The sequence below is a fragment of the Arvicanthis niloticus genome, chromosome 1 (assembly GCF_011762505.2).
Source record: "Arvicanthis niloticus isolate mArvNil1 chromosome 1, mArvNil1.pat.X, whole genome shotgun sequence".
Lineage (NCBI taxonomy): Eukaryota > Metazoa > Chordata > Mammalia > Rodentia > Muridae > Arvicanthis > Arvicanthis niloticus.
The window spans coordinates 97,996,312-98,048,799 of record NC_047658.1 but is presented as its reverse complement, the minus strand read 5'-3'; the positions used below and the strand labels follow the sequence as shown (position 1 = coordinate 98,048,799).

The 52,488-nt window shown below is 45.7% G+C and overlaps 1 protein-coding gene across 4 annotated transcripts; it reads right to left on the bottom strand.

Moving 5' to 3' along the window:
• Positions 1–1,018: 1,018 nt before the first annotated feature.
• On the bottom strand, positions 1,019–52,019 carry Dmbt1 (deleted in malignant brain tumors 1). Of its 4 annotated transcripts, XM_076911867.1 has the most exons (33): positions 51,889–52,018; positions 49,182–49,208; positions 48,251–48,280; positions 46,293–46,325; positions 43,128–43,451; positions 40,993–41,019; positions 40,154–40,183; positions 37,760–37,792; positions 35,967–36,002; positions 34,389–34,712; positions 32,253–32,279; positions 31,414–31,443; positions 29,033–29,065; positions 27,246–27,281; positions 25,669–25,992; positions 24,659–24,688; positions 23,821–23,856; positions 23,069–23,095; positions 22,214–22,237; positions 21,582–21,605; positions 20,587–20,734; positions 18,921–19,129; positions 17,738–17,767; positions 17,139–17,165; positions 16,156–16,479; positions 15,102–15,128; positions 14,533–14,559; positions 13,411–13,561; positions 11,481–11,689; positions 10,398–10,582; positions 5,696–6,084; positions 2,902–3,173; positions 1,019–1,556 (listed from the first exon to the last, which is right to left on the bottom strand). In XM_076911867.1, the coding sequence occupies exons 1-33, from the start codon at positions 51,947–51,949 to the stop codon at positions 1,390–1,392; spliced, it is 3,681 nt and encodes a 1,226-aa protein (XP_076767982.1). In that variant the 5' UTR covers positions 51,950–52,018; the 3' UTR covers positions 1,019–1,389. The 4 variants fall into 4 exon arrangements, with proteins under 4 accessions (XP_076767982.1, XP_076767995.1, XP_076767984.1 ...); XM_076911880.1 differs by lacking the exon at positions 27,246–27,281 and having other exon boundaries at positions 51,889–52,019; XM_076911869.1 differs by lacking the exon at positions 35,967–36,002 and having other exon boundaries at positions 51,889–52,019.
• Between the last annotated feature and the right edge of the window lie 469 nt (positions 52,020–52,488).

The following is a 52,488-nucleotide window of genomic DNA, read 5'->3' as shown; positions in this document are numbered from 1 at the left end:
GGGAGAGAGAGCGGGAGAAAGGAAGGCGCAGTAACAAAATAGCACGAATGTTGATCTGTAGCGCCCTCTTGGCTCCACTACTGGTATGGCAAGAGGGCGATAGGGTGCCAGTGTCTGCTTGGAAGGGACTGGAAGGCAAGCAAGACACAGCTCAAAACAGATTTACTGAGTTCTGTTCTTTTACCTACTGTGTGTCTGTCATTCATTTGAGGGTGTCGCCCAACACAGATCCACTGATCTCTAAGCAGGTCCTCATCTGCTCAGATCTAGCCACAGGCTGGGTCTGCATTACACTGTACTGCTGAAAACTCTAGGCTAGCCCACACATCGTGACCCATCAGGACTCTTCTTGATGTCCCCAGGCTGGGACATGAACATGGGTAATGAAGACCAGAAGATATGCCCTGGTCTCCTCGCTCCTTTGCATGCTGGAAGTGTGTGTGTGTGTGTGTGTGTGTGTGTCCATCCCATGAGCTATCTCATAGGAGCTGAAGTCTCATCAAGGCTGGTGATGGGCAGTTCCCGGTCATCTCTTGCCAAAGCTGGCAGCTAACCTTCTCTGGCCCTTTGTCCTAAGGGGTCTCACCTAACTCTAGCAGCATGTTCACAGTGAGGATCACCCTAGCAGTTACCTGTTGGGGTCTGCGTTGGCACTGCCAGCACAGTACCTAGAGGTCGGGGTCTGCCAGCCTGGATACCTGGCTACCTTTCTTTATCTTCTATGACCATCTGTCACATTTCTCCCAGGAGATGTCATGCAAACAGGACTCCTGTCCTAGGCATGGGGGTACCTGCCTCTGGCCCTCCCCAGCCCGTAGCCCTGAACACTGTGTCACAGATGGAAGGATGAAGAATCTTGGAGGAATGTGGATGATCATTCTCTTGAAGGTTCTGAAGCCACAAAGCAGAGTCCCTTGCCCTTTAATCATTTCTGTGGCCCTGTCACCAAAGGTGTCTGCCCAACTTGAGGGAATCCAGTATGTGGGCAAGCCTGTACACACAATGACCAAGCAGACACTTGCCGTAAGAAAGATTCTTTATATTTAGTTTGCACTGTTGTAAGAAAAGGCTGACATCGACACTACAGTCGTCTATACACGGGGTAAAGGGAAACTCTAGCTAGAAAAAGCATGGCTGCCGCCAGTGTTGGGCTCACAGTTGCCTGTGATTCTAGACACTGGTTCCATTCTCCTATGACATTCTCCACAGCCTTTAGCCTGTAGATCCTGGGAAAACTTGGCCTCCACCTTTCTTCTTTGCCATCTCATCATGCTTGGCCATGCATTTGTGCTAAGGGAAGCCTTGTATCTGGGTGCCAAGTGTTAGACCCTCACTTCCATCTTCTCTGAGAATCTGTGCACATGGAGCCAATGTCTGGGTTGTTTCGCTTCACATCTTAGTACTTGGAGGTTGGCCACGGGCAATGCGTGTCCTCCTTCCCAGTGTGAAGGCTGCCACAGCTAGGACCATGGCCAGGAAGACTCCACCAAAGACGGCCGCGGTGGGGTAGACTGCCTGGGAGCTGGCTGGCTTCCCCACATCCTCCACTGCCAAGTCTGAGGGAGAACAGAGTGAGATGAGAGAGTGGGAAAAGAACACAGCCAGAGAAGGGCACCTCAAGGGGACAAGGAACAGGGTGGCCCTTGTCAGAACCTTCCAGTGGGGAGGGATTAAAACAATGGGAAGGGGAAACTGGGGCTACTGGTATTCCAGGTAGCAGCTGAGTGTTGGTCTAGAGAGACTTACTCCCTGTTGTCTTGCCAGCCAGTGGACAGTTAGGGAGGGTTTTAGTGGTTACTTGGATCTGGGCTTTTGGGTCTGAGAACAATTCTGGGTCTGTAGATGAGTGAGAGAGAGTTGTGGCATCTAAGCCAGTTGGGAAACGGCCATAAGAGTCCCAGGCCAAAGGAATTCAGGACCTGAGCTACTGTGGTGACTTTGGGTATGAAAGAAAACAGGCACCACCTGGTCCTCGCTTTGCCCGCTGTCCTTTTCTACATAGTCCTGTCTCCATCAAAGGAACCGAGCACAGGTCTGCTCTGACTGTACCTGTGTATGTGCTTCCTGCCACACAACGGGCCTTTGGTAAATATTCAATGAATGGATGGGGAAAGAGTCTGGAACCAGGTGTGGGATGGGGCTACTATGGGGCATGAGGACAGGAAGCTATCACAGATGGTCCCCACAGAGTGAGGGTGCCACCCTGACCTAGGGGTGGGTTTATGACAATATAACAAATCCACTCCTGCCCCTATCACCCTGACCATTGTATCTCCCTACCTAGAGGATAGGTAGAGCTGGCCTCAGCCTGGGCCAGAGGTCCTAGGAGTCCTACTGTGAGCATTTCCTAATCAATACCCACAACAAAACAACACAGCAGAAATCACACCTACTACCTGGTCTAGGTGGGAAGCCTAGAACCCCCAACCTCCAACAGTCAAAATCAATCCATGCTGCCTGCATTTCCACATCCTACCCAACTGGTTCATTCAAAACACCTGTCACCACTGTGGTGAGGCATAATATTACCGTTAATTACGTTAACAACAAAAACTATAGAACATTCATCAAACATCCAGGGGCTTGCACCAGGGCCAAGGCAGTTTAACATACATTGCTTTAGCAAGCCTTGGCAGTCCTAAGAGACATTAACTCCCTTGCCTTATAGCTGAAGATTCTGGAAGCTCCAAACCCAGAGAATCAAGCCTTCCAGGTCACAAATCCTTTGCCTACCACCTACATGTGACCTTAAGTCTTGGGGGAAGGCAGCAACCAGACCTAATTCATCAACTTGTATGCAGTTTGAGTTGGCCCATAACATAGGCAAAAGCATCCCAAATTCCCCCGTCCCCCAGAATCATGGGCCCCAGTGGAAGGTAGGATCTGAGGGTAACCACCTACCGAGGCTCCTCTTTTCTTTGCTGGGGGATTGCAACTGGATGGGTCCTAGGACAACATCCACCTTTTCTTGGTAGGAGCCTACATCCCTCTTGGACCTCACTACGCAGCCTCTGTAGCACCGTGAGGAGACATCGTACGCTCGACATACCACCAGTTTACACTGCAGGTACACTGAGGGGAAGCGGTTCAGGAAGTGGAAAGAACTGAATTTAAAGCGGGAGATGCGTGGCGAGGGCGAGGCGTATGATCGGTAGGTCTCATCTCGGACGCATCTAGAAGTAAGAGGAGGAACTTGTTAGCTTGCAGAAGCATGAACTCACCTCAATCCCCCTGCACTCCACAGTCACCCTGGCTGCCTGGGCCTCCAGTGCCTCCACACACCCATTGTGAGGTGTGCACATACGTCCCAGCAGCCCTGGTACCTCGCCAGCATGTTGACAGAGCAAATCACCTGCCATAACAGTGAGTTCAGTGGGCCAGAGTAACCAGGGAAGTAGAGAAGACTGCTCAAGTTTGGAATCCAAGAGCAGACCAGAGATAAGACAGGAAAAAAAGATGGCTTCTTCTTCCCTTTCCTTGTCACTCAGCCCTGAAAGGTGGCATTCAGATATAGGCTGAACCTCTTCTGTGTCCCCTGTCCCCTGCCTCCTAGGGCGTCTCTGCTGAAGCCCTCACCAGGCCTGCCCCTGTGCAGCCACATCTCCATGATGATAAGCTCTCCCTAAGACCCTACTCCAGTATCCACACTTCCTCTTCCCTCAGGCACCTGCTGGTAATGGAAAAGCATCCAGCCAATCTACTTAAGGAATTCCACTGAGAAGCAGATGAAGTTGTCTCCAGGGCAAACCATGTGAGGCTTATAATAGCTGAAGGGATGTGCAGAAAGAATGGGCCTGGGGCATCCGGATAGGAGTGCTTCATAGGTGGACTACTGCAGGGTAGCTTGACTCTCGAAGAGGATCAGTTCCATGTCAACTTTCCTTCCTCCTCCTCCCTCCCAGAGCTTCCTTCCTGTTTCTACCTTCAACTCAACTGCCCTGAAATACCAAGACTCCTTTTCTTTGCTGCAGCCCTGTTAGCACTCCAAGTGGAAAGACAGCCCAAGGTTTGTTCAGAGCTGGGGCATTTGAAAGATCTGGAGTGGGAATAGGGGTGGAGGTGAGGGTGAGGGTAGGGGTGGAGGAATTCTGCAAAGACCAGAACTTCGAGGTACAGGCTGACCAGGAAGTTTATTCTCAGGGGCCTCTCCATGGATGGTGCAATTGAGCACCAGCTGTAGCTAGCTCAGCTGGCTCAGTTGGCATTACAAATGGCATGACCACAAATATGGCAAAATGTCACCAGAGTCAAGAAAGAGCCTTTGGCAGAGAAGAACTAATCGCTTACTGGTTTGCATCTACTTCAGTCATCCCATGTCCAGTCAGAAAATACTTGGTTACCGTGATGGTTTGTATATGCTCGGCCCAGGGAGGGGCACTATTTGGAGGTGTGGCCTTGTTGGAGTAGGTGTGTCACTGTGGGCTTTAAGACCCTCATCCTAACTGCCTGGAAGTCAGTATTCTGCTAGCAGCCTTCAGATGAAGATGTAGAACTCTCAGCTCTGCCTGCACCATGCCTGCCTGGATGCTGCCATGCTCCCACCTTGATGATAACGGACTGAACCTCTGAACCTGTAAGCCATCCCCATTTGAATGCTGTCATTATAAGAGTTGCCTTGGTCATGGTGTCTGTTCACAGCAGTAAAACCTTAAGACAGTTACTACTTAGAGCAAGAGGAGTCTGGGTAAGTCTTCTGTGTTTGCTGCCTCCAATGGGGCAGATTCAGATTGGACCAACTAGACAGATTGGAGAAGATGATTCTCAGTCTGTTTACTGAACTGAGATTCATATTCAAATAGTTCCTAAGAAGCGAGGTTGTCTTCTTTGGTGTCTCAGGTTGGTGTGAGATTTAAGCCTACTGCCATAATTACTATCAGCAGTCCCATGGGAGGCAATGGGTACTGAAGTGCCAAGGGCCATACTAGAAGACAAGAAGTACCATGCCCACCAGCAGAGATTACACAGTGGGGACTGGCCTTGTACACCCAACATATCAGGCCTTCTCCAAGAGTGCAGGAGTATCACTCCTCCCCAAAGAGCCTCCTCCAGGGAGGGTAGAGCCGAGGAAATCAACGCAGCCAACCTGGTCTCCATTGATTCAACCTTAACATGTCCTGAGCCACAATTGAGAATTTGAATTTCTAACAGGTGGAGGATGCGAGGACCAAGCATACCTTTGCTACAGTAACCCTCCAGGCCGTCTGGTGAGAATGATGTGATCTCTGAGCCCATTATTCTTTCTCATCTAACCTTCCCAACATCTACTACTTGTCACTATCCCTAGGTAACTTGGGATACAGAAACTGACCCAGAGATTTGGGTATTTTAGTTTGCATCTGCTCTCAAATCAGTGATTTTTCCCATGACATGTTTTTAACCCTAAGACTAGAGTTTGATGACTGGAGATCTTATGCCACTTTATAGCCGACCAGTGGAATGACCATTGATGAGTTGTTTCTCTCATCCCACGTGTTAACAGGAGATGGTGCCTAGTTACCTGTCCTCTTAATCAGAAATGTGATCCAGGAAACAGTATGAGGACCCCTCAAAGGCAAAGCCATGGGTAGAAAACGATCTAAGCCTGCACCCAAGGGAAGTTCAGTTAGCCAAAAATCCTCATTCCCTGAGCTTTTTGGCTACTCGTGTGTGAGTTATAAAGCAAAGGTTTGCATTTATCCTACACGGAAGTCCTTACCCACTCCGGATGAGATCATATGTCAAAGACGAGAAGTCATTGGGATGTGGAGAAGCCACACAGGTGTCCACAAACAGAGCCAAAGAGGCATCAGAATGGAGGACTTCAGCCTGAAGGTACAAATTCTGGTCCAGATCCACATAGTACGGGCTGCTGGTCACTGGATACAAGAAGGAGGAGGATGTATAAAAGGAAATGTTCACGTCAAAATTGCCATACTGGACTTCCTGGATCTCGACTGTGTTGTTGGTGATGTACATGGTGTTGACCCAGGTGTTCTGAAGCATCTTGCAGCTGACATGGATGTGGAGGTCCTTTCTCCTTTTGATGATGCTATTTGAAACAGCCGCTTTGAGGAAGTTGGAGTAGTTGATGGTCTCATTGTCAGCCTGACAGGTGAAAGCAAATCAGGTCAGCAAAGATGTGGGTTAGAAAGAGAGGGAGATGGTTCAGCCAGACTCCTGAAGAATCACACAGAGAAGGCACCTGTCTGCACTGTGGCTGCTATTACCTAGGATGGACATCAGCTTAACCAGCAAACTCTCCCTCACTCTCCCACATTCTCTGGCACATGGCAGTGGAGGCCATGACAATCTGTACTTGCTACTCTTGCTTATGGCAAAATGAGGGTGTCTGGACAGCCCTGGCCTGAAGTGTATCTGACCAAGCTCAGACTCCATGGCTCCGGACTCAGAGCAGGATGTTCTGAACTTATTCTTTCTCAATATCCTGGTCTCATACTTATGAGGGGGGCCTGGTGATACCAGCATAGAATGCTTTCTATTTTGAGTGAATGGTGACTTACTCAGTGTAGTGATTAGCACGGTGGAATTTGCAAGCCATATAATTTGCAGTTATAATTGAAGCAGGTCTTGACCCCTAGGGTTGAGACTCCCCCCACCTCCTTAGAGCCTCATATGAACAATTGAATGAGGTCATAGCAACCCTGAGGCCATTCCTGCCTTATGTCATTGTGCTATGGAACCAATCACCACTGTGACTTCCACTGGGCAGCAAACTCATAATGAGGCTGGTGTCTTATGCCATTTACTATATGGGCCATCTTCTGAGAGCTGCCTTGCCAGTAGCCTTACGCCTGGGCCCTGCAAGCATCTGAAGGAAAGGGTGGTGTCTAACAATGTCTCTTTCTTTTTTCTTGGTATAACAACAGCATCAGAAACATCTGTTGGTATCTGTGAAGCAGTTGATAGGAATGAAAGGAGTGTCCCGGAAGTACTATGATAAACAGAAAGTGTAACAGCCAATGGCCAAGAGGAGCACAGGTGAACAGTGATTCCTGGAAGCACCATGTCAGGACTGTCTGGCTCCAGGGAGTTAAGCACAAGCACACCATCACCAGGCTGAGTCTGTGGGGCTCTTCACAGCCTGAGTGCTGAGACTCACTTCTCCCAGTCCCTTATGCTTAGAGCCCTGTATGCTGTAAGAGCAGAATAATAGCAGGGTGACATGGACACCATCCAGAATTTAAAGCAATTGTACTCTTCATAGTGGAAAAAAAAAGATATGGCACGGCAGGACAGAGCATAGACAGACAGACAGAAAGACAGACAGAGAGAGGGTGGGGAGGACACAGAGACAGATGAAGAGAATAAGCATCCCACCGTAGTCATGTCAACCATGAATGGTGAAACTCTGTTCTAATTGATTGGGACCTGGACAAGGCCTCCTGTGTTGCCAGCACTCATACAACTTACATGTAATTATTTTTCAGTATAAAGAGCCTCCTACTTCTTGTCTATTGTTGAGAACTCTCCTTTGCATGTGTGCCTTCCAAAAAATCAAACATAAGACAAGAACTATTGGGGTAACCTCGTTGACCCTTTCCTCATCTTCTCTAGCCTGATCCTTCCCTCCACAGACTGACCAGAGCCTAGGGCGTGGCCAGCCTGATCAACAGAGGGCATCAGAGCCTGCACTCCAGACTCAGGTCTGGAGAAGAACACCCAGACAGAACTCTTGCTTTCCACGTTCTTAGAGGAAGCACACTGTATTTCTCCCATAAACTCTTCAAAGTTTTTAAACATTTGTATTTCAATACCAATGATGTTACAAACCACATAGGTCTTTTCAAGTTATATTTACATGAGTATATTCATGAAGTCCATATATGTCTCTGTGACAGAGTTCAATTCTGAATCTTATTTAAACAACACGCATAGAGTTCGAGCTTATTTCTTAACTGGAAGGAGCCATTATGACTCTAGATAAAATTCCTGCTTAGGTATCTACCCAGGAAGAAACACAACCAGTATGACAAAATCCCACATGTGAGTCTACTGAGAGACCTGGGTTCTCAATGCCCTGGCATGTCTTTCACTGTGAAAAGACTCACCCATTCTGTGATACCAGCCAACATATCACCCTCCCAGTGTGTGGCAGCCTGGCAGAGCCATGAACAACACCTGCTACAGAGCACACTGACCCACAGTTCCTGAGAATATGTCCTTGGACACATGACCCAGCTTCTCTAAGTTTTTATCTCCTGTGATTAAGTGAGGATATGGGCTTCCTGAGGCTTTTAAAAGTTGTGTAGAAGTCTCAATTCGGTGCCTGGCATACACAACAGTTGTTGATACTATCATAAAGTCTTGGGCTCTGTACCAGGGCACCAAGGATGGCAAAGACAAAATTAGCCCTGCCTCTAAGCACTCAATTTGGTAGGGGATGTGGCCATTTCATATGTGTGGAGACAAGAGTGCAGTGAGTGCTACCGAGGTTCATTCCAGTTAGAAAAGGCAGGGCTGGTATGCTGGTTAGATGCCCTCAATGTTCTATAAAGTGCCACCAGCAAGCTGCTGAAATGTTTGACTCTCCAGGCTGCACACTTGGAAAAAGAAGAAGTAATCACCTTCAGCAGACTGGCTCACAAAAGGCTGGAGATGACACGGTTAATTTACAAAGCAAAATAACAAAACCAGCTGTGTGTCAGAGGAATAGGAAGGAATTCTCCTTAGCCCTTCACACGGTGGCTGGCTGATACACATTCTTCTCTGGGAGTAGCTCATCTCACCCACTAAATTCTTCTCCGAAGGAACTCCTGGGTGTGTAGACTCTCACCAAGAGATCTGAGTGACCAGATCCTCACACACAGCCACAAGTGGGAGTCCAAGGCCCACCTGGTTGGCTGAGTTCCCACCTCTCTCAGTGTGTACTGTATGTCAGAGGAATGGGAAGGAATTCTCCTTAGTCCTTCACACAGTGCCCGGCTTGTGGCAAATGCTTATCATGTGTCTGGTGCATTATGGGCATCTGAACTTGTCTGTCCTGTACATACCATAGTAAGACACACCACTTTTCAATTGCCCAAACATCCTGCCTTAAAAGTCACACCCTCCAACCTAGAAGCAGGCCACCTATGAAGATCTTTTTCCTATTGCACAGCCATTCTCGTTTGCTAAATTTCGTATGAATGGGGCATTTCTATCTAATAGTGATATACATAAAATTTTTGTCTAACTCTTCTGTGTCTGGCTCCTTTTTTCTTAGCAGAATGTTTCTGAGATTCTTGCCTTGTGGTGTCAGTCCTATCCTATTGGTCTATGTGGCTTTGGTCGGTTGGCCTGACCTCTCTTCATTCAATCTTCTCACTTTTAAAGTGGGGATGACAATACAAAAATACTTGTTAAGAATTTAGACATAGCCAGGCATGGTAGTGTAAGTCTTTACTCTCTAGATTCGAGAGGCAGAGGTAGGCAGATCTTTGTGAATTCATAGCCAGCCTGGTCTACATAGCCATCAAGAACTGCATGGAGAAACTTTGCGCCAAAAAATAAAAATAAGAAAATAAGAAAATAACATTTTGGGAATACAAAATGGACTCATCACAGTGTCTTTCACTGACAGGATGACAACAGGACAGTCTATGTTAAAATCGCCAAGCAAACCAAGATGGGTGACCACTCTACTAATCATGTCTAAACCATGATGGCCCATGGGTCACACTACTCAAAATGCCAAGCAGGGTCCATGCTTTTGTAAGTCAATATGCAGTACTCCAGTGTAAATTTTGTAGATGGCAATGTGATAGTATGATGTCAAAGTGTTGGCCACTCAAGAAATGGCAACTGAGTGAGTGTTAGTCTCAGCGGGACACTGGCTTCTTCAAAGGCACAGCAACACATTTGACAGATGTTGGCTGCTGTCAATCTCAGGTATGTAAAGTGTATTTGTATCTTTGGTTTAGGGGCCTCTGTTTCTTTGGCACATCCCAATAAAAATCCCAGACTCTAAAAATTTTCAAGCGTCTCCTGGGAGCTGTGTGGATGGGTTCCTATTGAGTGCTCCCTCTGCTGGACACAGCTGTGCAAACTTCTAGGCTTCCCCTTTTTTCTTCCTCTGCATTCCTCCTATTTAACAGTAACTACAGCTACTATACCAGAGGCTTCTATCTCCCTTCTGATGTTCCAATTACATTCCAACCATAACTTGTAGGTCCCCAGGGTTCTAGAAGCATGGCAGCCATCACTGTGATAAATCATGCTCGGGGCTGGTAAGATGGCTCAGTGGGTAAAGGAACTTGCTGCCAAGCCTAACAATCTGAGTTCTATTTCCATGACCCACATGCTAGAAGGATGACATCACAACTCCCATAACACACACACACACACACACACACACACACAAATTTTTGACTAAAGAAAGCATGCTCAGTGGGAAACAGAGTGGGCAGTGCCAGGCTTACCTGTTTGGTGGTGCCACAGCCTGTGTAGGGAATTGTGAATATGACCTCCCTCTGTGTTATCTGGGGCTGACACCGGTAACTCACATTCCAACCAGGAATGACAAGATCTCTGGCAGAATAGCCCATGGACTGGAGGTAGCTTCTGCTCACACTGGCTTGCATGTGATTTGACAGACAAAGGAGATCTGAAGGACAAGACAGAGCATGCAGAGTCAGGATTCCAAACCCCAAAATCCTCATGAGGGTCTTTCCCCAGCTAAAGAAACACAGATCAAGATGGCCAATTCAAATGGTCCACACGTGACATACATGCTCAAAACAGAGACACTATGACTCCAAGGGTTCCTATGGCTATACTCATCCTCATCCTCAAGAATGTCCAATGAGAACACTTAGATGTATAGAATTTTCTGGTATGGACCTGGAGATAGGATTTTTAAATATCCAAAACATTTTTGCCAAGTTAGCATTCTCCCATGAAGTAAAGCAACTGTACAATAAGATAGTAGTTATGTCATTAGCAATGGACTTTAGCTAAGGAGAAAGTTGATACCTCTGATTCTGACCAGTTAGAGACCATGGATATCACCATTGTAGATATAGTTCATATAGCATCTCAAACTGGAGCCATTGAGCCTCTGTTACAGTAGCTGCCCATATCAAGGTGTCCAAGTTTATCCATCTTCAGACAGAAGCCTAATGTATTAGGCCTCATGACATGGCCAGTGACTCAGACTCTGGGAGAGTCCCAAAGTTTCAAGCCTGGTGTCACCCACAACTCCTTCTAGCACTGTCTTCTCAGTATCCATTGAGGGCATCATCTTATACCTTCATATTCTTTGTCAACTGCAATAAGGCAAGTACAACTCTCACCAGCCAATGATGGCCCTTGGCCCTCTTTTGGACATCCAGAGTCCCAAGACTCACTACACAGTCTCTCTCAATTGGCAATGCATGAACTCAATCACAAGGACCACGGTTGTTCTAACATTTTATGTTATAATCCCAGGATGATAGAGGAGCAGAAGGCTCTCAGTGATGTCCCCAGTCCTAACAAGCCTTTGTTCTAACAAGGGAACTTACTGGTGGTAGTATTGTCAAAGACTGAGTAGTAATCAGCCTGGAACCCTCTTCGAGTAATACTGTGATCAGTGATGAAGCGAATTGACATGAAGTTGGATCTTGATGTGAAAGAGCCCACGGCCCCATCACAAACCCGGGCAATGAGAGGTGAACTGTGGTGGGGGCCATCGAAAATCTCTATATAATCATAGCTGCAGCCCCCTTCCAGCCTGGAGAGACAAAAAGAGCAATTGATGAGAGCTCAGGCCTCGGTAACCTTTGCCATGGAAACCCTAACCAGGTTCATTATTTGACAGAATAGAGGACTTTCTTAAATCCAGGGGAATTCATCTTGCCAAGACTGCCATAGCTTGTCTTCATACTGCCCTCTAAGGTCACATGTAAGAAATCTATAATCTCTCTCCCTGACTGCCCTTTAAATCGACATAGGAAGGTCACAAAAGAAATCTTGATTTGTTCCTTCAAAGTTGTTGGGAGCTGACTTTAGCAGAAAGCGGCTAGATCAACTTTGCAGCCATCTGGAACCATATACCCTGACGAAAGATTTGGTTTTCAATAGCCTACAACAGCTAAAGCACACTCTGATATCCCACATATTTTGTGTTGCTGTTTACTGGCCCCAGCTGCAAGGTGCACGTGGTAGTCACGCCTGCAAGGCATGCAGTTCACGTGCTGTCCATGTGCTATCTACACCATACATGCTCATAAGGCGCATGTGCTATCCACGCCTGCAAGGCATTGCGGTGCACGTGCTGTCCACGCTATAGACGCCTGTAAGGCTTACGTCATATCAACACCTGCAAGGCACGTGGTATCCACGCGCCTACAAGGCACGTGGCAAAAGCCTATAAATAGCTCCGAATTCCCTTCAATAAACGAGACTTGATCAGAATCTCTGTCTTGTCTCCATTCTTCGAGTCTCTTCCCCTTTATCCTCTCTCTCTCTCTCTCTCTCTCTCTCTCTCTCTCTCTCTCTCTCTCTCTCTCGCTAGACCCTGACCCTCGGACCGGAACGGGCAGTACGGGCTGCAACAGTTTGGCGTCCAACATCGGGCTCCAGTTAGCTCACAAAGTGCTTCCCGGTCCCTTCCAGAACCAATGACGTCGGAGTGGTAGGGACAAACAGCAAAAAGAAACACTGGACCTCTGTAATGCTCAGGTTTCTCAGCCTCTAAGATAAACACTGCTCACTATGCATACTGAAGAGGGTGCTGATGATGTCACATGGAGCACTGCATGGGGACAACGTCGTTCATAAAAGGTCACAAGCAGTGGACACTGCTATTGGGGTGCTAGAGAACACTGGCATAGTTTCTTGGCCATCTGGGCCACTCGCCTCCCAGAATGATGCATATAATAGTGGGCTCTTGTAGATATCTCCTCTGCCCGAGAGCATTCTCATTTGTAAGCATGTGGGTGATGAGGAGTCTGCCGAATGCAGCAGTAATACCAGCACCCTGCTTCCTGAGGACTCACAGAAAGAAAGGGCTGGATGAGGAAAGGTCTGTACAAAACAGGTGCACTCGTATGTTGTACTCCCCCAACTGTCATTACCCAAGCCACAGATCCTCCCTCCCGCTGAGAATGCTCTAAGTATTTTCAAAGGCTCTGGTGACCCCCTGATCAACAAGATAAGGAGATGAGGAAAGCAGGCATTCCAGCCCCTTCTTTTGACTGAAACTTAGGAAAGTGGTGCCTCAATGCCATAGAGCAAATTCATGACACCCTGGGACCTGAAGCCAGAGTATTTTCCAATTCCTGTGCTCTTGCACTGAGTCACTGCCCTCCATGGGCTACTTTTGTCTCAACAAACATGTAACATGTTACATCAAACATGTAACCTGTATTGTAAATGCTGACTTGACTATCACCCCCAGGAATTTCAAAGGCACCCCACATTCTCTAACATCTGCTATGCACCCACACTTACTGCACATCTCTGAAGACCACAGTCACACGGTAGTTGTTTGGGACCTCAATGTTCCACAGACATCTGGCATTATTAGGATAGTTCCCAGGGTAGAATGGGCTAGAAAATTGCCCAGAGGGCCGGGTCAGGAAACCTCCACAAGTATAGTTTACTGTCAGGAAAGAGGGGAAAGGTGGATGAACCTCAGGACACACGGCACACCTGCCTGGCATGGGGAACCCAAGAAAGTTAGCCTAGCCCTGGCTCACTCATTGAAGCCTAGGGAGGTCTGTGTGCTTGTGTATATGAGTCTGTGAGTAGGTGTGTGAGTATATGTGTGTGAGTATGTGTGTGAATATGAGAGTTTGTGTGGGGGGGTGTATATGAGTGTGTGAGTGTGTGTAAGAGTGTATGTGAGTGTGTGTGTGAGAGAGAGAGACTATATGTGAGTGTATGAATGAGTGTGAATGTGTGTGTGTGTGTGTGTTGTAATGTTCATCAGTAGTTGGGGATAACACAGATATGTGTTTTGAAATAAGGTCTTTCACTGAACCTAGAACTCATTGGTTAAGCTAATAAACTCTTTTACTAACTAGCAGACAATGGTAGGGAATAGGCCACTTAGATCTGGGTTCATGGACTCTGGATACAAAGGGATTCTTAGCCCCCACCTTGGGTTTTTTTCAAAGATCTTTAAATTTGCTGGTGGAATGTTGAATGTCTCTGATGAATGGAGACATCTAGAGCAAGGAACATGACTACACAGCTATTTCTGCCTGTCTGGCTCACAGAGTCATATGCTGCAACCCTCTTACAGAGACATAGTATTATGCTTTAGATTTGAAGCATACACCAATAAGGTTGTTATTAAAAACTTATGAAATGAATCCAATCCTGTGATTGGATGCTGAGAGCTTTGAACAGACTTATAGATTATAGGTTAATCATTTGATATAGTAATTGGATGATGGGGTTTGGTTGAATAAAGTAGGTCACTGGAGCATGCCCTAGAAAAATATACTTTGGTTATAGTTCCTGTCCTTCCCTCTCCATATTCTGTGTGTGTGTGTGTGTGTGTGTGTGTGTGTGTGTGTCGCCTCCCTCTCATCTTTGATCCACCACATATTTCAATAAAATACTTACCATAGGAAGGAGGTGCCGTAGTCCAGACTAGAGAAGGAAACAAAGCTGCATTAGAATGAGACAGCATGACTCAAGGGGGGAAACCCGATGTGGCTGGGACATGGGATGCAGGGGCCAGGAAGTCACTGAGGCTGGGAGACAAGGACTCATCTTACACAGAGCCAGGAATACCCTAGACCACACGAATGGATGCCCACTTCAGGGATAGTAAAGTGGCCCACCCACTGGCAACTTTAATTCTCTCCTAAATGTTGTCATGAGAACTCTCAGTTGTCCCCCAATACACAATCCATGGATAAGATGATGCTTTGCCCAGAACAGATCCTAACAGCACCAGGAAAGTACTACTTAGTAACACAGATTAAGTACTAAAACCATCTTATTCCACTGGGCCAGGCAGGAGGGTAATGTGAGCTCCTCGGAAGGTACTTTTCTACTTTAAGGAAAACACAGTTGGTTCTGGGGCAGCACTGTTTCTTTGATCCCTTCCCATTGTGTAGCTACTGCCCATGCTGTGAGCAGAGCAGAGGAAGAGGGACACATGGGAATTAAAGGACAGCTGGACTCACCTGGCCTGGGAGAAGTCGGCTCAGGGACTGTGGGAAAGAGAAGCCATGTTAGATCAGGATGTGACTAATCTGGAACCTGGGTGGGTGCCACTGGGAAGAATTTGCATTAAGCTGTGCTCATCCCCCACCACAGAGAAGGAATTGGTAGCTATCTATTCTCCCAGGAAGATGTTTTATGTGAGGGTCAATTAGTATCCCACCTTCTGGTCCTTCTCAAGCTGAGAAATGTGTCTGGATAAGGTAACAGATGAGCTTTGTATTTCATAACCATCCAGTCATTCAGATGTTAAGTGGCCTTGTCCAGGCCAAATTTTTACATGGAACCATCTAGGTCTCAGGGTTAGGGTTAGGGTTAGGGTTACGGTTACCATTACTGTTACGGTTACAGTTACAGTTAGGGTTTTAGGGTTAGGATTTTAGAGTTAGTGTCTTAGCGTTATGGTTAGCATTTGGGTTAGGGTTAGGTTTATGGTTAGGGTTAGTGTTTGGTTAAATTTTGAGCATAGGTACAATGTGCTGGGTATATTCCCAGCCAAATGGAACGGAGGTAGAGAAATGAAAGGAGTTCTTTTCTAGGCTACAGATACCTCTCTCTTATCCTAAACATCTCTGTGTACAAACACATATTCATAGTGCTAGCCAAAGGCCTCATTTAGAAATTTTTGGGAATGGGTATGGTCTGAATAGACCATGCTTCCCAAGAGAACACTTTGAACTGGTGTGTGCTCATTGATACAGTATATTCCTCAGCCTCTAGACTGCAGTTCTCCCTAGCCCCTTAACTCAACCATGGTAGAAGAAACACTGAAGCCAGTGATTTTCTCCGTGATTATTTTACCAGAGCTAGAAGTGAAAATGACTGCTGTTTCTCAGGTGAGAGTTACTAGTGACAATTTCTACAACCAGCCTTGTTGAAAGAGGTAAAACTCCCTCCCAGTAAAGAAATGAGGCAATTTCAATAACTAAGAAAAACACATTCATTGAGGGGTAAGATCCAGGGATAAGAAGGACTTTCATCCTAGAAAAATACCGTAGAGGTTTTCACCCAACTCACGTGAGCAGATGACTCCTGCATCCTCAAAATGGCGACAGTTATGGACAAGCCAGCCAGGGTGACGACAATTCCACAGGTGAGATTCATATCCCGAGCAAGATACATCATCCAGGACAATGAGCCCTGAGCCCTGACCGAACCAAGCATTTCCCGGGGCAGACAGAGCAGAGCCACAACCAAGCTGTCTGCAGACCACATTGGCGTCATTGATGTCCCAGCTGTCATCACACACAGTGCCCCAAGAGCCTCTGTACAAGATCTCCACTCGGCCCTCACACCGATTTGTTCCATTTGCCAGCCTCAGCACCAATGAAGAATCATTTCCTGAGATAAGGTAGCACTCATTAGGTAAGTTCCACCAATGCCACAGTCAGGTGTCACCTGTACTCATGGTGAAAGGCTTTCCTTGAGTCTCTCTGACTCCTCAGCTGGTAGGTGATTGTGGGTACCAAGCCTTTAGATTCCTAGTGCAAAGTTTCTGCACCCGGGATACAAAGGGTCTTCAGGCATAATTAACACCTATCTCAGGGGCTATTTCAGGTGCACATGTGTTTGCTGATATGGGTGTCACTCTCTTTAGAGAACAGAGAAAATCTACAGGAAGAACTATGCACTCTATGCATATTTCCACTGTTCTAAGTGACATAGTCCAGGACTTAGGTCTTCTGACAATGGCATAGTATTCTGAATGGAACAGAAAGTGTCCAGCAAAGGCTCACACTGAAGACTTCAAGTCCTGATCATGAGTTCAGTCCCGTGAGAGCTCAGACTGTATCTGTTTATTAGTTCTTGGATGGAGTAAATACAAGATAGATTTTTGTGGATTGAGTGGACCACTGCAGATGTAAGAAAGATAAGCTTTATTTCTAATTCCTTTCTTTCTCCTTGTCCTTTTAAGCCGTGCTCCATCACAGACTTCAAGAAGATCCCAGAATACCTGTCTCTTTCTAAACTCATGGTTGAATTACTGAAAACAGACTTACCATAAGGATATGTTGTAGGCCACCAATCTAGGAGGAAAACAAAGACAGATTAGAAGAAAGGCTTGTTCATCAAGGTTCTGACAAGGGACTCGTGGTTCAGAGCAGATAACATTGGACACAGAAGCACTGTAGCTGAATAAAAGATTGTCCGTGCCTTGAAAGCAAGTGCTGGTCCTAACCATGCTATCATGTGTCCATCAAATTGACAGTGAGGTATTCCTGGGACCCAGGACAGCTATAAGTCTGTCATCAATGACAAAATTGGTAAAAAGAATTATGGCATCTATACCTTAGAAACCTGAAAGGAACAGTTTCCTCTGTCCCTATGTCACATGACTGTTGCAAAAGATAATGCTTTCTCAGATCATTTCACAGGAAATGACATTTAGCAAAATGGATTAAGTGTTGTAACTCTCATATCCCACTGAGTCAAGCAAAGGGTGAGCTTGAGTCAACACACACTGCCTTTTTACTATATGGAGAGTATGAAGGTCCTTGGGCAGACAGAATACTGGAGTCCCACCCACTCTGTAGCTGTTGGCCATGGCCAGAATAGGGATGAAGAGGATAGAGAGGAGTTGAAGGAGGTCAGGACTCACCAGCTATTGTCGGGAATGACGTTGGAAGAGCTGTGAGACAAAGAAGCAATGTCAGAGCCTTGAAGAGAAGTTGTCTGGCCTGCTCTTGGGTGCATGACACTGAGCACACCAGACTGAGTTGTACTCATCTGCTGCCCCAGATTAAGAGTGTAGCCATACACACTGCCAGGAAGATGCTACTCATGGGGTCATTAAGGACCCTCATTCTGCTCCCATCTCACAAGGAAATGTGTTTCTGCATATGTTGACAGGATGGATCCTATAGTTTGTGGCTGTCCAGTGAATCATGGGTAACTACCCCAAGTCCAGATCAAGTCCTTACATTTGACCATTCAGGTCTCTTAGGACATCTTCAGTCACACTAGCCATGAGGCACAGATCTGGAGGGATTTATAGTCATGAATACAGTCTCTACCCCAGTACTTGAAAATCTGTGCAGAGACACACACCTACATAAAGGCCTAGTGAGGGAACTTGTACTTAGGGTTCTCTGATGGGGAACCAGAGACAGAAATTGACACAAGCAAAATGTTTTGTCAAGTGATCATTTTCACGGATAATAAAGCAACTCCATAACCAAGACTAGCAACAACATCAAGTCAGGTCTTTATCTCAGGACAATGTCCACCCTTCTGCTCCTTGCTGAACAAGAGACCTTAGATATCAGTCATCAGCCCTTCTCCATCACACTCAGAGGTCTACATGGTGTCTCTAAGAACTCAATCTCTGATTCAATGTTCTGTCCATCTTCATATCCTATAATCTATCCTTTTTCAGACAGAAGCCAGATGTGCTTGGTCCCAGAACATGGCCAGTGTCCCACACTCTGGAAAGGTCACAAAGGTCCAAGTATGATGTCATCAACCAATCCTGGCACTGATTTTTCACTCTTTGTTGAACCTTTGCCTTTTTAGTCTCCGACGATGACAGTAACGCCATTGTACATCCCGTCAACCAGTGCTGGCCCAAGCCTCTCTTTCTGCCAGTCAGAACCCAAGTGGCCACAGTCCCTCTCAGCAAGCACAGGACCCAGGACCCAGGACCCAGGACCCAGGACCCAGGACCCAGGACCCAGGGTACCACTCTATTGCCCTTGTCACAAACTCAGGAGTGTTGAGAATCAGATGGCTCCTTGTGACATCCCTGATCCCAAGTGGACATTCATTCTCACAAGGGAACTTACTTGTGCCAATGCTGACAGGGATAGAGTAATAGTCAGCCTGGAACCCTCTTCTTGTCACACTGCCATCCGTGATGAAGACTACAGACATGAAGTTCCGGGTTGAGGTGAAAGATCCATTGAATCCATCACATACCCGAGCAATGAGAGAAGAATTGTATTCAGGGCCATCATAAACCAGGATATAGTCATAGCTGCAGCCTCCTTCAAGCCTGAAGACACAGAAGATACAACAGTCTCCTTTTTCTGTGTCTAGAATGTGGTTTGAGGGCTCACATCTCAGGGTCCATTGTCCTGATAACAGTGACTAAATACAACACTTGAAAGAATAGATGATTTCCTGGAGTCCAGAGGGAATTCATCTGTTTTCCCACACCCAGCATGCCTGGTAAAATTCTACCTTTGGGGGTCACAGATATGTAATCTATACTACCTCTCCTTGAAAGTCTTTATATCAACACAGGAAGGTCACCTGAGAACATTCTAATTGATTGCTTCACAAAGTCCCAAATTATCTTCAGGATAAAACAAATATCTCCAATAAGTATATTTTTAAAAAGGAAGAAGTACACCCAAGGCAAGTGGTAGAAAGATAGCTCAGTAGGTAACTGCACTGTCTAATGTTTTAGAGAACCATGGTTCAATTCCCAGCATCTACAAGGAAGCTCACAACTGTGTTTAAGGAATTAGACACTTTCTTCTGACCTCTGTGGGGACCAGGTACACATACAGTTCACAGACATACATATACACACAAAACACTCACACACATTAAATAAAAACCTAAAAAAAAATCCTACCACAACACAAGTCACTGGAACTCTCTGACCCTTGAGTTTCTCATATACTAAGATCAACACTGCATTCCATGTCCACTGAGAAACACTGAGATGGAGCCATGACAAAATACTGTATTACCAGGAGGGACAGGGAAGGTTGGAGAGGGAGGTAGCTTCATAAAATGTTACTGTATGCTAGTAACTGTCAGTGAGGTGTTGACAAAAACCAGACTGAGGGGCTTTGTGCACAGGACCTTGTGTTCTTTAGGTGCACTCTTAAATTGTCCTAACAAGGACACTGACACAATCTATAGGTAGTTCTACAGCAGAGACTTGCAACCCACCACAGACACCAAGAGAGGTCCTGGGAACACAGCTTAGTTAGTAAGTGCTGAGGCCCTATACACTTCAGAGGAAATGCACTGGCACTTGCTCCTGGTGCCTCATGGAAGGAAAAGGAGCTGTGGGGAAAGCTTTGCACTGAATAGGTACCCTCATGAACAGCACTGTCCTAATGTGCACCCAAAACTGTCACTACCTAGGCCACCACCCTTCCTTCCCACTGAGTAAGGCTACAAGTGTGTTCCCATTGCCTGCTCACTTGTTAATCAACAAAGTGAGGAGAACAGGAATTCCAGCCCCTTCTTCTGGCTGGGGATTAGGAACATGGCACCCCATGGCCATAGTGCAAATTCATGACAACCTGGGACTTTAAGACAGGGTATTTTCAAATTCCTGTGCTTTTGCATCCATTATATCCTCCCTGGGCGACTCTTGTTCCACATCAAAAATAGAAGCTGTGTTGTAAATGCTGACTTGAATATTCACCCATAATTTCAAAGCACCCCCCACAATGCTCTGTAACAGCTGTTCTGCACACACATACTTACTGCACATCTGTGAAGACCACTGTCACACGGTTCATGCTGGGAACCAAAATTTTCCACAAACATCTGGCATTGTTAGGATAGCTTGAGGGGTAGTATGGGCTGGAAAATAGCCCATAGGACTGAGTCAGGAAACCTCCACAAGTGTACTCTGCAGACAGAGAAGTGTGAACATGCTGATAAACCCTGGATCACACTGCACAGGTGTCTAGCAGTGGGACGAGTTAGGTTTGACCAAAATTCCAAGGGAGAAGCCAGACAGGAGATAACCTAGCTCTGGTCACATTCTAAGGACATGTAGGACCCCTTCCTTGTATCTTTTCTTTGTGGGATTAGGTGCAGGTTGTTCAGTGAATGGGTGGATGGAAAATAAAAAGTTCTATCAAGGCCACAGTCTTCTGTCCCCTGTGCTCATGATGAAAACCTTTCCTTGAATTTCTTTGATTCCCTGGCTGGCAAATGATTGTAGGTACCAATCTCTTAGATGACTGGTGCAGAGTTTCTGCTACCTGGACACAAAGTATTTGGGTATAATTAACACCTATACCAGAGGTTGTGTCAAGTGTGCATGTCTTTGGTGATAAGAGTGTCGCTCTCTCTGGAGAATAGAAAATCTACAAGAAGCACTGTTCTGACTCTGAGCATCCAAAGCCTATGTCTTCTGGTATGCCATGGTGTTCTGAATGGGTTAGGCAGTGTCCACTAAAGGTTCATATTGAATACTTGAGATCCCAACCCCATAAGTACATCCTGAGAGCCCTTTCCAAACCTACTCATTAAATCTCTGGTTGAGTAAATAGGAGATGTAATTGTTTGGACCGAGTGGATCACTGGAGATGTACACAGGAAAGATGGGCCCTCTTTCTAATTCCTTCATTTCTCCTTGTCTTTGTGAGCTGAGCCTCAGCACAGATTACAAAAAGATCCTAGAACTCCCACCTCTCTCCAACTCTTAGTTGAAGTGCTGAAAGAGAAATTGGCTCTCTTCCGAGACTTACCAGGAGAAGAAGTTGTCCACCAATCTGCAGAGGAAAACAAAGATAGATTAGAGAAAGGTCTGCATCAAGATTCTGTCAAGCCATCCATGGTTGGAAGTGGAAAACATTGGACACAGAAGCACTGTGGCTGGGAATAACAAAGTCCCTTGAAAGCAAGTGCTTTCAAAGTCTTGAGAGCAAGTGGTGGCCCTGACCGAGCTCTCATGTGTACTTCATATTAATAATGATGTGGCCCTGACCCTGGGGACACTGCAACTTTGTCCTGAATGACAGTTGCTTAGGAAAAGAATCATTTATTACCAAGCTATGGAGGTGCAACTTGAAATAAATCTTGGTTTCTCCGTGTGGTTATTAGGGACTAAGAAGGGTAAAAAAATACATCCACCAGATTAACCTACTAATTATATTTATATTAACATAATTAATTTTACAAGAAATAGATTTTTTGGACAGAGTAGATCACTGGGGATGTACACAGGAAACATAGGCCCTCTTTCTAATTGATTTCTTTCTTTTTGTCTTTCTCAGCTGTGCTCTAGCTCAGACTTCAAGATGATCCCAGAATTCCTGTCTCTCTCCAACATCTTGATTAAAGTGCTGAAAGCTACGCTTTGGCCTCATCCCAGACTTACCATAAATTACAGTTGTCCACCAGTCTGGAGAGGAAAACAAAGCTGGATTAGAAAGGTCTGTGCATCAAGGTTCTATCAAGCTCATGATTCAGAAGCAAAAATACTGGGCACAAAAGCACTGTTACTGAGAATAATAACCACCACCACCACCCCTTTTTTGGTGGCCTTGACCATGCTCTCATGTGTCCACCATAATGACAAGGATCAGGTCCTAGGACCCAGGTCAACTATAACTTTGTCCTGAATTGACAGTTGCTTGGGAAAAGAATCATGCTATCTGTACCTTAGGAATCTGGCAGGAACAGTCTCTGCTGACAAATGTCTTACAAAATACAATGGTTTCTAGGCAAATTACATAGGAAAGGGCCTCCATAGCAATTTTTTTTTCAGGAAAGTAATGTGTAATAAAATGGATTAACTGCTGCAAAGTCTCATATTTCACTGAGACAAGCAGAGGGTAAGGTTGGCTCAACAGGATCTACCTTCATGGGGAATGCTGAAGGTTCTGGGGTCAACAGAATACTGAATGGAACAGGAAATACCCACCACAGGCTCACATTGAAGACCTGTAGTCCTGGTCATGAGTCTAAACTCATGATTGGAATCTCAGGGCTCAGACCAAATCTGTTCATTAGTTCTAGGATGGAGTAAATAGAAGATAAATTTTTGTGAACAGAGTGGGTCACTGTGGACATACACAGGAAAGATAGGCCTTCTTTCTAATTCCATTCTTTCTCCTTGTTTTTCTGAGCTGTGCTCCAGCAAAGGCTTCAAGAAGATCCCAGAATTCCTGCCTTTCTCCAACCTCTTGGTTGAACTGCTGAAAGCTATGCTTTGGTCTCATCCCAAACTTACCATAATAAGGAGTTGTAGTCATCAAATCTGGAGAGAAAACAAAGCTAGATTAGAAGGAAGGCCTGTGAATCAAAGTGTAGTCAAGATACCTGTGCTAGCAAGATGGAAACATTGCCTGAGAAACAGAGAGTCTTTTCTCAAGGGCACATAGTGGCACTGACCATGCTCTCATGTGTCTATCATAGTACCAGCGAAGTGATCCTGGATCCTAGGGCAATGATAGCATTGTCCTGAATGACAGTTGCTTGGTAAAAGAATCATGCCATCTATACTTTAGGAGCATGACAAGAACAGTCTCCGCTGTCCCATGTCACATGACTCTTGCAAAAGATTGCTTTCCGGACAATTGTCATAGGGAAGGGCCTCCATAGCAAATGATTTCACATGGAAGCGAAGTTTGATAAAATTGTTTAAGTGCTACAAGTCTGCGATTCTATTGAGACAAGCAGAAGGTGATGTGGCTCAGCAGATGCTGCCTTTGTACTTTATAGAAGTGCTGAAGGTTCTGGGGAAGACTGAATATGAAAGAGTCCCACCCACTCTATCGCTGTTGGTGTGGCTGTGAGCAGAACAGGGGTCTCTACCAGCAACCTATCAGCAGCTTGTGAAACTCCTTTCTGCATGACTAGGATCGTAAACACAAAGGATCATAAGCAAGGCAGGCAACTCCTTCATCTTAATCTCTTATTAGCCAGTCAAGGTTTCAACCTGCGATGTACAGGGAGCCAAACCATAGCAAGAAGACTCATTACCTGGTGTAGTTGCTGAGGTAGTAGTAGGCCACATGTCTGAAAATGATAAAAAGTGTGATTAGGATACAAATGGACACAAAAAGATGTTCTCCACACAATATGGAATCCATCCGAGGGCTGCACTGGTGACTTATGCACAGGGGTCCAACCCATATACTCATCTAAAGAACAAAACCCAAAGGACATCAGAGTGTTCTGCCACCTCTCTCTAACTGAGACATTCTTTTCTCTAAGAAGCTGTTTGCCCATTTGGGAATCCAAGTATGGGACAGGTACATGTGACACCATGTCCCAGATTTAGATAAACAGTGGAGAAAGAGACAAAAGGCCAAAGGCAACAGAGTGCAGGACATAGAAGAATTAACTTTCCTGTCAATCCTAGAATCACAAAACATTCCTTGCCTCTCCATCCATCTCATATGGCATGGGGAGGTGACCATGCATCACATATGTGTTGGTGGAGAGGTGACCATAGAGGCTCATGGGGAGGGGACCATGCAGCAATATAGATTTTGTAGAAATAGAAGAGAGTGACTTGGATAATGCTGATGCTTTCAGAAGGCCAAAGAATGTCCACATCAATTTGCAAACAGATCATGAATATAAAAAGGCCAAAGCCCCTTGCATGGATGGCTTTTTATTTCAGTCCCTTGCATGGATAGCTTTTTATCTCAGTTACAAGTGTCTCAACCACTACTCTACCCAAATATTTGGTGCAAACTTGGGTAGGGGATAAGACGGTGCCTCCTGAATACTAAAGTAGCAAAAGAAGAGCATGCACCCCCAAAATGGGATTCCCAAGAACAAAGATCTTCCATATAAAGATGCTACAACTCACCTAGCCTGGTTGTGTTCTGGAGTTGGGCAGCTGTGAGAAAAAAGGGAGGTTAGACACAGAAAAAAGGACCCCACCTACACTAACAGGTGAGACAAAGTTGGTGTTTTCACACAAAGAGCTGATATTCTGCATATAACCAGAGTACCCAGAAACCTAGATATACCCACTGAAATCCATACTGCACCCTACAGCCAAAGTCTGGACCTGAGCACCAATAAGTCATTATCTGGAGTGAGAAAGTAATGGCTACCTCTAGAACAGGCTACAAAGTTCTTTGCATGACCATGGAGGTAATCATCCAAAATTAGTCTCAGTAATGAGCTGTTGAAGACCCACTGACTACCCTCAAGTTAGAAGGATACTGTTGAAAACATGTGGTCCTCCTTGCTTCACTGTTCCTGTATGGATTCTTCATGGCTGGTTCATGAGCACAAAATATATTGCCACCCTGTACTGCCTATACCCTACTCTGTCATACGGATTTCTACCTGTATCAGTCAATGAGTCATTGGCTTTAGGTTAGCTACTTGGCTAACCTAAAATGATTATGGCTAATGACAAATGACTATGACAAAAGAAACTAGAGAGATGCAACACATGTTTCCTGCAAAAGCTAAATCTCTGGGAATGATGTCAGGGACCACAGGGGGTGGAGTCAGATGGATGTTCCTCAGCTAAAATGGTGCATTATAGTTTTTACATATGAGTTGCTGAATGCACAATCTTAAAACCAGACCTAGGAACTTTCAAATACTATGGGACAGTCTACAAGAGGGAACATGTGAAGACACCAGTACTTCTTCAAGCTGGGGACCTAGTTCTGCACCAAGGAAGCTCTAGAGTTCCAAGACAGCTGTCTGAGTTTTGGAGAGTTCCCAGAGTGAGAAAAACTCAACAATGTACAGTAAGTCCCACTACTGATGGAGCCCAAATACAACATTGAGAACAGAATCCAGTGACTTATAAAAGCCCATTGTTGAAAACAATATCTGATGGCCTTTGGATTATACCTGAACAGATGACTCCAGCATCCTCGTGGTGTCCACAGTTATGAGAGAGCCAGCCTCGGTGGGAACATCCCCAAAGATAGGCCTCATGTCCTGTACAGGCCACGTCATCCAGGACAATGGGCCCTGAGCCCTGTCCAAAGCGGGCACTTCCTGGAGCAGCCAAGGCCCAACCACACTCCAGCTGCCTGCACACCACATTGGCATCATTGGTGTCCCAGCTGTCGTCACACACGGTGCCCCAGGTACCCTGGTAAAGGATCTCCACTCGACCCTGACACCTGTCTCCTCCATTCACCAGCCTCACAGCCAAACCAGACTCTGTTCCTGGAAAGACAAGGTAGTTTCTCCATTGTTGGTCCAGTGTGGATGATGGCACTTGTACATTTTGTGGGCAGTTCACTCATGAACTTTAAAGCAATATGGGATGTGAGCTCCTCCTGAAGCTGCATCTTAGCCACCCTGTCCTGTAAAGACCTTTATCCTGTCACTTTGCCTGTGAAGCCTCACTGCAGTGCCCTCTATTTCTGTTCTAGACATAACAGTCCTGTTGTTCACCAGAATGCCTAGGTTTCTGCAAACTGGGTTTCCCTGGATGGCGACAAGATACCTACTCCACCTTGTACCTAAGGCCTGGAATGCCATGTACTGAAGAGTCAAGTATGCTTGAAGAAGAGAGAGGATGCAGACCCCTCCCAATTTCATACACTCACTGCACGTGTGAACATTCATCTCCACCCTGACCCACACCTGCCAGCAGTAAAGGTGAAGGCACAGCAGGTCAGTCTACAACAGACCAAAAGGGCAGAAAGATGAGCTTCCTGCCACAACAGAAGTTCATGGGTTCCTCGAAAAGTTCTCAACACCTGCTTACACACACAAGGTTGAGAGTTTACACTAGAACTGCTTTCAGGCCCAATATAAAATTATAAACCTGAAGAAGCTGCTGGTCCCCTACTGAGCTGGGTCAGGTGACAGTTTCCATGGACTCACACTCTCTGACTGCAATGACACCACACTAGAGGTTCCCAAGCTTTGTCACTGCTGGTCACCAAGGCTACTGATGTGAACTTTTTATTGAAGTCCAGGCTCAAGTACCCAACATGTTTAAACACAACAAATGTCTGCACGAGGTTTGCACTAAGACTAAGCTTTCTCGACCAGTTACCCATTTAAAGTGAATCAGAATGGCTTCTCATAAGAAGTCATCAGATTCATTTTGTCACCCAACCTCTCTGGAAGGCTGTCTTATCTTGATCCTTCTAATCCAGAGTCTCTTCTGACATAACAAATTTAGAAACCATAGATTTTGGAACCTACTCCCACGCTGACTGACACACAGGGAGAGAGAAATGGCCAGCAACAGCATGCTGACTGACCCCTCCACACACAGAGAGAAATGTCCAGTGTCAGGGATCCCAGTGGAGGAAAGTCCTCAGCATCAGGAGGCATCCCCAACTTCTCTATGTCTTCACAACACACCCCGCCACCCTATCCCCTTCAGTACCCCAGGGAAGTCAACGCTGGGAATAAAACTGGCGTTGTGACCTACAGAGAGAGCTTTATAGAATTTTTGTTACCTATTGGTATGTAACCAGGAACCGAAGTAGTTGGCTCTGCGCGTCCATATACAGATGAGGGAGAAAAATGAGAAATATAAAGTTAAGTCTCCATTGAGAAAAACTAAGACATGCACGAACAGTGAACCCGTTGATGGGCTGTGACTCAGGTCTGTGCTAGGTAATGGTATGTGAATAGACACAGTAAGAAATCTATGTAGTCTTGAGTTCTCCAAATATAAAAGGCGATTTTTATAGAGAATGTGCTGAGCTCTTGGGGACTAATACACTAATGAGGTTTCTCGTGCTTAAATATGTCATTAATTGTTCTTATCTAATTCCACTGTCTGACAATCCCAATATAATATTCAGTAGCAGAGGTCTGGAATACTATTTACCTTGGTTTTCTATGTAGACATTTTTAATTCAATATCTCTCTATATGTACACTAGGCTAAACTGAAACTCAAAATCCTCCTACCTCAGGCTCCTGAGTACTAGAATAGTGTGTGTGTGTGTGTGTATGTGTGTGTGTGTGTGTGTGTGTGTGTGTGTGTAAAAGAGAGAAAGACAGAGATACAGAGAGAGACAAAGAGATACAGAGACACGTAGAGAATGCCTAGCTCACCTTTTTTTACTATATTAGAAATGGTTATAATCTCTTGCCTTTAGAAAAGAAGCAAATTTCAACATATATATTAATATTACTTAAAAGACCCTGGATCTTGGACAAGAGATGACATGGTGTTGAGGCCTGAAGTGGAGATATCTAGGGATCATCCCACTGCTACCAAGTGACCAGCTTCTATCTGAGAAACTGTCACAAGGACTCTGGATGTGGAAGAAGTTGACCTTTCCCCACACACTAGGTCTTGATACAAACAGCTTTACAAAAGTCCTCTCACACAGGTCTGTGTCAAAGGCTTGTCCAGTCCTCTCTCCCTTTAAATCTGATTCGCACAATTACATCATAGTGCCTACAACCCTCACAAGAGTGTCTACCTCCAAAGAGTGTCCTGGTAGGTAATTAATAAAGAGGAGAAAGTGGATTTTCCTTGTGATACAATCCTAGGAAGGAATATGGCTAAGTTACAAAAAAGCCAACTTTATCTTTGAGATGCCCCACATGCCTGAGGAAGAGTAATGCCTAACATATGGGCCCATTGTCTTCTCAACAAACTCTGGGCTGACCAAAGGCAATAATATGGAGATTGTTTTGACTGGTGTACTAGAAAAAAAAATCCCAATCCCATGGAGAAAAGTAGGAAGAGATTTTTCTCAAAGCCCAGGGTGCCACAGTCTAAACTATACTGATATGCCACCAGTACCTCTCACTGGAGGAAGTCAGACAGATGGAACCGGATCTGAGATGTCCCAGGATGGGAGTTGAGCCATCTATGATAGCACTATGAGGCCTCAGACAAAAATAAGTGACAAGGGCATTGGCTAAGCAGAGTTTTGATTTCCTCTACAGGCACAGCAGCCAGATATTTTGCTCCCTGGAATAGCCAACGGGTGGGTGAAACATGGAAACCTTGTGACACTAGGAATGGTCAATAGAAACCCTAGAAACAAGACCTCCTTGGAGGCCCGTGAAGATGCCCCCTCTGGCTGATTCTTCCCAACCTCTGCAATTCAGGGACACAATCCATGGCATCTATGAACATAGAGGCTTAAAGTCTTATTGAAAAATTTCCTTGGGAGCTTCAGAATCCTCATGCTCTGCCTTCTGCCTATCTTCTGGATCAGAGGTGAGCCTGGGGTTCTGGGGACAATAAGGCCACAGGGACACAACATAGCACAACTTACCTTCTGTGGTTTGTTCAGTTGGATAGAACACATCTGCAGAATGAGAAAGGAAGAATTTATTGGGTGTTGGTCCTCACTTGAGGAACCCAGAGGCAGGAGCTGCAATCTCCCCAGCTAAAGGCCTTTCATTACTAGAAATTTGTAATTCACTGAGGAACCTGACACTGGTCCTTCTTTAACTTCCACTGAGATGTCACCATGAGCATCTTTTGTCCTCACTCTCCTTCATCTCTGCTTCTATTCCATCAAAAAAAAAAAAAAAAAAAAAAACCATGCAGTTCACTGACAACCCCAATGCAGAAACATGAAGGGAAATACCCAGATATTTGAATCCAAAAGGCATTTGGACATCTCTATAGATCAAACAAAATGTCTCATCATAAATGTTTGCCATCGCTGAAACAGTCCTGAGAAATGGCTCCAAGGAGCAAAAGAGGTGACATCCAGAGACTATTCCGTAAGGGCAGACAAAGCTGTTCACAGTGTGATTGCTTGCAGGGCCATGGTCTGTCTACTGCTATTGTCAGATAGGGAGTGATCAACACAGTCACACTAGGGTTCCTGTGACATGTGCACAGTACATACTACCTATCAGTGGTTAAACCAGCAATTCTGGTGGGAACACGTGTACACACACACAAAGAGAGCTTCTGTATCCACTCTTTCTGCATCAGGGTCAAGGGTGCAATGGAGTCCATCTAATAGAAACCTTTTCTACCCCTCCAGCCTGCTCTCCCAATGGAAGGATGAACATGACTGTGCAGTCTACAGGCAGCATGCTTCTGCATGGAGAGCTGCCCCTAAGTCTCTCACACTGACATCTGTGCTGTTGTGAGAGGAAACAGACAGCAGCTGGGTGGTACAGAAAGAAACAGGTTGAGTGTCCGGACAGCAGGAGCTGGCCTGGCTGTGCCCTTCAGTGGCTCCTTTGTGGTTCTTTGATCTCTGTGCTCTGAAAGTGGGAGGTTGGAGTGGATGCAAGGGGAGAGGCTCAGACAGTTGCTGTTGGAGATCTTCAGAGGGTGCTATGGGGGTTGACAAAGGCCACCTGAGCCTTCCAAGGTGCCCCGAAAGACTCTGTGTCTGAAGGACACAATCTAGCTGCCCTCTATTGGTCACACTCTGAATGTTCCCCCTAGAGAACTGCCAGCCTTGGTGTGGCCCATTCTGGAAGTTGGTCAAAAATCTTCCACTGGATTCCCTGCCAGGGAGCATATCCTGATGATAGCACACACTACCTGTAATAGCTGAGCATGGATTTTGTGCACTATTGTTAATTGTGGAAGGAGGAAACTGTGACTGTTTTCCACTAGCCCTTCTGACACAAGGCTAAAGGTAAGTTCATCCATCACATGACTGAAGGGCAGAGAGAAGAAGAAAGAGGACAGGTGGAGATTGGTAGGGTCTGCCCAGCAGTTTGACACCCATGTCTCTCATCTCTTCTCCATCCCTGATTTTGGTACCCAACGGCTACTTTGGATTCTACCACACTGAGGCAGCAGCCATGCTGGCCATCTGTCCTAGTTACCTCCACTGTCAACATGGCTCCAGCTGAGTCATGTAAAGGACTCTCAATCTGGGAGTGGCCCAGATCAGACTGGCCTGTGGCCCTGTCTGTGTGGACTGCTGTGAGGGATAATTGTCAGGGCAAGGCCAGCTCACTGTCCTTGGGCAGCTGGGCCTGTGTTCTATAGGAACACTGGCTAAGCATGAGTCAGAAAGCAGGGCTGCTCCGCGGCCTCTGCTTTAGTTCCTGCCTCCACGTGCCTGCCTCCAGCTCCTGCCCTGGCTTCACTCAGTGATGGATGGTGACTGTAAGCCAAAGAGACCTTTCCTCTTCCAAGGTTGCTTAGGGCCAGTGTGTGATCACAGCAACTGGAAGCAGATTCAACCCTAATTTCATCAGTAGCTGTTGGGGATAGCCCCTGCCTCCTGTTTTGATGGGAGTTCCACTTTCCTGGGTGGGGCTGCAGAGGAGAAGTGAATCAGTACTCTTGTGAACCTTCAGTCAAATTGAATTTGTAAAATAAAGGCTGGAGCCAGTGATTGGGCAGTAGAAGGGGAGGTGGAGAAAAAGGCTTAGGGGAGGAGTCAGAAGGGGAGGAGTTAGAAGAGGATGTAGACAGGACAGAGAGGCAACAGAGGAGCTGGAGCTGGAAGGACAAGAAAGGAGAAGACTGTGGCCTGGAAAAATCTCAAGTTGTAAGGGATCTCATGGCTGGGGAATACAGTAGTGCAGTGGTAAATGTGCCCAATCTAGGCCTCCAGTTTATATCAATAAATATTGAGTTGTGTTTTTCTTGACCAGATATGCTTTGGTGGGAGATTTACCACAACAAGTTGTCAAAGCCAGGAGACAAGAGCAAAGGAAATGACCTTACCGTTAATTGTTCCCCCCGGGTTCCACCAACCTTAATAAAGAAAAAGCTCAGTTTAGAATTGAATCCACTGTGTAGGAACGCTCTCATACAGGGTACAAAGTTAACCTCAACTGTACTGTAAAGCCACTCCTTCTGGGAAATTGGGGGTGAGATCAGTGTTTCAGTTTTGGCTATGTGCACTATCCAAGGTCTTGATAAAAAATAATTTTCTTAGTAAGGAGGGATAAAAACATCTGGGATGAAGGTAAAGTACACTTCATGTCAGGTGAGATTTAAATAAATAAATAAATAAAAGCTTCACATGGTATCAAATCTTGGAATTCTAAAACCTGGAAACTACAGGCAAGAAGATCAGAGATTCAAAGGTATCATTGCCAAAAACAGCAAGAGGTTAGCCTGCAGTAGGTGGGTCTCAAACAGTAAATATACAAACCAATAGCAAACAAACGGTCCTATAACCTTGCTAACATCAACTTCTGGTTAGTCTTGGCACAAGCAGGAGTTGGCCAAGTGTGAAGAGGGCATGTTAGCCTTACATATCATCTGCCAACCACAGATCCCTGAGCCCACTTCATGTCTCCTAGTCAGAACTTCTTGCAGTAGGACTGAATCCAAGCCCTGCATTCAGATATTCTATTTGATTGTGCCATGTACTGAAACTTGAGGCTGAGGTAACACAAAATTGAAGACTGTAATTGTCTTATGACAGGACACTTTTTGCTATAGCTGACACTGTATTTCAGCCTAGTGTCACTCGTTAACATGTAGTGTGTCAGCATCTATCACAACATAGGGGGAAATTATACCCTGATCCAGGTCCATATTTTCAAAGTACTTACCAGGTGTGGGACTGCTTGTCTGAGCCTCTGTGAAAGGAATAAAAGCAAATTCAGACTGTGTGTCTCACCCACAGGAATCCTGGCAAAACTACTTTCTGGAGCGACAGCTTTTACAATAGTGCTATGTGGGCCACACTGCAATGACAAAACTCAAATACCTAGGTCCCTTTTCAATTGATCAAAAGAGCAAGATAGTCTTAGTAATATTCCAGTCGGCCATCTGTACCTATGGGCTCCTTCACAGATTACATGGGTGGTGAGTCAAAAATGTGAAGAAAAAAAAAGCCTGCCTCTGTATTACTAAGCATGAAAAGGTTTGCCTCTTGCTGTCCTCACATGAGCAATGTGGTAATAGCTGAGTCACACAATGCTGATATTCTATGAGAGACTACATCCGGGATGACTGCAAGGACACAGGAGGGTGTCTGCAGGTCATACACCAGTTGATAAAAGACTTGAGTGTCAGAGGCTTTGGGTAGAAGAGGGGAGGTTCTTGGAATCCATGTCTTTCAGAAACTGGGAGATAATTGTTCAGGAACGGTGAGGATGTGGTTAGTGTTGTTGTTGGTTTAGCATGTGTATGTGTGTTTATGTATATGCATAAATTATGAAATCAGCAGGGATGCTCAGGTATCTCAGGAGCCATTAGGGTGGACTGCTCACAGTTCCATCCTGCATTCTGCAACACATTCTTGTGAGTCAGGCACTCTGTTAGGCCCTCCATGCATGTACCAACTTGGGAATAAATGAGCAATCTGTCTTCCATATCCTGCAGAAAATTCAGGACATCCTGGGCCCTGAAGACATCAACAGACAATTATGTACAAGGAACGAGTGTTAATAGAGATGGTATGGGAGATTAGGAACGGACACCCAGTGACATAGACTACATGTGAGTTCAGCAGTGGGATCTATACTGCCCAGTGGTATGTTCTTACAATGACTGGACAAGTCCTGTCAGACTTGAATGTGCAAGGAGGAAAGCCAAAGACACAGGTAACGTGTTTGGGGGAAACTCAGAGACGTTGCATTCTATGTGTCTTCTCAATAGTACCCTAGTGCCAAAAGAAAAACCAGACCCTAAAAGGAACAGGAGACCAGGGAGATTCCAATCTGTTGATAGTGACCAGAGCTAGGTGTGCCATAGAAATCTTTGAGAAATAGAATGACGGTTAGATAGAAAGTTCCAGAAGTTCACCTGAACTGCAGGGAAGACAGACTAAGTGTTTGTACAGATGTAGCAGAGGCTGATGATATTCCAGGGTGGGTGCTGCCAGAGCAGACCATGAATAATACAGCTATTCCTGACCTTCTGCAATGGACTCCATGGCCCAGGTGAGACCTGGTTATCTGCACCTTACTAATAGCAAGTAAGAAAGTCATGACCACCTGGAGACATGACAGGAAACCCAGGTTCTTCCCTACCGTGTGGGTAATCAGCCTGGAGGTGTTGAAGATTCAAAGATTCGCCCTCATGGTTAAACAATTCTGCAGGACTCTAGCAATCCTTCCTGCTGTATCCATGCCCAAGGATTTCTTCTGCAAGCTATCTCATGAACACACTACATATGACCTCGCTGCCATGTTTGCACCCCCAACATTCATGAATAACATTGCCAGTGTGATATCATGATTGGGATATTGAAAGCGAATCTGTGAGGACCCAGAAATCTGTAAAGCCTGTGAGAGGGAAGCAGTTACTGAAGCTTCCTTCTGCAGTACGGTCTGAGAAGGATTCTGGGGAACACTGGGGGGCAAGAAAAGGGAATTTGCTTTGGTCTCTATGCCATTTAGCTTTGCACTCCAGATACTTGAAATTCAACACAGAAACAGAATTCCAGTACTCCAAACCAAGGCTGGGGTGCTCCTTGCAAGGTCACGTGTATGCTGACCCTGGTACTTTCTGAAGCCTGGGACTTGTCCTTGCATTTCCATGGCTTACCTGCCTCACATAAACTCTAGAGACCCTAGATAACTGACAGCATTCTGCAGGACCCTGACTGAGAAGGGCATTCTCCTGGATATTCACCTACACTTCCAAGGACCAGATGAATAGGGCCAGAACAAAGTTCTGTAGCATTCATAGTGACCTGACTACTTTACTGTCAGGCAGATTTAATGACCACTGGGTCTTACCTGAACAGATGACTCCAGCATCCTCTTGGTGTCCACATTTATGAGAGAGCCAGCCTCGGTGGGAGCACCTCCACAGATAGTCCTCATATCCTCTACATGCCACGTCATCCAGGACAATGGGCCCTGAGCCCTGTCCAAAGCGGGCACTTCCTGGAGCAGCCAAGGCCGAGCCACAGCCCAGCTGCCTGCACACCACAGTGGCATCATTGATGTCCCAGCTGTCGTCACACACGGTGCCCCAGGTACCCTGGTAAAGGATCTCCACTCGACCCTGACACCTGTCTCCTCCATTCACCAGCCTCACAGCCAAACCAGACTCTGTTCCTGGAAAGACAGGGTAGTTTCTCCATTGTTGATTCGGAGTGGATGATGGCACTTGTACATTTTGTGGGCAGTTCACTCATGAACTTTAAAGCAATATGGGATGTGAGCTCCTCCTGAAGCTGCATCTTAGCCACCCTGTCCTGTAAAGACCTTTATCCTGTCACTCTGCCTGTGAACCCTCACTGCAGTGCCCTCGACTTTTGTTCTAGACATGACAGTCCTGTTGGTCACCAGAATGCCTAGGTTTCTGCAAACTGTGTTTCCCTGGATGGTGACAAGATACCTACTCCACTTTGTACCTAAGGCCTTGAATGCCATGTTCTGAAGAGTCAAGTGTGCTTGAAGGAGAGAGAGGATGCAGACCCCTCCCAATTCCTCACACTCACACTGCACGTGTGAACATTCATCTCCACCCTGACCCACACCTGCCAGCAGTAAAGGTGAAGGCACAGCAGGTCAGTCTACAACAGACCAAAAGGGCAGAAAGATGAGCTTCCTGCCACAACAGAAGTTCATGGGTTCCTCGAAAAGTTCTCAACACCTGCTTACACACACAAGGTTGAGAGTTTACACTAGAACTGCTTTCAGGCCCAATATAAAATTATAAACCTGAAGAAGCTGCTGGTCCCCTACTGAGCTGGGTCAGGTGACAGTTTCCATGGACTCACACTCTCTGACTGCAATGACACCACACTAGAGGTTCCCAAGCTTTGTCACTGCTGGTCACCAAGGCTACTGATGTGAACTTTTTATTGAAGTCCAGGCTCAAGTACCCAACATGTTTAAACACAACAAATGTCTGCATGGGGTTTGCACTAACACTAAGCTTTCTCGACCAGTTACCCATTTAAAGTGAATCAGAATGGCTTCTCATAAGAGATCATCAGACTCATTTTGTCACCCAACCTCTCTGGAAGGCTGTCTTATCTTGATCTTTCTAACCCAGAGTCTCTTCTGACATAACAACAAATTTAGAAACCATGGATTTTGGAACCCACTCCCATGCTGACTGACACACAGGGAGAGAAAAATGGCCAGCAACAGCATGCTGACTGACCCCTCCACACACAGAAATGTCCAGTGTCAGGGTTCCCAGTGGAGGAAAGTTCTCAGCATCAGGAGGCATCCGCAACTTCTCTATGTCTTCACAACACACCCCGCCACCCTATCCCCTTCAGTACCCCAGGGAAGTCAATGCTGGGAATAAAACTGGTGTCATGACCTACAGAGAGAGATTTTTAGAATTTTTGTTACCTATTGGTATGTAACCAGGAACCGAAGTAGTTGGCTCTGCGCGTCCATATACAGATGAGGGAGAAATATGAGAAATATAAAGTTAAGTCTCCATTGAGAAAAACTAAGACATGCACGAACAGTGAACCCGTTGATGGGATATGACTCAAGTTTGTGCTGGGTAATGGTATGTGAATAGACACAGTAAGAAATCTATGTAGTCTTGAGTTCTCCAAATATAAAAGGCGATTTTTATAGAGAATGTGCTGAGCTCTTGGGGACTAATACACTAATGAGGTTTCTCATGCTTAAATATGTCATTAATTGTTCTTATCTAATTCCACTGTCTGACAAGCCCAATATAATATTCAGTAGCAGAGGTCTGGAATACTATTTACCTTGGTTTTCTATGTAGACATTTTTAATTCAATATCTCTCTATATGTACACTAGGCTAAACTGAAACTCAAAATCCTCCTACCTCAGGCTCCTGAGTACTAGAATATAGTGTGTGTGTGTGTGTGTGTGTGTGTGTGTGTGTGTGTGTGTGTGTGTGTGTGTAAAAGAGAGAAAGACAGAGATACAGAGAGAGACAAAGAGATACAGAGACACACAGAGAATGCCTAGCTCATCTTTTTTACTATATTAGAAATGGTTATAATCTCTTGCCTTTAGAAAAGAAGCAAATTTCAACATATATATTAATATTACTTAAAAGACCCTGGATCTTGGACAAGAGATGACATGGTGTTGAGGCCTGGAGTAGAGATATCTAGGGATCATCCCACTGCTACCAAGTGACCAGCTTCTATCTGAGAAACTGTCACAAGGACTCTGGATGTGGAAGAAGTTGACTTCTCCCCACACACTAGGTCTTGATACAAACAGCTTTACAAAAGTCCTCTCACACAGGTCTGTGTCAAAGGCTTGTCCAGTCCTCTCTCCCCTTAAATCTGATTCGCACAGTTACATGATAGTGCCTACAACCCTCACAAGAGTGTCTACCTCCAAAGAGTGTCCTGGTAGGTAATTAATAAAGAGGAGAAAGTGGATTTTCCTTGTGATACAATCCTAGGAAGGAATATGGCTAAGTTACAAAAAAGCCAACTTTATCTTTGAGATGCCCCACATGCCTGAGGAAGAGTAATGCCTAACATATGGGCCCATTGTCTTCTCAACAAACTCTGGGCTGACCAAAGGCAATAATATGGAGATTGTTTTGACTGGTGTACTAGAAAAAAAAATATCCCAATCCCATGGAGAAAAGTAGGAAGAGATTTTTCTCAAAGCCCAGGGTGCCACAGTCTAAACTATACTGATATGCCACCAGTACCTCTCACTGGAGGAAGTCAGACAGATGGAACCGGATCTGAGATGTCCCAGGATGGGAGTTGAGCCATCTATGATAGCACTATGAGGCCTCAGACAAAAATAAGTGACAAGGGCATTGGCTAAGCAGAGTTTTGATTTCCTCTACAGGCACTGCAGCCAGATATTTTGCTCCCTGGAATAGCCAACGGGTGGGTGAAACATGGAAACCTTGTGACACTAGGAATGGTCAATAGAAACCCTAGAAACAAGACCTCCTTGGAGGCCCGTGAAGATGCCCCCTCTGGCTGATTCTTCCCAACCTCTGCAATTCAGGGACATAATCCATGGCATCTATGTACATAGAGGCTTAAAAGTCTTATTGAGAAATTTCCTTGGGAGCTTCAGAATCCTCATGCTCTGCCTTCTGCCCATCTTCTGGATCAGAGGTGAGCCTGGGGTTCTGGGGACAATAAGGCCACAGGGACACAACATAGCACAACTTACCTTCTGTGGTTTGTTCAGTTGGATAGAACACATCTGCAGAATGAGAAAGGAAGAATTCATTGGGTGTTGGTCCTCACTTGAGGAACCCAGAGGCAGGAGCTGCAATCTCCCCAGCTAAAGGCCTTTCATTACTAGAAATTTGTAATTCACTGAGGAACCTGACACTGGTCCTTCTTTAACTTCCACTGAGATGTCACCATGAGCATCTTTTGTCCTCATTCTCCTTCATCTCTGCTTCTATTTCATCAAAAAAAAAAAAAACAAAAAAAAAACAAAAACAAAAAAAACATGCAGTTCACTGACAACCCCAATGCAGAAACATGAAGGGAAATACCCAGATATTTGAATCCAAAAGGCATTTGGACATCTCTATAGATCAAACAAAATGTCTCATCATAAATGTTTGCCATCGCTGAAACAGTCCTGAGAAATGGCTCCAAGGAGCAAAAGAGGTGACATCCAGAGACTATTCCGTAAGGGCAGACAAAGCTGTTCACAGTGTGATTGCTTGCAGGGCCATGGTCTGTCTACTGCTATTGTCAGATAGGGAGTGATCAACACAGTCACACTAGGGTTCCTGTGACATGTGCACAGTACATACTACCTATCAGTGGTTAAACCAGCAATTCTGGTGGGAACACGTGTACACACACACAAAGAGAGCTTCTGTATCCACTCTTTCTGCATCAGGGTCAAGGGTGCAATGGAGTCCATCTAATAGAAACCTTTTCTACCCCTCCAGCCTGCTCTCCCAATGGAAGGATGAACATGACTGTGCAGTCTACAGGCAGCATGCTTCTGCATGGAGAGCTGCCCCTAAGTCTCTCACACTGACATCTGTGCTGTTGTGAGAGGAAACAGACAGCAGCTGGGTGGTACATGAAGGAACAGGTTGACTGTCCGGACAGCAGAAGCTGGAATGGCTGTGCCTTTCAGTGGCTCCTTTGTGGTTCTTTGATCTCTGTGCTCTGAAAGTGGGAGGTTGGAGTGGATGCAAGGGGAGAGGCTCAGACAGTTGCTGTTGGAGATCTTCAGAGGGTGCTATGGGGGTTGACAAAGGCCACCTGAGCCTTCCAAGGTGCCCCGAAAGACTCTGTGTCTGAAGGACACAATCTAGCTGCCCTCTATTGGTCACACTCTGAATGTTCCCCCTAGAGAACTGCCAGCCTTGGTGTGGCCCATTCTGGAAGTTGGTCAAAAATCTTCCACTGGATTCCCTGCCAGGGAGCATATCCTGATGATAGCACACACTACCTGTAATAGCTGAGCATGGATTTTGTGCACTATTGTTAATTGTGGAAGGAGGAAACTGACTGTTTTCCACTAGCCCTTCTGACACAAGGCTAAAGGTAAGTTCATCCATCACATGACTGAAGGGCAGAGAGAAGAAGAAAGAGGACAGGTGGAGATTGGTAGGGTCTGCCCAGCAGTTTGACACCCATGTCTCTCATCTCTTCTCCATCCCTGATTTTGGTACCCAACGGCTACTTTGGATTCTACCACACTGCGGCAGCAACCATGCTGGCCATCTGTCCTAGTTACCTCCACTGTCAACATGGCTCCAGCTGAGTCATGTAAAGGACTCTCAATCTGGGAGTGGCCCAGATCAGACTGGCCTGTGGCCCTGTCTGTGTGGACTGCTGTGAGGGATAATTGTCAGGGCAAGGCCAGCTCACTGTCCTTGGGCAGCTGGGCCTGTGTTCTATAGGAACACTGGCTAAGCATGAGTCAGAAAGCAGGGCTGCTCCATGGCCTCTGCTTCAGTTCCTGCCTCCACGTGCCTGCCTCCAGCTCCTGCCCTGGCTTCACTCAGTGATGGATGGTGACTGTAAGCCAAAGAGACCTTTCCTCTTCCAGGTTGCTTAGGACCAGTGTGTGATCACAGCAACTGGAAGCAGATTCAACCCTAATTTCATCAGTAGCTGTTGGGGATAGCCCCTGCCTCCTGTTTTGATGGGAGTTCCACTTTCCTGGGAGGTGCTGCAGAGGAGAAGTGAATCAGTACTCTTGTGAACCTTCAGTCAAATTGAATTTGTAAAATAAAGGCTGGAGCCAGTGATTGGGCAGTAGAAGGGGAGGTGGAGAAAAATGCTTAGGGGAGGAGTCAGAAGGGGAGGAGTTAGAAGAGGATGTAGACAGGACAGAGAGACAACAGAGGAGCTGGAGCTGGAAGGACAAGAAAGGAGAAGACTGTGGCCTGGAAAAATCTCAAGTTGTAAGGGATCTCATGGCTGGGGAATACAGTAGTGCAGTGGTAAATGTGCCCAATCTAGGCCTCCAGTTTATATCAATAAATATTGAGTTGTGTTTTTCTTGACCAGATATGCTTTGGTGGGAGATTTACCACAACAAGTTGTCAAAGCCAGGAGACAAGAGCAAAGGAAATGACCTTACCGTTAATTGTTCCCCCCGGGTTCCACCAACCTTAATAAAGACAAAGCTTAGTTTAGAATTGGATCCACTGTGTAGGAACGCTCTCATACAGGGTACAAAGTTAACCTCAACTGTACTGTAAAGCCACTCCTTCTGGGAAATTGAGGGTGAGATTAGTGTTTCAGTTTTGGCTATGTGCACTATCCAAGATCATGATAAAAAATAATTTTCTTTGTAAGGAGGGATAAAAACATCTGGGATGAAGGTAAAGTACACTTCATGTCAGGTGAGATTTAAATAAATAAATAAATAAAAGCTTCACATGGTATCAAATCTTGGAATTCTAAAACCTGGAAACTACAGGCAAGAAGATCAGAGATTCAAAGGTATCATTGCCAAAAACAGCAAGAGGTTAGCCTGCAGTAGGTGGGTCTCAAACAGTAAATATACAAACCAATAGCAAACAAACGGTCCTATAACCTTGCTAACATCAACTTCTGGTTAGTCTTGGCACAAGCAGGAGTTGGCCAAGTGTGAAGAGGGCATGTTAGCCTTACATATCATCTGCCAACCACAGATCCCTGAGCCCACTTCATGTCTCCTAGTCAGAACTTCTTGCAGTAGGACTGAATCCAAGCCCTGCATTCAGATATTCTATTTGATTGTGCCATGTACTGAAACTTGAGGCTGAGGTAACACAAAATTGAAGACTGTAATTGTCTTATGACAGGACACTTTTTGCTATAGCTGACACTGTATTTCAGCCTAGTGTCACTCGTTAACATGTAGTGTGTCAGCATCTATCACAACATAGGGGGAAATTATACCCTGATCCAGGTCCATATTTTCAAAGTACTTACCAGGTGTGGGACTGCTTGTCTGAGCCTCTGTGAAAGGAATAAAAGCAAATTCAGACTGTGTGTCTCACCCACAGGAATCCTGGCAAAACTACTTTCTGGAGCGACAGCTTTTACAATAGTGCTATGTGGGCCACACTGCAATGACAAAACTCAAATACCTAGGTCCCTTTTCAATTGATCAAAAGAGCAAGATAGTCTTAGTAATATTCCAGTCGGCCATCTGTACCTATGGGCTCCTTCACAGATTACATGGGTCGTGAGTCAAAAATATGAAGAAAAAAAAGCCTGCCTCTGTATTACTAAGCATGAAAAGGTTTGCCTCTTGCTGTCCTCACATGAGCAATGTGGTAATAGCTGAGTCACACAATGCTGATATTCTATGAGAGACTACATCCGGGATGACTGCAAGGACACAGGAGGGTGTCTGCAGGTCATACACCAGTTGATAAAAGACTTGAGTGTCAGAGGCTTTGGGTAGAAGAGGGGAGGTTCTTGGAATCCATGTCTTTCAGAAACTGGGAGATAATTGTTCAGGAACGGTGAGGATGTGGTTAGTGTTGTTGTTGGTTTAGCATGTGTATGTGTGTTTATGTATATGCATAAATTATGAAATCAGCAGGGATGCTCAGGTATCTCAGGAGCCATTAGGGTGGACTGCTCACAGTTCCATCCTGCATTCTGCAACACATTCTTGTGAGTCAGGCACTCTGTTAGGCCCTCCATGCATGTACCAACTTGGGAATAAATGAGCAATCTGTCTTCCATATCCTGCAGAAAATTCAGGACATCCTGGGCCCTAAAGACATCAACAGACAATTATGTACAAGGAATGAGTGTTAATGGAGATGGTATGGGAGATTAGGAACGGACACCCAGTGACATAGACTACATGTGAGTTCAGCAGTGGGATCTATACTGCCCAGTGGTATGTTCTTACAATGACTGGACAAGTCCTGTCAGACTTGAATGTGCAAGGAGGAAAGCCAAAGACACAGGTAACGTGTTTGGGGGAAACTCAGAGACGTTGCATTCTATGTGTCTTCTCAATAGTACCCTAGTGCCAAAAGAAAAACCAGACCCTAAAAGGAACAGGAGACCAGGGAGATTCCAATCTGTTGATAGTGACCAGAGCTAGGTGTGCCATAGAAATCTTTGAGAAATAGAATGACGGTTAGATAGAAAGTTCCAGAAGTTCACCTGAACTGCAGGGAAGACAGGCTAAGTGTTTGTACAGATGTAGCAGAGGCTGATGATATTCCAGGGTGGGTGCTGCCAGAGCAGACCATGAATAATACAGCTATTCCTGACCTTCTGCAATGGACTCCATGGCCCAGGTGAGACCTGGTTATCTGCACCTTACTAATAGCAAGTAAGAAAGTCATGACCACCTGGAGACATGACAGGAAACCCAGGTTCTTCCCTACCGTGTGGGTAATCAGCCTGGAGGTGTTGAAGATTCAAAGATTCGCCCTCATGGTTAAACAATTCTGCAGGACTCTAGCAATCCTTCCTGCTGTATCCATGCCCAAGGATTTCTTCTGCAAGCTATCTCATGAACACACTACATATGACCTCGCTGCCATGTTTGCACCCCCAACATTCATGAATAACATTGCCAGTGTGATATCATGATTGGGATATTGAAAGCGAATCTGTGAGGACCCAGAAATCTGTAAAGCCTGTGAGAGGGAAGCAGTTACTGAAGCTTCCTTCTGCAGTACGGTCTGAGAAGGATTCTGGGGAACACTGGGGGGCAAGAAAAGGGAATTTGCTTTGGTCTCTATGCCATTTAGCTTTGCACTCCAGATACTTGAAATTCAACACAGAAACAGAATTCCAGTACTCCAAACCAAGGCTGGGGTGCTCCTTGCAAGGTCACGTGTATGCTGACCCTGGTACTTTCTGAAGCCTGGGACTTGTCCTTGCATTTCCATGGCTTGCCTGCCTCACATAAACTCTAGAGACCCTAGATAACTGACAGCATTCTGCAGGACCCTGACTGAGAAGGGCATTCTCCTGGATATTCACCTACACTTCCAAGGACCAGATGAATAGGGCCAGAACAAAGTTCTGTAGCATTCATAGTGACCTGACTACTTTACTGTCAGGCAGACTTAACGACCACTGGGTCTTACCTGAACAGATGACTCCAGCATCCTCTTGGTGTCCACAGTTATGAGAGAGCCAGCCTCGGTGGGAGCACCTCCACAGATAGTCCTCATATCCTCTACATGCCACGTCATCCAGGACAATGGGCCCTGAGCCCTGTCCAAAGTAGGCACTGTCTAAAGCATCCAAGGCCGAGCCACAGCCCAGCTGCCTGCACACCACAGTGGCATCATTGATGTCCCAGCTGTCGTCACACACGGTGCCCCAGGTACCCTGGTAAAGGATCTCCACTCGACCCTGACACCTGTCTCCTCCATTCACCAGCCTCACAGCCAAACCAGACTCTGTTCCTGGAAAGACAAGGTAGTTTCTCCATTGTTGGTTTGGAGTGGATGATGGTGCTTGTACATTTTGTAGGCAGCTCACTCATGAACTTTAAAGCAATATGGGATGTGAGCTCCTCCTGAAGCTGCATCTTAGCCACCCTGTCCTGTAAAGACCTTTACCCTGTCACTCTGCCTGTGAACCCTCACTGCAATGCCCTCTATTTCTGTTCTAGACACAACAGTCCTGTTGGTCACCAGGATGCGTGAGTTTCTGCAAATTGTGTTGGCATAGACTACATCTGTCCGGGATGGTGACAAGATACCTACTCCACTTTGTACCTAAAGCCTTGAGTGCCATGCACTGTAGAGTCAACTGTGTTTCAAGGAGAGAGAGGATGCAGACCCTTCCCAATTCCTTACACTCACACTGCATGTGTGAACATTCATCTCCACCCCGACCCACACTTGCCAGCAGTAAGGAGACGGCACAGGAGGTCAGTCTACAACAGACCAAAGGGGCAGAAAGATGAGCTTCCTGCCACAACAGAAGTTCATGGGTCCCTTGCAAAGGTTCTTAACACCTGCTTACACACACAAGGTTGAGAGTTTACACTAGAATTGCTTTCAGGCCCAATATACAATTATACACCTAAAGAAGCTGATGGTCCCCCAATGAGCAAGGTCACATGACTGCGTCCATGACCTCACGCTCTGTCTGCAAGGATACCACACTAGGGTCACCAAGCTTTGTCACTACTGGTCACCAAGGCTATTGATGTGAACATTTCATTCAAATCAAGGTTCAACACAACAAGAATAAACAATAAAAATGTCTGCACACGATTTGTACTTAAACTAAGCTTTCTCAACTGCACACCCATTTAAAGTGAATCAGAATGGCTTCCCATAAGAGGTCATCAGTCTCATTTTGTCACCCAACCTCTCTGGAAGGTTGTCTTATCTTGATCCTTCTAACCCAGAGTCACTTCTGACATAACACTAAATTTAGAGATCATGGATTCTTGGAATTTACTCCAATAATGACTTCTTCTACACATAGGGAGAAGGAAATGGCCAGCAACAGCATGCTGACTGACCCTCCATACACAGAGAGAAATGTCCAGTAGCAGGGTTCCCAGTGGAGGAAAGTCCTCAGGATCAGGAGGCATCCCCAGCTTCTCTATGTCATCACAACACACACTGCTACCCTATCCTCTTACGTGTCCCAGGGAAGTCAATGCTGAGAATAAAATCAGCATTATGACCTACAGAGAGAGATTTAGACAATCTTTTCTTGCCTATTGGGATGTGGTCAGGAAATATAGTAGTGGGCTCTGTGAGTCCATATACACATGAGGGAGAAAAATGAGAAACATGATGTTAAGTGTCCACTGAGAAACTCCAAGACATGCAGTGCAGTCAACCTGCTGATGGGATGTGATTCAGGGTCTGTACAGGGTAAGGCTACGTGACTTGACACTACTGAGTGATCATGAGTTCTTGAGTTCTCCAAGTCTTAAAGGCTATTTTTATACAGAATGCTATTAACCTACAGACCCAAGTTCTAACTTGCCTACATACGACTTGCACTGGGCTCTAGGGAACCAGTACAAAGAAATTTCTTATGCATATACATGCAATCAACTGTTCTTATCTAATTACACTAGCAGATGTAAGGAATGTCTGTTTTCCTCAATTTTGGATATGAATGCTTTTTTAGCTCAGTGTCTCTAGATGTGCCCTAGGCTAGACTGAAACTCAAGATCCTACTAACTCAGCATCCTGAACGGTAGAATACTTGGTGTGTGTGTGTGTGTGTGTGTGTGTCTGTGTGTTTGGTCATTGGTATGTTTGGTTTTTTTTATTGTTTTGGAAATGATTCTAATATGTCCCCTTTAAATGAGACACAAAGTTCAAACATGTTTAAATAACTTTGAAAGAGCCCTGGCTCTTTGACAGAGTGCCTTCAAGAGTAGACTTGGTGCTGGGGATTGGAGTGAAGATATCCAGGTATTAGCTCACTAATATCAACCAGCTTCTGGGTAACCTTCATAAGGCTCTGGATATGGAAAAAGGTTGACCTCGCCCTACAAAGCATGTTCTAACAGAAACATGGTGGAACCCAGGAAGGAATGTGACTTAACTGAGAGTAAAGCCAGTCTCATGCTTGGGACATGTCACATGCCTAAGGAAAACGTAATGCCTGATATGGGGCCAATTAGATTTCCAACAAATTCTGGGCTGGCCAGAGACATTGGTATGGAAACAGTTCTTGCTGGTATCCAAGGATCAAAAATGCAAAGGAAAAAAGAAAGGGATTTTTTTTCTCAAAAGCCCAGGCGGTCAAAGTCTAAACTATATTGGTGTGCCACCAACACCTTTCACTGAAGGAACTCAAAGAGATGGACCAGGATCTGTGATGTCCCAGGATAGGGGTCGTGGCATCCACGGTAGCTTTATAAGGTCTTAGACAATCAGAAATGAAAAGGCAATTGGCTAAGCAGAGTTTTTAATTTCCTTTCCAGGCACTGAAGTCAGAGACTCTGCTCCCTACCAGAGACTCGGCTCCCTGAAGTGGCCAAGGTGTAGGTGACACATGAGGACCTCAGGGCACTAGAAATTATCAATAAAATCACTACAAACAAGACCTTGAAGAGACCTCTTCTGGCTGATCCTGCCCATCCTCCACAACTCAAGAACATAATCCATGGCATATATACCCATATATGCCTGATCTTACTGAGAAATTTCCCTGGGAGCTTAGGACCCTATGTGCTCTGCCTTCTGCCCATTTTCTGGATCAGAGGTGAGCCTGTCGGTTCTGAGGACAATAAGGCCACAGGGACACAACATAGCACAACTTACCTTCTGTGGTTTGTTCAGTTGGATAAAACACATCTGCAGAATGAGAAAGGAAGAATTCATTGGGTATTGGTCCTCACTTGAGGAACCCAGAGGCAAGAGCTGCAATCTCCCCAGGTAAAGGCCTTTCATCACTAGAAATGCTGTAATTCACTGAGGGACCTGACACTGGTCCTTCTTTAACTTCCACTGAGATGTCACCATGAGCATCTTTTGTCCTCATTCTCCCTCATATTTGCTTCTATTCCATGCATAAAACTCTTCAGTTCACCAACAGCCCCAGTGTAGGCACAAAGTGTCCAAAGGTCATTTGGATATTTCTGTAGTTCAAACAGAACCTCTCATTATAAATATTTGCCATCGCTTAAACTGCTCTGAGAAAATGGCTCTGCAAAAGTAGCAAAGGAGGAGACTTCCAGAGGTTTATTCCAGAAGCACAGAATAAACGCAGTCACAGTGTGGCTACTAACAGGATCTCGGTCCTTCGACTATTGTCATGTGGGGTGTGATCACCACATTAACTCTTTCCTGTAACATGTGCATAATACATGCTACGTATCAATGGTTAAATGGGAATCAACATGGGAATACATATGCAAAAACACACACACACACATATACAGGCACACACACACACACACACTCGGGCACACAAAGGGAGCTTCTGTCCAATCCATCCGCATCAGAGTTAAGGTTGCAATGGAGTCCATCTAACAGAAATCTTTCTCTACCCCTCCAGCCTGCTCTCCCACTGCAAGGATGCACATGACTGTGCAGTCAGCAGGCAGCATGCTTCTGCATGGAGTGCTGCCCCTAAGTCTCTCACACTGAGATCTGTGCTGTTGTGAGGGGAAACAGACAGCAGCTGTGTGGTACAAGAAAGAGCAGGTTGAGTGTCCTGACAGCAGGAGCTGGCCTGGCTGTGCCCTTCAGTGGCTCCTTTGTGGTTCTTTGAGCTCTGTGGTCTAAGAGTGGGAGGTTGGAGTGGATGCAAGGGGAGGGGCTAAGACAGATGCTGTTGGAGATCTTCAGAGGGTGCTATGGGGGTTGACAAAGGCCACCTGAGCCTTCCAAAGTGTTCCCAAAAAATATTCTGAGTCTGAAGGACACAGTCCAGCTGCCCTCTGCTGGTCACTCTCTGAATGTTCCCCCTAGAGAACTGCCAGCCTTGGTGTGGCCCATTCTGGAAGTTGGTCAAAAATCTTCCACTGGATTCCCTGCCAGGGAGCATATCCTGATGATAGCACACACTACCTGTAATAGCTGAGCATGGATTTTGTGCACTATTGTTAATTGTGGAAGGAGGAAACTGTGACTGTTTTCCTCTAGCCCCCTAACAGAAAGCTAAAGCTAACTTCATCCACCACATGACTGAAGAACAGAGACAAGAAGAAAGAGGACAGGTGAAGATTGGTAGGGTCTGCCCAGCAGTTTGACACCCATGTCTCTCATCTCTTCTCCATCCCTGATTTTGGTACCCAACAGCTACTTTGGATTGTACCGCACTGCGGCAGCAGCCATGCTGGCCATATGTCCTAGTTACCTCCACTGTCAACATAGCTCCAGCTGAGTCATGTAAAGGACTCTCAATCTGGGAGTGGCCCAGATCAGACTGGCCTGTGGCCCTGTCTGTGTGGACTGCTGTGAGGAATAATTGTCAGGGCAAGGCCAGCCCACTGTCCTTGGGCAGCTGGGCCTGTGTTCTATAGGAACACTGGCTAAGCATGAGTCAGAAAGCAGGGCTGCTCCATGGCCTCTGCTTCAGTTCCTGCCTCCACGTGCCTGCCTCCAGCTCCTACCCTGGCTTCACTCAGTGATGGATGGTGACTGTAAGCCAAAGAGACCTTTCCTCCTCCAAGTGTCTTAGGGCCAGTGTGTGATCACAGCAACTGGAAGCAGATTCAACCCTAATTTCATCAGTAGCCAAAGCCAGAAGACAAGAGAAAAGGAGAAGGTCTTACCATTAATTGTTCCCCCTGGGTTCCACCAACCTTAATAAAGACAAAGCTCAGTTTAGAATTGGATCCACTGTGTAGAAACACTCTCATACAGGGTACAAAGTTAACCTTAACTGCACTGTAAAGCCACTCCTCCTGGGAAATTGGGGGTGGGATTGGGATTTCACTTTTAGCTATGTGCACTATCCAAGGTCTTGATGAAAATGATTTTTTCTTTTTCTTTTTCTTTTTTTTTTTTTTTTTTTTTTTTTTTTTTTTTTTTTTTTTTTTTGGTAAGGAGGGATAAAAACATATGGGCTGGAGGAGAAGTGCACTTCATGTCCAATGTGGTTTTAAAAAACAGCTGGAAATGTTGGCAAAATCTTGGAATCCTAGAACCTGAAAACTACAGGCTTGAAGATCAGGAGGTCAAGGGTACCCTTGCCAAAAACAGCAAGTCTGAGGTTAGCCTGTGCTAGCTGGGTCTCAAATAAATAGTAAATAAACAAACCAATAGCAAACAAATGGTCCTATAACCTTGCTAACATCAACTTCTGGTTAGTCTTGGCACAAGCAGGAGTTGGCCAAGTGTGAAGAGGGCATGTTAGCCTTACATATCATCTGCCAACCACAGATCCCTGAGCCCACTTCATGTCTCCTAGTCAGAACTTCTTGCAGTAGGACTGAATCCAAGCCCTGCATTCAGATATTCTATTTGATTGTGCCATGTACTGTAATCTGAGGCCAGGGCAACATAAAATTGAAGACTATAATTGTCTTACCACAGGACACTTTATCCTATAGATGACAGGAGTTTCTATTTTCATTACCTGTCTAGATGGGACACTATATATTTCAGCCTAGTGGCATTTATTAACATATATTGAGTCAGTGGCTATCATGACATAGGGGGAAATTATACACTGATACAGGCCCATCTTTTCAATGTACTTACCAGTTGTGGGAACAGTTGTTTGAGATGCTGTGAAAGAAATAAAAGCAAATTCAGATTCTGTGCTTCATTTAGAGAATCCTGGCAAAAAACCTTCTAGGAAGTGACAGCACTTACTCTTATGCAAGGACTGACCAGGAATACCTGAAGTCACCTCCACCAACCCTTGAAGCTATAGCTTTTCCACCTTTGCTGTGTGGGCTCCCTCAAAACCCAAAATCAAACACTGAGGTTTCATTTTTATTGAAACCTCAATGTAAATACCTCAGTAAAATAGTCTTAGTAATATTCCACTTGGTCCTCTGTACCCATGGGCTCCTTCACAAATTACACAGGTGGTGAATCAAAAATATGAAAAAAAAAAAGCCTGCCTCTGTATTATTTAACATGAAAAATCTTTCTTCCCTCTTGCCATCCTCACCTGAGTGATATGGTATAGCACTGAGTCACACAACACTGATAATCTATGAGAGACTAGATCCAGGATGACCGGAAGGATACAGGAGTGCATCTGTTGGTCATATATCAGTTAACAATGACTTGATTATTAGATGCTTTGGGTAGAAGCAAGGAAATTTCTAGAACCCATTTCATTTGGAAACAGAGATAATTGCTCAGGAATGGTGGGAATGTGGTTAATGTTTCATTTGCTCCCAAGTCTTCTCTTCTGGGAGATATTCTGAGACCCATACTACTCTAAGAAAGTCACATTTGGATAAAACACTAGAAAAGATACCCCAAATGGGGCATGACCATCTTAAGACTTATTCTACCTGCTAGTTCTATGGGATGGCAGGTGGGAGGTGTCTCATTCCTTCACTCTGTAGAACAGAGCATTTTACCCCATTTGCAGAAGAGTAAACTGGGTTTTACTGCAGGAGAGGGGCTGTCCCAACAGTGTTCTTGGCTCTGCCAACCACCAGCAGCAATGCCTCAGCCTCTCTCCTGCCCAGAATGACCTGTGCACCTGACTCTGTACAAAGATGGCACTGAGGTCACACATGCAGCATATGCATCTCCTTCTGCTCCCTGCATGGAGAGGCCATGGCTTAATCTGACCTAGCTGTTACTTCAGTGCCAGAAGGCCTTACTCCAGGTTCAAGTTCTGGCCCAGCTCCCATATAGCTCATCTCCTGAGCCTTGGTGTCTCTCGTCTGAACTATGGAGGTGATGGTGCCTAACTTTGGGGTGTTACCTGGCTTGAATTAAAGAAGCTCAAATGGAAGAGGGTCAGCTTCCCCTCTGTGTGCTGAAGCCACAACATGCATACCTATATGCTAGAACACATGTAGGGCAAGCATGCATACCTGTATGTAAGCACACATGTAACATCATGTTAAAAGGACAAACTCCCTCAGCCCCATTGCACTACTGCCTTTGTTTCTTTGTGGATAAGGGCAAGGCTGTCTGTCCTCCAGGACTATGATGATTCCAAGTCACTGAGCAGGGACAGAGCAAGTCTGTCACCCTGAAATCTGGCCTTGTCTTCCATTTCACACTCTCCAAGAAGACAGACAGCCTGACTAGTTCTAGGCTGCCTCAGTCTAGGACCCCATGGTCAGCAGTGCAAGCCTGAGGATTTGTTCTTGGGGTGATGTTATCATGAAAGCCATTCCCCAAATGAGTCTTTGTCTTCAGCAGACCCTTACGCAGCCTGGGGAGAGTGACCATTCTGGAATTCATCTGTATATCTTGCAAAAATATGAAACCTAGCCATAGAGATTCTGAAGGAAGAAAGAAAAGAGCAGGGTGTGTGAAGAAGAAATGAAGAGAGGAAGGAGGGAATGAAGGAAGAAGGGAGGTAGGAAGGGAAGGAGGGAGGGAGGGAGGGAGGGAGGGAGGGAGGGAGGGAGGGAGGGAGGGAGGGAGGGAGGAAAGGAAGGAGGGAGGGAGGGAGAAAGAACTGTGAGAGAAAGATGAAGAGAGGTTATCCAGGAAAGGGAAAGGTGGAGAGAAGAAAGCCAGAGAGACAGAGACAGACAGACAGACAGAGAAAGAGACAAAGACAGACAGTGAGGCAGAGAAAATAGGACAGACAGAGACAGAAAGAGACAGACCAAGGGAGAGCAGACAGATAGAGAGAAAGAAGATGGGACAGACAGGGTGTCCTCTGTGAGTTGACACATTTAGCCATGTGGAGGACTGGCCAGGTTAACTCTTCCTTGCCCATCACTTGACACTCTGAGAATATGAAACAGTGTTGGAATGACTGCGCTGCAAGTAAGTGACTGGCACACTGACACCATCCATTCAGTCACTTGACCTGGCTTTACTCAGCAAATATTGGTCACAGAAGCAGACATACAGAAGAGAAGGCATGCGCAGAACATCAGCACAGGCTAGTCTCCATCCAGTTTCACAGCATCCAGCCTGTATAGTTAGCAAGGTTGAAGGCCTCTTCTTAATGCCCACAAGCCTTTCCTGAGCCTGGGGACTTCTGAGCAGTCAATTATTCCCTTCACTGAACAACTCCCTGAGAACATCAACAGAAAACTGGCTTCTTCCCTTCCACCACCGCTTCTATCTCTCAGGCAGACACAGGGCAAAAAGAGAAGCACACGCCTCCACACACTTGCAAATATTTACAATTATTAGCAAAGAGCCTCCTTGAAACAGACAGTCACACAACCATGAACAAATTCATCCAGCCCACCAGGACCAAGGTTTGCAGGAGCACAATTCATGACCATAAATAAATGAGACCAAATACCTGCAGAAAGGGTTTGACCCAACAAAAGACATATTTCAAAGATAATGATGGAGATCCCCATTGTGCCGGTTCTTCTCGATTTGGGTAGAAATTCCTTGGCATTTATAAGTTCCTGGGTAGAAGGAGGTGTGCCCTCTTGGGTGGTATGCTTCTATTGCTGCTATAAATCAATATGACGGAAGTGAAGAACTTTGTTAACAGTTTGACTAATCTGTGGGAACAAGGTTAAGTGTGTTTGATTGATTGTAGTAGGAACCACCTGGCTGCTGTCCAACGTAGAGGACCTGACTTCGGTGATAAAACTTCCTTCTAGGTGAGCATCAAAGACTCCCAGTGGCTCCCTGAACATGGCCTTGATTTTTATCTTGGAGAGGCCAAGCAACTTATGGGAAGCAGGATGTGGGCTGCTGGGCAAAGAGACATGGTGCCAAGGGGAAGGCATGTGTTCAGGATGGTTTATACTGGCATGCTGTCCTCCTGGTTAGCTCTTCTGGGAATCACCAAGGCTCAGAGGACTGAGAATGCCCTTGCACACTGACTAAAAGTAGAAGACATGAAGAACTGCTCCATGCAGACCATGCACCTGTACCAGCTTCTACC

Bases quoted from the DNA above. Each gene is read 5' to 3' on its own strand.
- Dmbt1 (XM_076911867.1), bottom strand. From the start codon at position 51,949: ATGGGGATCTCCATCATTATCTTTGAAATATGTCTTTTGTTGGGTCAA. The intron at 10,583-11,480 runs GTAAGTTCCCTT...CTTGTCCTTCAG, and splicing joins CTTTGACAATACTACCACCA to ATCTCCTTTGTCTGTCAAAT. The intron at 3,174-5,695 runs GTAAGGACTTCC...TCTTACTTCTAG, and splicing joins TATGATCTCATCCGGAGTGG to ATGCGTCCGAGATGAGACCT.